Below are 72,089 nucleotides of genomic sequence, written 5' to 3' on the forward strand. Positions count from 1 at the left end.
AAATTAAGTGATTAGTAAAATATTTGAGATTTAAAGAAATGGGTTTTAAAATGTTATGTTGCTATATGAGTGTTTATGGATGTTTGTTGGTAAAATTGACATGACAATGAGGTAAATGAAAGATTAGAAGCCAAGAATCAAATGATCTTGAGGAATATTAGATATTTTAAGTGGTTAAATGAAGGAAAGTTAGTAAGGTTAAGTAGAGAAGTGTTATATAGTATTGTTAGGGATAAAGGGGATGAAAATTGCCCAAAGTCGGGATAATATCTAATGGAAAACTGGAAAATATGGGTAGGGGTATCGGTACCCTATAATATAGTACCGATACCATAGACAAGAATTAGGCTAAATTATATCAGAGATATCGATACTGATTCAACCAGTATCGGTACCCAAGGAATGCGTATCGATACCATGGTAAGGGTATCGACACCAGTAAACATCGAATCTAATTTGGGTATCGATACATAGAGGGGGTATCGGTATCATAACATAGGGGTATCGATACCATGGTGAGGGTATTGATACCATGGTGAGGGTATCGATACCAGGCTATATCGAAGCTAATTTCGGTATTGATTCATGAAGGGGGCATTGATACCCTAATAGGGTAGTATCGATACCATAAGTAGGGGTATCGAAACCCAAGGGCTAGAAGTGTTAAGTTGGGGCTGATAATGTTATGGGAAGTTAATAATAAATATTTTGATTGATGTTAAGTTATAATTGTTAGGAAGCATACTAACAATTGATATTATGCATGTCTTTAATGAATATGGTATAGATCGCAAACAAGCTCCTTAGTCGAGTAAGTCGAAAGGCAAGGGCCAAGTCCCAAGTTCCATAATAATTATTTTCCCATTTTGGATATTTAAGCGAGGAAAACTAGGCACTAAGTGTGCATTTCATGGAATTCATCCTATGTAGATGAATAATCATTTCGGCACTAAGTGTGTAAAACACGGAATTCATAATATGTTTATGAATTATGTATGGGCACTGTGTGTGCATCATTGCCCTGAAAGGATGCCATAGCTGAAATGCATATGGGTGCATTATCAGTATAAAAGAAAAGTGCATATGGGTGCATTATTGGCATGAAAGGATGCCATAGTTGAAATGTATATGTATACATTGTCAACAGAAAAACATACTTTAGTTGAAATGTATATGGGTACATTATCAACATAAAAGTATGCTAGAGTTGAAATGCATATGGGTGTATTATCAACATAAAAGTATACTATGGTTGAAATGTATATGGGTATATTATTAACAGAAATGTATACTATGGTTGAAATGTATATGGGTACATTATCAACAGAAAAACATACTTTAGTTGAAATGTATATGGGTACATTATCAACATAAAAGTATGCTAGAGTTGAAATACATGTGGGAGTATTATCAATAGAAAAGTATACTATGGTTGAAATGTATATGAGTACATTATCAACAAAAAAGTATACTATGGTTGAAATGTATATGGGTACATTATCAACAGAAAAGTATACTCACTACAACAAAACAGAGTTTTAGCGGCGTTTTTAAGCACCGCTAAAAGTATTTACGGCGATAGGAAAAACGCCGCAAGAAGCGACGGCAATACCAGCGCCGCTAAAGTTAGCGGCGTTTGAGAACAAAAAACGCCGCAATAGGTCAATATCTATTACGGCATTTTTTGAACAAACGCCGCAAAAGGTCGATATCTATAGCGGTGTTTTTGGAATAAACGCCGCAAAAAGTTATGATATATAGCGGCGTTTCTAAAAGAATGCCGCAAAAAGTCAGATCTATAGTGGCGTTTTTGGATACAAACGCCGCAAAAGATAAGACCTATACTGGCATTTTTAGAACAAACGTCGTTATAGGTCTAACCTTTTGCGGCGTTTTTAGACACAAACGCCGCAAAAGGTTAGACCTATAACGTCGTTTTTGAACACAAACGCCGCAAAAAGTCAGACTTATAGCGGCGTTTTTGGATACAAACGCCGCTAATTACCTTTCTTTAGCTAATATTAATTGATTTTGCATATTTTATTTCTGCTATACATCACCTATATTTATATCTAGCTTTATCTAATTAACAACAACCATACATTTTAATTAAGACAAAAAACATAAAGAAAAATACTTAACATCAAAATAAATTAAAGTTTTTTTATGGAGAGAGAACCTTAAAAGACATTAAAGTACAAATGAGTTACAATTGAACCTCAAAGTATAAATATACATGGATTTGTTGTTCGATACATCCTCAATTTCACTAGCGTCATCATCATAACCTCCAGATATGCCTTCTAAAGCTACTTTGTTTCACACTTCATTGGAATTTGTCATATTCATCGTCTTGACATCTTATTTGAAAGTATCATTTGACAGTGAATGATCTCTCCTCAATAGATTAAAAACAAATGGGAAATGATGTGCCAGTCTATTAAAGAAGCCGCTTTTTGTTGAAGTTTGTTCTTCAAGATTACTGCAATTACAATAATTTAGATGAGACTAAGAAGAGAAGGAAACAACCAGCAGAACTTGCATTCATAACATATATGTGAGTCATTGAGAACTGAAAAAAGATGTTGCAAAAAACAACAAAAACAGGAAGTTAGGAACCATGAAAACTAAAATATATTCTACATAAGAATGTAAAAAATGTCATCATAAAGAAAAAATTTAATAATGTATTGGTTTCCATCTTACTTTTAGAAGTTAGAATTCTTACCCCAAGAATCTGAGCAAGTTTGTATTCTTAGAAAAGTTAAGGAAATACAAAAGAGGGATAAGCAATGAAATCTTATAATTTTGGATCAAGAAAGCATGCATGTCTAAGTCCCTCAAAGTTCATAGGGAAAACCCTAGTAGGTTCAATCATTTCAAGATTGCTTCATGTGTCTTTTGATCCTATTTATGATCAGTAAAATAAACAAATGAATCAAGGAACATATATTTCCAGTTATAACTTTGTACTATAAGAATTTTAGACGATAAAAAGAACTCAAAAAGTGAAGAAGATGGGTTTTAGACAAATATATTAATAGATTATCTACAGCTGTATCTGTTTCCTCTGCAGACAAATGCAAGCATGAATTTTGGCGGTACATGACCTGCAGTCCAAATAATCACATTCTTATCATCACAGAAGAAACTACATCACAATAATAAGATGAAAAATAGGAACACATGCATCAGCACTACGATTTTCATTGTATGCAATGGTGAGCAGTGATACATATCAAATCAATTTTAATAAAATGTATGCAGATTAACCAATCAAACAACCAATAAGTGAAAAAAATCTAGATTGAATTTGAATATCTCAAATGAATGTAATGAATATGAATATATGGTAGACTAAGACAATTTTGACGAGGATGTTAATACATAGGCTTCATTAACATGGTTGGGTTACCCCAATGCAGATGTCAGAATTTCTTTAGCAAACATGAATTTAAAAGGATTATTCCTAGGGTTTCCAATGAGAATCTACATCTCTTATTAGTATAATAAAGTTGAAGATCAGCGACAATTTAACAACAAAAGTATGCTATTATTCCATTGTTTACATAAAAGATAAACCACGGCTCAAACAATAATTCAGAAACAAAGTGCTATTATTTCACCTAGAAAATATGTTGTGTTGTTTGCTCCTGCATATCTAAAGTTAAACGGAACACCGCACAAAGGCGACTAACCCCGAATCAAACTATTCAATAATTCTACGAGAAGGACAGCATCGTGATTCAAAGAAATCCTAGGGTAATATATCGTGATTCAAAGCATCGTGATTAGCTTACCCTCATATATCGCCTTCGATCTTGGGTTGTAAGATCTCTGATACCAATCACCTTCTGAAGCTAAACCTTCCCTATTAGAAATGTCCTAGGTGATGGAAGTAATCGGGGTCAAAAGCAGATTTAGCATACACATGGATTATGAAAATGATAATCACTTGTCAATTTCACTCACAAGATATTGAAGGAATTTAAAATCTCCTGCAATAATTGCGGTCAAGAACCTAGAAACTTCCACCTGCACCAGAAGTCAGACTGGAGAAAGAGAGACATATACAGAGGGGAAGTTTTGCTAGAGGGGAATAGATTGGGGGTTGGATTCAGACCTCACCTCTTTGAGATGCATGCAGTCCCTTAAAATTAAAACCTCTAGTAGATTCCCACCACTTCCACTTCCCAAATTCCTGATTACAAGCAGAGAAAAATCTCATTCTGCACAAAATATAAGTTGAAAAAAAACATTTAAAGGGTTTCTCCTAGTTATGGTTGAAAAGAGCAGCACATACCTCAAAAATGTTCCAGTGATCGAGTAAGATGTCGAAAAATCAGCATATTTAAGTTTACGGAATCCCTGCAAGTAATATGAAGGACTAAACTTCTCAATTTACATTCAGGTCAAATTGATAACAGATATTTACAGACCACTGCTAATTACAAGTAAAATGAAGGACTAAACTTCTCAATTTTCATTCAGATCAAATTTAAAACAAATATTTAAGACAACTGCTCATTGAAACATAATCTAATAGTATCTCAACTCTTCCAGGCATACAACACCGCCTCAAACAGAACTTAAGATATTTATGCAACCCCATCTTTCCTAATACTTTCAGACCATTGAGATTATATGTCAACCAGAACTTAACACCAAACAAGTTCATACCTTAACAAGAATATGGACTTTATAATCATGCAGTCTAAAACCTCTCAGCGATAAAGAAGAAAGATTAGGACAATTGTTCATGACATCCACACAAGTTTGCGACTTCAAGCTGTCATCCCTCCCTGCATTATCATATGAGCAGATATGTAAAGAGCAGTTAAAAGAGACACTCAAGAAGAGAATCTGTACCTGTTTTGGAAGACTCAAAGAATAAACGCTCTATCAAGTGACAATTGGAGCTCACTGACATCAAATTTTGCCTCAACTCGACATGACTGCATCAATCGAAGGTTGATTGAACAATTTTAAGGTTAAACAAAAAACAGAATTGGCTACTCTGCTAAAACCACATTGTCTGAGTACCACAAACAACTGCAAACCAAATTGTGTTAAAACTAACAAAACTCGATGATCAGACAATAATTGCTTTTTTAATTAATATAGAATGTTTTATTCAGTATTCATTCATTCGGATATTTATTAATATTAGTATACTAATTTACGTTAGTGCACGTAGAAAACGGATCTTTTGTGAGCGTTGTTCTTTGATCAATCATTCCAAATTTTTTCATATTTAGAAACAACTTTTAAGTTATAAGCTTCTACCGCTTGTTATATCATCCAGCTGCAACAGCTTAACGCATGCTCAAACCAATAGAAAATAAAGGAAAGGGCAAATTGGTGGGGTCAATAAATGTAAAAACCAACTTAGATAGTGAAACTTACAGGCCGACAATTTCCAAATCAAGTAAAGAAGGGCAGGCTGCTAATGCCACACAAAGTGATGTATTGTCCATTCTTTCAATATTGTAAAGATGCAACCTCCACAAAAGAGCCCTTATAATATGAAAATAGCAAATGATAAGAACAAAAAGAACAACTTATCACATAAACCACATTCTAAACAAGGAGTCAATGTATTCAACCATACCCAGCGGTGCCATTGTCCCCACTTAATGGGTATAAGCAGGTCCTTGTAAGAATAGATGATTCCTTCCCTTGCTTGGTCTTTTTTTCATTCCATGAAAAGCTAGATACATATACAGAATTCTGGATCGTATAAAGCAATGGTTGACAGGAACCCGGAGAGGAAGTTGGGCCTGGTACTATTCCAAGCTTAAGCGATCTAAATAACTATTCAAAACATCGTAATTAACAAGAAAACATAACAACATAAACAACCACATGCAAATAAATGAACTAGCTGATACTAACCCATACTAATCCTTTTCTCTAATAGATAAAACATAAAGGAAACGGCAAAAACACCTTCTGAGTTACTAATTAATGAAGTTTTCCAAGACTTAAGAGATCGATAAGCGGTAATAAGACTTTTAAAATGCAAAAGGAAACTTAAGTATCGGCTTAAGATAATGTATTTATTAGTTATAAAGAAAGGCAAATTGTAATAGCGAAAAATGAAAGGAAATCTTACCGGAACGATTTCCCAGCTCGTTGGATCATGGTGGAGACAACGACATTATTAACCTTGGGAACGACAGTGGTAAGGTCAATATTCTCGTAGCACAATGGATCCATAGCACACTTGTTAAACATCCAACACGTTGCCGCGGCGTAGCAAAGACTCTGCGAATCTAACATAGAAAACACCTGCAATAAAATTAAAAAAAACGTCATCATCAAAACAATATTTAAAAACAAAATCAAAGGCCTTGATGAAAATATGGAAGAATGGAGGTATTTACCTTGATGGTCAGATCAGGAGGGAGGGCCCAGGCGATGGAGTTATGAAGGGAAGCACGTTTACGAGCGGAGCGATTAGCGGCATGGAGGAGGAGGGAACCAATACTGTGAGCGCGATCGATGAGAAGAGCCTGATCGGCGTCGGAAGGAGTGGAATCGAGGAGGCGGTCGAAGGAAAGGTCGAGGGAAATAGGAGGGGAGGAATCGGCGAGAGAGAGGAAAGAGAGGAGGAGATGGTCCATCTGAGTGAAGCGAGAAGGGAGGTTGGGGTTTTTAAAGGAGGATTGGCAACGCCACTATAGTACATGTTTATAACAGCGTTTGTATAAAAACGCCACTATAGTACATGTGTATAACGGCATTTGTATAAAAACGCCACTAAAGTACAATTCTATAGCGACGTTTGTATAAAACTGCCACTAAATTACGAGTCTTTAGCGGCGTTTGTATAAAAACGCCACTAAAGTACTACTCTTTTGCGGCGTTTGTTGAAAAAATGCCACTATCGATGAACCTATTGAGGCGTTTTTATAAAAACGCCGCTAAAGTTACCATTTTGTGGCGTTTGCTATGTAAACGCCGCTATATGTTTAAATTTAGTGGCGTTGACTCCTAAAACGCCGCTAAAAACGTCGCTGTATAACAATTTTGCTGTAGTGACTAGAGTTGAAATGCATATGGGTTCATTATCAACAGAAAAAATGTTATTCTTTAAAATGCTTAATGGTGCATAATAAACATGAATGGATGTTATTAATGAAATACTTATGTATATATAAGGTGAATTGTAGGAATTATAGTGGATAAGTAATCTGTGTAAATTATAGAAATTTTTTTGTATTAATGCACTGGCATTATAGGTACAATTTATAGAATGTATAATGATTGGAAGGGTTAATGGACTAAAGTAAAAGAATAATGGACTACCTGTGCATTTGACAGAAAAGTGTCCAATATGCAAGTTAGGTGAAAAGCTAAATACCTTTAGGTGAAGAATAAATGAATTATAATCTAATGTAATATGAATGATATATATAAGTGATATGAAGAAAATCTATAAATGTTTATATATATATAATGTACAATAATACATAACTTGTATGAAGGGAAGTTATAAAGGAGAATGTAAATTGAACATAATGGGTAGAAAAGGATACCTAAATGAAAGTAAAAAAAAAGGTGTATTAATAGTATGTAAAGTGCCACCATAATTATTATAAAAGATACACGATTAATTAGCACATTGGTGCAATACATGTATAGTACTTTCACATTTAATGTATACAGAGAAAATAAAAGAAAAAGCATACAGAAGGATAAGTATGATGGATATACTAGGAATAATTTCCATGATGGTATATAAGAATTATGGTTTAATTGAGAAGGTCTTCACTGGTTTTTTTTATGAATGATGAAATTAAACTATTCATTCAGTATTTGTAAGATATTGTCATATAATCATAATATCAATGTAGTATTATGTCTCACTAAGTAAATACTTAGCGTGTGTTTCTTTCCTACGTAGGGAAAAACAAAGATTAGTTGTGTAAGGAGTGTAGCAGTAGCAGCAACTTTCATTCATTAAAGGTTGACTCATCAATAACTTTATGACAATCTTATTCTTTTGGAGAATATAGTTGGCATGTAATCAAACTTTTGTGAATAATTTGTAATGTATTTAAGTGATAGTTTTAGTAGGTTGCTTTTACAAATATATTATAGTATAACTGATTAAATTGGAACATATTTTTACAGGTTTTCAAATGACATAAATTTTTATAAAGTGACGTGACCTCTATATCTTGTGTACGAAAAGGTATACGGGATATGGGTTTTATATTTATTGATATCAAAGACATAGGTTTAGCCGATTCTCGGCCTAAACTGAGTTCAATTGAAAAAAAAGATTACATGCCATTAAGATTGTTAAGGTTACTGGTATGGTGTCAATTAAAGTATAATAAACGCCACTCCTTACTAACTTGAGTGTTATTATTAGGTATGTTATAATAAAGTTTGGAAACTAAGGACAAAAGTAATAAGGTTGATAATATTGAAAAGAAGGTTGATAATATTGAAAAGAAGGTCGAGATTAAAATTGACATAAGAGAATCCGACATGACTTCAGTATCATGTCTTGGAATGGTAAAAGTTGTTAGGGATTTTCCTCCATTCTGTGAAAGGAATGCCCCAGCGTTTAACGACGTTTCTGCAAATGAGAAATAATTATGTGAAGCATTAAGTTGTTTAAAGTATGGTTAACTTGAGTAAGAGAAAATGAATAAGCTGTAAATGCATGGACCGCTAAAACCTTATAGAAATATGAGTTAGTAATGAATCAACAGATTATGAGCTTGTTTGAGAATAAATGTTAAGTTTTATGGACTTGATAGAGATTAATTCTCGGGAACTTGGAAAAGTGGAAAGTTTGTAATGATAGAAAAAAGAGTAAATGTGGTTACTAGTGTAATTTTAGAATTAACTGCTATGGGATTATTGCTACAAAGTTGCCAAGTCTTCTTATTTAATGATGTGGATAATTAGCCTTTTATAGTTGAGAAAGAATATATTTCAATTACTCGAGAATATTTTAAATGGATCTGGAAAGTTACATGGATTTTCTCAAGAAGGAAATGAAAGATTTTAAAATAAAAATATTCAATTTAATTTAATCTCGAGTGAGGTGATAGCGGTAAACCCAAGTGGTTCATGGTGCAAGTGAGGGTTAGACAGGTAGTAAACATTTATTAAAGACTCTCGGGGCTATTTTTCCGGTGGATCTGGTGAAAAGGCCATTTGATGATTTAAAATCATATTAAAAATAAGTTGTTTGTCTCCAAAGATAATCAATTCAAAAATATGCAAAGAGTATGGAAATTATAGTTTTAGTGAGAAAGTAAAATCATCACTCAAGGTAATATCGATAATGATTGTGAAGAAAATGATGTCAGGAAGATATATATATATATATATATATATATATATATATATATATATATATATATATATGACTTTTATGGTTAATGTGATAGATACTCAAATGATTAAAGAAAGAATTGTCTGATAATTTCCCAAAAGTTGGGAAATTATAGATATCTTTCAAATAGAATTATGGGGTTAACTCTAAATTGAGAGGTGAAGTTCAAAGTTGATAGTTATTAAAGTATCGAACATGTTTCTTTGATTTAGTATCCCATGACTTAATTGCGTTAAGAGAATTAGAGGCTCAATTATAATAAATAGTTTATTAACGTTTATCAGTATGAGTATTTCATTGCGATAAGTAATTGAGTTTTTAGCGAAATATATATATATATATATATTGTGTGTGTGTGTGTGTGTGTGTGGTTATGCCTAGATTTTTTATGGTTAAATAAGATTCTTTTAGAGAAGAGTTTATATGCCAAACTATCTGAATATAAAATTCTGGTTAACAGAGATGGCTTTCATCGGTTAGGTGGTTTTAGTATAAGGTATAAGAGTAGATTCCAAGAGAAACTCATGTGGTAGTGAATTAGAAATTCCTAAAGAATGATAATGAATTTCGAATTTCTTAGGAGTTTGTTGATTACTATTGAAGGTTAATGAAAAATTTTAGATGTTAGCTTTTCTGCTGATCGAGTTTTTTTTTAAAGGTGTGCCTTTTGTTGGAAGGATAATGTTGCTTATAAAAAAAGGAAGGTTGTGGCATATGTCTTGATAAAGTTAAAGAATAACCAGGAGAATTGCCCTATACATGATTTAGAGTCGACAGCAGTCGAGATTACCTCAAAGAATTTGATGCCATTATCTGTATGGTGAGTGGTGTTATAGTTGTACTAATTACAAAAGCCTAAAGTATTGATGGAATTAAAGAAAGTTGAACATGAAACAGAAAGGATGGAAAGAACCTTTAAAGGATTATGACATAATCATTAATTAATTTCCAAGAAAGCCCAATGTGTTAAAGAGGTACTTGGTCAGAAACCTTTTAGAATTTTGCAACCTATGGACAGGCGAATAGTGTTTAATGGAAATGACATTGTGGGCTGAATCAAAGAGGAAACCGTTGTTTTATTAGAATTGATAAAAAGTATGAAAAAAGGGAAACGAGTCACTGTGGGCTTTGTTACAAGGCTACCTTTAACACCTGTCAAGAAGGATTCAATATGGGTAAATATTGATAGATTTACTAAAATAACTCACTTTCTTTTGGGTACGAGCATAGTAGTCGATGGATAAATATGTTTATATTTTATCAGTAGCTATTGCCTCTCGAAATGGACAATACCTAGAATGTCTTCGTGTGATGTTCTTATAAATTACAGATCAGGTCCATATTATGTTCTTTCACGGGAGAAAATAGAGTTTTAATTAGATTTGAACTATGAAAAAGAATCAATACGGATATGGACTTGAGAAATCATGAACTGTAGAATAAAATGATTCCTCTAGTTGAAGTGTAGTGGTAAAAGCATAAAGTCTTTAAATTCGATGAAAAATTTTCTTAAGGGGGAGAATTGTAATACCCCAAATAGCAAGATAATGACTTTCTTGCAAAGATGTAAATTTGGAGGATTAAATTGAATAAATGATAAAATATAGGAAATAATTTGAAATAGTGTTGACTAAATTGTATCAATAAATGAATAAAGAGGGTATTATGGTCTTTTGGAGTCAAATGAATTTAAAACCCATTTAAATTAGGGGTTTAAGAGAATAGGGAAAAAATGCAACAAGCTGGTTTCTTCTTATTCTTCCCGTGGGTATGCTTTCCTCCATGGCTCAAAAGGTAAACATCAATTTATCAATTTTTCCTTTCAATTATGAGATAGTTTTTAAACCTTAAGTGATAAGGAAGCTTAAGGATGGTTTAAATGGGATTAAAATTAAGTGATTAGTAAAATATTTGAGATTTAAAGAAATGGGTTTTAAAATGTTATGTTGCTATATGAATGTTTATGGATGTTTGTTGGTAAAATTGACATGAGAATGAGGTAAATGAAAGATTAGAAGCCAAGAATCAAATGATCTTGAGGAATATTAGATATTTTATTTGGTTAAATGAAGGAAAGTTAGTAAGGTTAGATAGAGAAGTGTTATATAGTATTGTTAGGGGTAAAGGGGATGAAAATTGCTCGAAGTTGGGAAAATTTCGAATGGAAAACTGGAAAAAATGGGTAGGGGTATCGGTACCCTATAATATAGTACCGATACCATAGACAAGAATTACGCTAAATTATATAAGAGATATCGATACTGATTCAACCAGTATCGGTACCCAAGGAATGTGTATCGATACCATGGTAAGGGTATCGACACCAGTAAACATCGAATCTAATTTGGGTATCGATACATAGAGGGGGTATCGGTATCATAACATAGGGGTATCTATACCATGGTGAGGGTATCGATACCAGGCTATATCGAAGCTAATTTCGGTATTGATTCATGAAGGGGGCATTGATACCCTAATAGGGTAGTATCGATACCATAAGTAGGGGTATCGAAACCCAAGGGCCAGAAGTGTTAAGTTGGGGCTGATAATGTTATGGGAAGTTAATAATAAATATTTTGATTGATGTTAAGTTATAATTGTTAGGAAGCATACTAACAATTGATATTATGCATGTCTTTAATGAATATGGTATAGATCGCAAACAAGCTCCTTAGTCAAGTAAGTCGAAAGGCAAGGGCCAAGTCCCAAGTTCCGGAATAATTATCTTTCCATTTTGGATATTTAAGCGAGGAAAACTAGGCACTAAGTGTGCATTTCATGGAATTCATCCTATGTAGATGAATAATCATTTCGGCACTAAGTGTGTAAAACACGGAATTCATAATATGTTTATGAATTATGTATGGGCACTGTGTGTGCATCATTGGCATGAAAGGATGCCATAGCTGAAATGCATATGGGTGCATTATCAGTATAAAAGAAAAGTGCATATGAGTGCATTATTGGCATGAAAGGATGCCATAGTTGAAATGTATATGTATACATTGTCAACAGAAAAACATACTTTAGTTGAAAGGTATATGGGTACATTATCAACATAAAAGTATGCTAGAGTTGAAATGCATATGGGTGTATTATCAACATAAAAGTATACTATGGTTGAAATGTATATGGGTACATTATTAACAGAAAAGTATACTATGGTTGAAATGTATATGGGTACATTATCAACAGAAAAACATACTTTAGTTGAAATGTATATGGGTACATTATCAACATAAAAGTATGCTAGAGTTGAAATGCATGTGGGTGTATTATCAACAGAAAGTATACTATGGTTGAAATGTATATGAGTACATTATCAACAAAAAAGTATACTATGGTTGAAATGTATATGGGTACATTATCAACAGAAAAGTATACTAGAGTTGAAATGCATATGGGTGCATTATCAACAGAAAAAATGTTATTGTTTAAAATGCTTAATGGTGCATAATAAACATGAATGGTTGTTATCAATGAAATACTTATGTATATATAAGGTGAATTGTCGGAATTATAGTGGATGAGTAATCCGTGTAAATTATAGAATTTTTTTTGTATTAGTGCACTGGTATGAAGGGATGTTATAAAGGAGAACGTAAACTGAACATAATGGGTAGAAAAGGATACCTAAATGAAAGTAAAAAAAGGTGTATTAATAGTATGTAAAGTGTAACCATAATTATTATAAAAGATAGATGATTAATTAGCACATTGGTGCAATACATGTATAGTACTTTCACATTTAATGTATACAGAGAAAATAAAAGAAAAAGCATACAGAAGGATAAGTATGATGGACATACTAGGAATAATTTCCATGATGGTATAAAAGAATTATAGTTTAATTGAGAAGGGCTTCATTGGTTTTTTTATGCATGATGAAATTAAACTATTCATTAAATATTTGTAAGATATTGTCGTATAATCATAATATCATTGTAGCATTATGTCTCACTTAGTAAATACTTAACGTGCGTTTCTTTCCCACGAAGGTAAAAGAAAAGATTAGTTGCATAAGGACTGTAGCAGTAGCACCAACTTTTATTCATTAAAGGTTGATTCATCAGTAACTTTATGACAATCTTATTCATTTAGAGAATATAGTTGGCATGTGATCAAACTTTTGTGAATAATTTGTAATGTATTTAAGTGATAGTTTTAGTAGGTTTCTTTTACAAATATATTATAGTATAGTTGATTAAATTGGATAAATTTTTTACGGGTATTTAAATGACATAAATTTTTATAAAGTGATGTTACCTCTGTATCTTGTGTACGGAAAGGTATACGGTATATAGGTGTTACAAAATTGATTGAGATAATATTTGGTAGCTTCCCCTACTATGCCATCAACCCCATGTCTATGTATCTAGCAATGATTAATATTGTCTAATAGACATAAATGAACTTTCATTCACTTAATTGATTAAACTATTAACAATGCTAGACTTTGGGCAGTATATATATGACATACAATCATGTTTTTCAACAAACCAAAGCTGACAAAAGTAGTACATATATTAATGATCTCTATCTCTAAACATCATCAATAAATCCATAACGATAATAATATCACTACAACCATCTTTGAAAGTCTAACAACACATAACATAAAGTCAAAGCATAAAGCATAAAGAAACTCACAAATGACTAAGTTCATAAACATGTGTCAACTGAAGAAATTAAGTATAGTCAAATCTACTTACTACTTCTTTATCTCAGGAAAAGAGCAAGAGTAGAAAAGAAATAATCTTGACCACCGATGTCATTCGACAAAACTCCTAAGCTACTGCATTGCTCCTTAACGAGGGAATTAAGCTATCATGGCTGATTGATATTGTTGAGAAAAATATTCAGAGGTAAATTTTTTTATATCCAATAATACAAAGTTCTCTCTATTTTATAGGGTAAGGATTTTGTCCTTCAACCAATGGTTTTCCTCCACATTTCATTTGATTTTTTACCATTTGACAACAACCTCTTCTAGTTGTTCCTCTAGAAGATTCTCATAACTACCAGGTGAGTCATCGATTGATGCATCCTTTGTACATCACTATTTGCAACTTCAATCAATGTACAACATTAGTGTATCATTTTCCAATAATAAAATAATCAGCCCTAAGCAACCCAACTAATTTCTATGATGTAAAATGATGTACAAATAATCCTAATATGTTTCTAATTAAGCTAAATTCCAAACTTAACCTAGGTTAAATGATCCTAAAAAATAACTTTTTTGGAAAGTTATCACTCTTATGAATGTAAAGGAGTATTTATCTCATACTCTCATCCTAATTTCACCAATTCTAGACAAACCATTGTTCCTATACGTTTCAATTTTTGAGAACTCAATGGGATATGTATTGAGACAACATGATGAATCAGTGAAGAAAGAAATGTGTAGAACAAATTTTGATATAACAATTAAGGCATAATGTTTTTTGACTTGAATTAAATTTATTCAAATTTTTTCAAAGATTTCAAAAATAATTCAAAGTCCATTTTAAATTATAATTGAGAAAAAATTGATTTTTGCACAAGTAGTACCGATGTTGTTCTTTGCATTATCGATACCACATGAACGGTACTGCTACTGTTCTTATGGTATCGATACCATAGTCAAAGGTAGTACCGATACCATCAAGGTAGTATCGATACTACCATGAAAGCTCATATTCCAGAATATAAAAATGGTACTGATACCATGCAAGGGTATTGATACCGTAGTGCAAAGTAGTACCGATACTCCTGAGAAAATATTGATACTACAAGGCTCCAACGGCTAGCAACGACTAGTTAATTTGAATTTAACAAAGGTAGTACCAATACCCTATAATGGAGTACCGATACTTCTAGTTTTGGACAACCTTATTTTGTAGAAAATTAATCTCCCAACTGCTCCAAAACATCCCCAACGGCTAGATATGACTTCAAACTCATTTCAAGTTATAAAAACAAGATTAGGACAATTGAAGAGATAAGAGAACACCTATCCAAGCAACCAAACACAAGAGAAGAGTTTTTCAATCTTATTTAATCTTTCTCTTATAAATATTTTTGTTCTTGTGAGCTTAATTATTGTAAACACCTATCTTAGAGAGGTTTTCTTGTTTACATTTTCTTTCATTGTAAAGGGGTTTTGGTTATAGCTTAGCATGCTAAAAGCTAAGGAAAGGTTCTAGTTAATTACGTGAAAAACTAGGAAGTTTGTAAAAGTTATATCTTTGTCCTGTAAAAAGAAAGAACAAATTAGTGAATTTGTTAGAAAATCCTTGGTGATGAGCTAAGGTAGTGGATGTAGACTTGGTTGAGAAGTCGAACCACTATAAATCGCTGTGCAAGTTTCTATCTTTCAATCTCCTTACTCCCTAAATAGAATAACCGACTCGACCCCTCTTGGCGAACCCTTTTGGTTATCGATTCGAGCTTCCACAAATCGTAACAATTGGTATCAGAACTTGATTTGTTAGATGGCTTAACATCCTTGAGACGATCCTCGAAAAAGTTCTACCGATTCCAAACGCAATTGACAAAGAAATGGCTTCAACTTCTGGTGCCTATTACATTCAAGATTCACACATTCAAGATTCACAACCGGTCAACAAGCCACCCTTTTTCAATGGATTAAATTATGCATATTGGAATAATAAGATTATGTTCTTTATTCAAGAAAACAATCTAGGAGCTTGGAACTCAATCATGAAGGGTTACTCCACTCTACCCGATGATTTCGACGATTGGAGCAATGAAGAGAAGAAAAAGTTACAGCTTGATGCTAAGGCTATGCATATTCTCTTTTGTGCTTTAGGCCCAGATGAATATGGAAGAATATCCTCTTGTTCCAATGCCAAGGAGATTTGGGATAAGTCCAAGTCACTCATGAAGGAACCGACGAAGTGAGGGAAACAAAGATAAATCTTCTCAACCATAGCTACAAGAACTTCAAAATGAAACCCAATGAAGATATCAAAGCTATTATGGATAGATTTCCGTTATTGTCAACGATCTGAGGGGATTTGGAGAAGTAATCTCTAATAAGAAGCTTGTGAGGAAGATGATTTACTCTCTTCCAAAGTCTTAGCAATCGAAGAAGACGTCCATTATTGAAGCTAGAGACCTAAAGTCTCTCACTCTCGATGAGCTAATTGGTTCCCTTCTCACTCATGAGTTGATGGTGAAGGAAAAGAAAGAAGGTGAAGAGAAGCGAAACAATAAGAAGGAAGAGGTAGGCATTGACTTCAAATCCACCAATGAAAGATATCAAGATTCAAGTGATGAGGTAGATGAAGATGATGACGAACAAGAAGAGATGGCCAAGCTCTTCAAAGAGATCAAGAGATTCATGACTTCCAAGGAAGTGAAGCATGAATCAACCAAGAAGAAGAGTCCCTCGGTGTGCTTCAATTGTCAAAAAATGGGGCATGTCAAGTATGATTGTACCTTTCTAAGAAAGAAGGGATCATCTAAGAAGAAGGCATTGGTGGCAGCTTGGAGTGATGAAGATCACTCCAATGATGATGAAGAAGTAGTCAACCTATGCCTCATGGCCAAGAAGAAGAATCTGAGGTATCTTCTAACTCAAATGAATTAAATTCATATTCTTTTAATGAGTTACAAGATGCTTATAATGTGTTGTATTTGGGATTTGAGACCATGAATTCCAAATATAAGAAATTAATTTCAAAACTTAAAAATGAAAATAATTTGGTTTTAAAAGAAAAAGTTAATTTTGAAAATCAAAATGAAATTTCGCAAAATAATTTAGAGCTTTCAAAAGTCAAAATCAATGATTTAGAAAAAAGAAAATTTTGATTTAAAAGTTAAGCTTAAAATCTTAACAAAAGAACAAGAATTAATTTCTAAAAACAACTAATTATGTTTAAAAATGGCAAAATGCTCACATTGTCATTTTCATGGTCATTTGGAACATACTTGTCCTATAAAGAAAAGAAAAACTTTTAAAATTAGACAAGTATGGGTTCTCAAGGGAACAAGGGGCATTGAAACTCGTCCAAGGATCCAAAGTAATTTGGATACAAAAATCGAAATGAATGTCTCTTGTAGGTGTGTGGGAGCAATGGTGATGAAAGTGAAGATATTCAAATGCTTTAGCCACACGTGAAAAATAAATGGGTAACCTAGCTTAATGCTTTTTTTTGGTTATTTGGTCGCTCATTTAGATATATGCATGTATGAGTTTAGATATTAAATGATTATGTTTTTGTTTTTCATCTCATGTATGTTAAAAAGATGGCATGATGAACATTTTAATGTTTTAATGATTTTTCATAATTTTTAGTTCATCATAAGGAATTTTGGTCAAAATTGATTTTAAATGCAAATAATATCTCTCTAACAATTGATATCAAATTTTCAAATGTTTTGATTTTATAACTTTTAATTTTTGATCTAAATTGAATGTTTATGCATGTGGTTTAAATGAAAATGATATCTCTCTACAATTGATGTCAAATTTTTTAAATGCATAATATTTTTGGAAAATTTTATGCATATGCACATAATTTCAATAATTGATATTGCATAAAGTATTTTAGAATTGGATATATTGAACTTCTTATGCTACTTACATGTTTGTTATTCTTTTTTGAAATTCAATTTTGTTTAAGTGTCAAGATTTTAAAGCTAAATTTTGTTTGGAATGCACTTTTTGAGAGGGAGCTTTGATTTTTCAAATGAATTTTAAATGTCAAATTTACCACTTACTCTTCAATGTTATTTTAGAACTTTAAAGATTGAATTATTTTTTATATAACAAAAAGAGAGAGAATTATGATTTGAAAAATTCAATTTCTTAATGAAAAGGGGTAGCTGAACATTTTTCATATATTTTCCAACAATTGGTAACAATTTGTATCTTTTTTCAGTAAACATTTTATTAAGGAGGGGTTTTGCCAAAAACAAATTTTCAAATGTTTTGTTATATCAAAAAGGGGGAGATTGTAGAACTAAATTTTGATATAACAATTAAGGCAAAATATTTTTGGACTTGAATTGAATTTATTCAAAGTTTTTCAAATATTTCAAAAATAATTCAAAGTCCATTTTAAATTGGAATTGAGCAAAATATGATTTTAGCACAAATAGTACCGATACTGTTCTTTGCAGTATCGATACCACATGAACGATACCAATATTGTTCTTATATTATCAATACCATAGGCAAATGTGGTACCGATACCATCAAGATAGTATCGATACTACCATGAAAACTCATATTCCAGAATGCAAAAATGGTACTGATACCATGCAAGGGTATCGATACCATAGTGCAAAGTAGTACTGATACTCCTGAGACAATATCGATACTACAAGGCTCTAACGACTAGCAACGACTATTTAATTTGAATTTAACAAAGGTAGTACCGACACCCCATAGTCGAGTATCGATACTTCTAGTTCTGGACAACCTTATTTTGTAGAAAATTAATCTCCAATGGCTCCAAAACATCCCCAACGGCTAGATACGACTTCAAACTCATTTCAAGCTATAAAAACAAGTTGAGGAAACTTGAAGAGATAAGAGAACACCTATCCAAGCAATCAAACACAAGAGAAGAGTTTTTCAATCTTATTTCATCTTTCTCTCGTAAATATTTTTGTTCTTGTGAGCTTAATTCTTGTAAACACCTACCTTAGAGAGGTTTTCTTGTTTACATTTCCTTTCATTGTAAACGGGTTTAGGTTCTAGCTTAGCCTGCTAAAAGCTAGGGAAAGGTTATAGTTTATCCCGTGAAAAACTAGGGAAACTGTAAAGGTTATCTCTTTGTCCTGTAAAAAGAAAGAACAAATTAGTGAATTTGTTAGAAAATCCTTGATGATGAATTAAAGTAGGGATGTAGACATGATTGATAAGTCGAACCACTTAAATCGCTGTGCAATTTTCTATCTTTCAATCTCCTTACTCCCTAAATACAAGAACCAACTCGACCTCTCTTGAAAACTCTTTCGGTTATCATTTTGAGCTTCCGTAAATCCCAACAAAAGGGCCATCTACTAGGACACAAAATCGGAGCAATATTTATCTCATCCAAAGGAGATCATTACTCGTCCACCAACATATTAAACTTCAATTACACTAACAACATGGAAGTATGGGACATGTGTTCTAAAGCTATGAGATACTATTGTACAGAAAGTAAAGACTTTAAAGGTATATGGGGATTCTTCCCTAGTGATCTACCAACTTCGAGGAGAATGGGATGTGAAATATGCTAAATTAATTGTATACCGAAAACTCATATTGGAATTGATCGAGGAGTTTGATGAGTTCACATTTCATTATTTTCTCAAAGAAGAGAACCAAATGGCAGATGTTATAGCTACCTTGGCTGCAACATTTAAGGTGAATGGAAAATCAAACATGATGCCAATTAAAATTCAAGCATATGAGTTACTGGCTCATCGTTATCACATCGAAGTAGAAAAAGAAGATGGAAACTCGTGGTACTATGATGTCATACAATACATCAAATACCAAAACTATTTTGAAGGTGCGATTGAAAATGTCAAAAGAACTATCCGAAGAATGGTTACAAGATATATCCTTAATGGGGAAATCTTATACAAGAAAAGTCATGACCAAATCTTGTTGAGATGTATGGATGCTAAGGAGGCCAAAATGATACTTGAATAAGTACACAATGGATTATGTGGCACTCATGCTAATGGACATGCAATGGTGAGACAAATCATGAGATTTGGATATTACTAGTCCACAACGAAGGGAGATTGCATCAATTACGCTCGTAAATTTCAAAAGTGTCTGATTTATGGGGATAATATACATGTTCCTCCACGCCCTCTTCATGTGATGACAACCTCATGGTCCTTGAGGCATAGATGTAATCAGAAAAATATATATGAAAGCTTTCAATGGTCATCGATTTATACTCATGGCAAATGATTACTTCACCAAATGGTTGGATGCTACATCGTACTCTAGAACCACTAAATTGACCATTTGTCCATTTGCATGTTCTTGAAAAAAGAGATCATCTATGGATATGGTTTTGCAAAATGGATCATCATTGACAATGCATCCAACTTGAACTACAAAATGATGGAGGTTGTATAAAACAACTCAACATTAAGCACCAAATGCCGTTAATTTTGCGAAAATGGATGTTTAATTACGAAGGATCTATGTCGTGAATAAAGCCTTTTTTACGGAAGCATTAATTTTGACTAAAATGGATGGACCAGAGCTACCTAATCTAGTAAACTAAAATGTCGTTAAAAGATATTTTGCCTGAAGTAAAATAATGGAATGAAAACTCGAAAGTGCTCTGAGAAAAATGTATGAAAAAATCTAGGGTAAAAACCTAAAAAAAAGGCACTTTAAGTATTCAAAAAATAGGGTTCAAGAAACAGGAATATAGATTAAACTATTTGTAACTTTTATTGTTTAAGGGTATATTATATGCTTAATACTTAAATTATCACTTTTGTTTCTTTTTAGTACCTAATTGTTTTTAAAAAAAATTCATACCTAATGTTTAGTTTATGTTTTAATTTGGTATCCCACCTGTAACACCCCTTTCCCATATCCGACCTTGAACACGAGTCAGACATGTCGCAAAACATTTACATACAATCTATATTTGTAATCCGATAAAATTTTATTTCTTCAACATTTATGCAATTTAACCTTTTTGCTAAAATCACTTAATCATGTAAAATCAAAATGTAATACATTATCAAAAAAATAATCTTGACTTTATGAAGAAATTTAGAAGTTAAATACAATTATATAACTTAAATGATATTGCTTAAAAAACTGCCTATTCATTCCAATAAAATGTAATTTTTATCTAAAACATAAAACTTAGATTAATATTTATAATCATAATAACATATCTCAGACATTTCTTATTCATATACATGCTATCTAGAAAATTTAAAATAGTAGGATATCATTACTAATACATATAATTATTCTTTGATGATTGATGCTAAACTCAACTCCTTACTTCACTTGTTCTTCTTTACCTACGCGTGAATCAACACACGCTAAGTATACACTTAGTGATGCATATATAAATTAAAGTAAAGCATTTTGAAACATAAAATATTAAATTATTTAACATTAGCTTTCTTTTAAATCACATAACATGTGTAAATCCTTTATCATATACAAAGCATATCATGCCAAATCAAAATAAGTAATGAACCATTTTCTTTCCTATATATATATTATTTACATATTCAATTTATGGCCCAATGCATATTAAATGAGAATATAAGGTACACAAGTCAGAACGAGTGTGTGCAAAACATGTAATCATAACTATTAGAACATAACACACCCTTGGTGCTAGACATAAATATTGGTGATGTAGAACAAAACATTGCTATATTAAATAAGAAATCAGATATGGAAACTAACAATGTCAACACATAATGAAGCCCGAAACGCACAAATAGAGCTAGATAAATGTATATAAAGGTACCAGAATGCACATATTGATATAAGACGAATCTACACTCTTCAATGGAATTGAATAGATAGCCTTATTATTGTCCTGATCTAGGAATGACAAAAGTAATGCCCTTGAATTGTAAGTATGGCTACAACAAGAAGATAAGTAAAGATGATTAGTAAGGATATAAAGGAATGGATAAAGAAAATAAAAGAGGAAATAAAGATAAGAAAGAGTTGGATACGGAATTGAATATAATGATGTTGATGGTCTTTAATTGAATATGGTTAATGGTGTTGAAGTTGAATGGATGATGGTGATGAAAGTGTATCTCAAACATGCCAAAGAAAAAGCTATGTTAGAGAGCACAACACCGGTCTTCACAAACTTGCTTGAGGGATGGTAATGGTGTCTTAAACCCACTAGATATGAAATCTATGAATTATAAGAATCAAGATGGAAAGTTTGACGCCACAAGTATAGAAATATACTTGGTTAATCGATAAAGTTCTCCTCTCAATTTATAGGAAATGAGAGGGCTTGGCCGAATAGATACTTAATGATTCGGCAAAGTACATGATTTTAATGAAAGTAAATAATTAATTAAGTGAATGAATATATCCATAGGCTTGGTGATGGTTCGACTAATCCTTCATAAAGAAGCATGATGTTTCAGTTATGCATGAATCCACCTCCCCTTGGTCGAATGGTGATATGTTTGTTCATTTTAGCGCCAAATTCATTTCCCTTGGTTGAATGGTGATGTGCTTATTCATCTTGGCGCCAAAGTTATGTGCAAGGTATGTTTATAGTGGCCGAATAAGCATGATGGTTGCCTCATATCTCTTCATGATTTAAGCCTTCATTTGAAGAGATCTCTTCACCAATGTGCACCTTGATGAAAGGGCATCTTCATGGACATCAACATTCATGAAATGTCACAATTGTTGGAAGATAACCTTTCATGTTTGAGCTAGTTCTAATGTGAATGAGCTGGAGGTGAGCTGGCCATAGGTGAGTTGCAATATGATGAACATTCTGGTAAGTCCTTGTAAAAAGGCACCTCTTGGAATGGCAACTATTCATGAAAAGGTACGATTTCACAAAAACTGGCTTAGGACTTATTTGAAGTGTCCTGAGTGGTGATGATGATGTTGCAGTTCCCAGCTAAATTGAAGTCATCTTCTAGTTTGAATCTTCAGCTCAACCCAACTATGAGCTCATCGGTCTCTGGATAACTTTTCACCAAATGTTCCTTATGCTCTCCTAAGTGACCCCATATAAGTTTCCTTGTTGTTGTTTTTACCATTTAGCTCAAAATAGCTCCCATAGTTGTAGTCGAATGTACCTACATTCAAAACATAGAAACTAAGTTAAGTAGATGAACTATTATAAAGTAATAATGATGTGTATATTATAAAGATTTGGACTATAGGTTAATTTAATAATCAGCTTCCAATATATTAAACAACCTATTATTTAAAGGTTCATTCTCATTAAAGGATTTAAAAGAAATGAAAGTACTTATGAGAAAGTACTTCCCTGAATTGTTTTATCATTGCACGAGTGATAGGTCCTTTAGGCATGACATAAGGATCCGTTGGTGTGGTTATGATCACATCACATATAGTGCCAAATACAGAACCACTCAACTTTATGGCATGTCAATCGTACCAACTTTTCATATCATAACACAATGGGTAATTTATACCCTAAAAATTTCCTTTACACATATCTTGAACATATAAAGGACATCATGAATCACTTTCTTTTTAACATATATAAATCATATTCATCATATTCATCATATAATAAATATCAGAACTTTCAAACCAATGTAACAAAGTTGACTCATTTCGAACATTTATGATAATATATAACATAAGAGCATCATAAAATGCATGATTTACCTCAATTTCATATTCTAGCAGTTTGCACTACCCTCAAAGAAATATTATTCTGTATTAATAAACACTTATCAACAACTTAATAAAAGATCCCTTTTATTTTCAAATCTGAATAAGACTTTTGTCGATCGACAACAATCTTGAGATTATCTTAAATAATATTTACATATTACAAAGTTCATTGTAACTCATTCCCATTCCCACTAAGGGATGGAAATCAATTACAACAATTCAGAAGGCACTTGATGCTCTGCAACTTGTTGACATGTAAAGCATTTAGAAACAAACTCAGTGATAGTACTTTTCATACATGCCACTAATATTGACTCTTTCCTCGATTATATAAGCATCCATCAGACTTAACTTCAAGATCTTTGGTTTCACTTTTTTCCACTTGTTCTATCCTTGACAATAACCTTTTATCTTTTCTATGAAGATCCTTTACTCGATCTAACAACAAAGACTTTAACTTTAATTTTGCAATCAAACACCATTTTTCTTTAAAGACAATCACATAATCAAAACTCTCAGAATATAAATTTTTTCAGTTTTCTCGTATCAACCTGCACATTAGCCTTTCTTGATGGTAGTCGATAAGCATGTCATTATTCTTTGAGGAATTCAATCGATTTCCTTTATTTTCAAACTTTTGAGTTAACACATACTTTTGACTTTTGAGATCAGTATAGATAGTGTTACTCACCATATAGATAGTGGTGTTATATATATGAAATGAACAGAACTCTTGCTAACTTAAGATCATGAGTTAGATAATTTCTTTCATGATTCTTAGTCGGTATAAAGCATAAGCCATAACATTTCCTCTTGCATGATCTCACATCCTAAATCATTATAAGACGCATCAATATAAATCACATAATCTTTTCTAGATTGGATTCACTGACACTGGGGCTTCTATCAGTATTATCTTTAATGTCTCGAAATTTTCTTGTCACTTATCAACCTAAACGAATGACACGTCTATTCTCAAAAGTTTGGTCAGAGGGGAAACAATCATCGAAAAGTTTTTTACGAACCTTTAATAATAACCATTAATATATCAAGGACATCATGAATCACTTTCCTTTTTAACATATATAAATCATATTCATCATATAATAAATATCAAAACTTTGATATCAATGTAATAAAGTTGACCCATTTCGAACATTTATGATAACATATAACATAAGAGCATCATAAAATGCATGACTTACCTCAATTTCATATTCTAGCAGTTTGCACTACCCTCAGAGAAATATTATTCTGTATTAATCTACACACTTAAAATTTATTATATTTATACCAATGGAAACTAAAATCGAATACAAATCTAAACATATAAGACACTTCTTCTAGTTCAATTTTTATAATTTGTGGTAAATTTTTAAATCTAACCTACATAAATTATTTTAAGCAAAATCTATTATCATATTTTTGACCTATTCTCGATTAAAAATTCATATCTTTTTATATACTCCCCAAAATCAGTATTTGTTTGTTTTAAAAGAAACTAGACTGAAATACAAATCCAACGGTATAAAAATCACCCTCTAATAATTTATTTAGAATTTATGGTAATTTTCTAAACTTATTGTTCAAAACAAAAATGTCAAGGTAGATTTTACTAATTAGCATCTTTAGTTTATTCCTTAATTCTATTAGGATACCAAATAAACATATATGCATAAAGTATAAAATCACATAACCTTGAGGAATTACTTCTTACCATTTTAATTTTTCATTAGCTCATCGCAAACCAATGTTTTCTCGATAACATAAACACAAATCAAATGCATTCACTTGGTGCCATAGCGTGCAAACCTTTCTTAAAAATTCACATTCATCCATTAGCTTCTCCTTAGCATTAATATTGTTTGATCCTGAATTCAAGAATATAATCTAAATGGACTTCATTTACAAAACATATATAATTCAAATAACATGTTAGAATCTTACTAACATAGGCACCCATTAGAAAATAAATTCCTAAAAATCTTTCGATGCTCATTCAATACTAATTTCATGTCACAATATAAATGTTGATCTTAACACTTCATATTGACCATTCAAGTCCCGTTTTATTCAAATTCATCAGAACATCACATAACATTTTCAGCTTTACATTTTCACCACTTATTATGAATTCTTTACATAACTTTTCTATTTATTCAAGATAGACATTTGATATTTAACTTCAATTCGAACTTCAAATGACATCTTCATAAATTTCAGCATTTAATTTACACAAGGTACACCAACAATTATAAAATTTTAACTTAAATTCCTAACTTTTCTATATTTACTATTTGGTCCACAATCTTTACCAATTTTCTAAAATAGTCCAATTTCACATTCTACCATCAAATCCAACATTCCAACACTAAATTCCAGCATAGTACAACAACTAATGGAAAATTACACATCAACCCATAAATTTTATAAATTATGAATAGGTCCATAAACTTGTGCAAATTTACATATTGATCCAAGTAACATTCTAAAGATTGTATAACATTCCAAATATCATTTTTAAGCTTAGGGAATTTTCCATAATTTTCAATACATACCTGATGTAAAAGGATGAGGATACTACTTTTTTTCATATCTTATTCTCTTTTTCAATTAGCTTTCTCAACCTTTGATTTTTCTATTGAACTTTAATGAGTACTCTTCTTTTTCACAAGTCAAATTCTGAATGAATATTAATATCATCTGGTGAGTTAACATTAGAAGAATTTGATAGATACATTAAGAAACACTTATCAACAACTTAATAAAATATCCCTTTTATTTTCAAATCTGAATAAGACTTTTGTTGAGCGACAACTATCTTGCGATTATCTTAAATAATATTTACCTATTACAAAGTTCATTGTAACTCGTTCCTATGCCCACTAAGGGATGGAATTAAGTTACAAAAATCCAGAAGGCACTTGATGCTCTGCAACTTGTTGACATGTCAAGCATTTAGAAACAAACTCGGTGATAGTACTTTTCATGCATGCCACTAATATCGACTCTTTCCTCAATTATATAAGCATCCATCAGACTTAACTTGAAGAACTTTGGTTTTACTTTTTTTCCTCTTGTTCTATCCTTGAAATAACTTTTTATCTTTTCTTTGAAGATCCATTACTTGATCTAACAACATAGACTTTAACTTTAATTCTGCAATCAAAGCACCATTTTTCTTTAAAGACAATCATATATTCAAAACTCTCAGAACATAAATGTCTTTCAGTTTAATCATATCAATCTCCACATTAGCCTTTCTTGGTGGTAGTCGATAAGCACATCATCATTCTTTGAAGAATTCAATCCATTTCCTTTATTTTCACTCTTTTGAGTTAACACATACTTTTAACTTTTGAGATCAGTATAGATAGTGTTACTCACCATATAGATAGTGGTGTTATATCTATGAAATGAACATAACTCTTAGTAACTTAAGATCATGAGTTAGATAATTTCTTTCATTATTCTTAGTTGCTATAAAGCATAAGTCATAACTTTTCCTTTTGCATGAGCTCATATCCTAAATCATTATGAGACGCATCACTATAAATCACATAATCTTTTTTAGATTGGATTACACTGACACTGGTGCTTCTGTCAGTATTCTCTTTAATGTCTCAAAATTTGCTCGTCACTTATCAACCTAAACGAATGACACGTCTTTTCTCAATAGTTTGGTCAGAGGGGAGACAATCATCGAAAAGTTCTTTATGAACCTTTAATAGTAACCATTAATATATCAAGGACATTATGAATCACTTTCCTTTTTAACATATATAAATCATATTCATCATATAATAAATATCAAAACTTTGATATCAATGTAAGAAAGTTGACCCGTTTCGAACATTTATGATAACATATAACATAAGAGCATCATAAAATGCATGACTTACCTCAATTTCATATTCTAACAGTTTGCACTACCCTCAGAGAAATATTATTTGTATTAATCTACACACTTAAAATTTATTACGTTTATACTACTGGAAACTAAAATAGAATAAAAATCTAATCATATAAGGCATTTCTTCTAGTTCAATTTTTATAATTTATGGTACATTTTTAAATCTGACTACCATAAAATGTTTTAAGCAGAATCTACTGTCCTATTTTTTAACCTATCCTCGATTAAAAATCTATATCTTTTTATATACTCCTCAAAATCAATATTTGGTTTTTTTAAAAGAAACTTCACTGAAATACAAATCCAACGGTATAAAAATCACCCTCTAATAATTTCTTTAAAATTTATGGTAATTTTCTAAACTTATTGTTCAAAACAAAATGTCAAGGCAGATTTTACTAATTAGCATCTTTAGTTTATTCCTTAATTCTATTAGTATACCAAATAAACATATATGCATAAAACATAAAATCATGTAACCTTGAGGAATTACTTCTTACCTTTTTAACTTTTTCATTAGCTCATCACAAACCAATGTTTGCTCGATAACATAAAAACAGATTAAATGCATTCACTTGGTGCCCTTAGCTTGCAAACCTTTCTTAAAATTTCACAATAATCCGTAAGCTTCTCCATAGCATTAATATTGTTTGATCCTGAATTCAGGAATACAATCTAAATGGACTTCATTTACAAAACATATGTAATTCAAATAACATGTTAGAATCTTACTAACATAGGCAACCATTAGAAAATAAATTCCTAAAACTCTTTCGATGTTCGTTCGATATTAATTTCATGTCACAACATAAATGTTGATCTTAACACTTCATATTCACCATTCAAGTCCCTTTTTATCCAAATTAATTAGAACGTCACATAACATTTTCACCTTTACATTTTCACCACTAATTATGAATTCTTTTAGAATCCATCTCAACTTTTCTATTTATTCAAAATGGCCATTTGATATTTAACTTCAATTCAAGATTCAATTGGCATCATCATAAATTTCAACATTTAATTCACACAGGGTACATCAACAATTATAAAAGTTTAACTTAAATTCCTAACTTTTCTATATTTACGATTTGGTATACAATCTTTACCAATTTTCTAAAATAGTCCAATTTCACATTCTACCATCAAATCCAGCATTCCAACACTAAATTCTAACTAAGTACAACAACTACTGCATAATTGCACATAAACTCCATAATTTTTCATAAATTATGAATATGTCCCTAAACTTGTGCAAATTTACATTTTGTTCTAAGAAACATATTAAAGATTTTATAACATTCCAAATATCATTTTTAAGCTTAGGGAATTTTCCATAATTTTCAATACATACCTGATGTAAAAAGATGAGGACACTACTTTTTTCATATCTTATTCTCTTTTTCAATTAGCTTTCTCAACCTTTGATTTTCTATTGAAGTTTAATAAGTACTCTCCTTTTTCACAAGTCTAATTCTGATTGAATGTTAATATCATCCGGTGTATTAACATGAGAAGAATTTGATCGATACATTAAGAAACACTTATCAACAACTTAATAAAAGATCCTTTTATTTTCAAATATGAATAAGACTTGTCGATCGACAACTATCTTGAGATTATCTTAAATAATCTTTACCTATTACAAAGTTCATTATAACTCATTCCCATTCACACTAAGGGATGGAAATCAGTTACAACAATCCAGAAGGCACTTGATGCTCTGCAACTTGTTGACATGTCAAGCATTTACAAACAAACTCGGTGATAGTACTTTTCATGCAAGCCACTAATATCGACTCTTTCCTCGATTATATAAGCATCCATCAGACTTAACTTCAAGAGCTTTGGTTTCACTTTTTTTCCACTTGTTCTATTCTTGACAATAACTTTTTATCTTTTCTTTGAAGATCCTTTACTTGATCTAACAACATAAACTTTAACTTTAATTCTGCAATCAAAACACCATTTTTCTTTAAAGGCAATCACATATTCAAAACTCTCAGAACAGAAATGTCTTTCAGTTTAAATGTATCAACCTCCGCTTTAGCCTTTCTTGATGGTAGTCGACAAACACATCATCATTCTTTGAGGAATTCAATCATTTACTTTATTTTCACTCTTTCGAGTTAACACATACTTTTGACATTTGAGATTAGTATAGATAGTGTTACTTACCATATAGATAATGGTGTTATATCTATAAAATGAACACAACTCTTGCTAACTCAAGATCATGAGTTAGATAATTTCTTTCATGATTCTTAGTTTATATAAAGCATAAGCCATAAGTTTTCCTCTTGTATGAGATCACATCCTAAATCATTATGAGACGCATCACTATAAATCACATAATCTTTTCTAGATTGGATTACACTGACACTGGTTCTTCTATCAGTAAATGTCTCAAAAAATTTTGTCACTTATCAGCCTAAACGAATGACACATCTTTTCTCAATAGTTTGATCAGAGGGGAGACAATCATCAAAAAGTTCTTTACAAACCTTTAATAGTAACCATTAAGTCCCAAGAAACTTCGAATTTCAGAAATACTCTTTGGAATTTTTCATTCAACTATGGATTTTACTTTCTTGAGGTCTATTATTATCCCCTCTGCTAAGACCACATGGCCAAGGAATGCAAATTCAGACAACCAAAATTCACATTTTATCAACTTAACATACAACTTTTTATCTCAAAGTGTTGGAAGAACTATACAAAGATATGCACAGTTTTCTTCCTTAGTCTTAGAATAGATCAAAATATCATCAACGAACACTACCACCAATTAGTCCAAATATTAGTGAAATACTCGGTCTTTTTCAAATCTGTAAATATTGCAGGAATATTAGTTAAACCAAACGACATTACCACAAATTCATGGCATTCATATTGAGTCGTGAAAGCTTTCCTAGGAAGATCTTGTTCCTTAATCTTTAACTTATAATATTCAAATCGGAGATCAATCTTGGAAAACATTATTGAATCTTTTAACTTATCAAAAGATCATCGATCATTGAAATATGATACTTATTCTTCACTATTACCTTATTTAATTGACGATAATCCGTACATAATTACATAGACTCGTCTTTCTTTTTCAAAAATAACACTGATGCGTCCCATATGACAATCTTGATTTTGTAAATCCTAAATCATAACAATTCTAGTAACTATGCTTTTAATTCTATAAGATCAGTCAGATTCATTCAATATTGGGCCATAGAAATAAACATAGTACCTGGTAACATCTCTATTTTATATTCTATACCTCAATTTGGAGGTAATCCAAGTAACTTTTCCAAAAACATATCTGGATACTCTCAAATAGTTAAGATAAATTCCAACCTAACTTTGAAAATTTGCATATCCTCCACATTTGTTAAGAAGACTTGACAACCTTGTAGCAATAACTTCGTAGCAGATACAGTAAAAATCACATTAGATAAGAGATTCATCCTTTCATCGACTATTATTATCGTAGTACCTTCCGAATCTACAATATTAATTACTTTAAGTGACAATCTACTATGTCATGATAAGGATATAACCAATCTATACCAAGAATTATATCAAATTCCTTGGAAGGTAATTCCATAAAAATCCATTAAAAATTTAACTCTTCGAATCTTAAACAGACAGTTTATGTAAATACGACTCACCCTCTTACTCTGGCCTAAGGGGTTAATCGCACACATGTCATTTAGGTTTAATTATATCAAAATGTCATTTTCTTAATCAATGTAGTACTTGTATAAAGACGAGGGTTTTTTTTAGTCTTACACAGGCACTTCCTATTATGCCAATACATTATCTTAATTTGATTAAACAGGGGGATTGCAATTAATTGCATTACAATAAGTACTCGCTTATTCTCAAACATCATGTTTGGTTACTTACTTCAAACCCTCTATTACAAACATCTAGTACATACACTAAACTTATTCACTTTCATTAGTAAGGAGCGACATCAATAGAATCATATAAACATCATATATAAATAATGACATCCTAATGGCACACATACACTTTTCAACACAAAATAGACTCAGTTTAGACCTAGAATCGGCTAAACCTACAGCTTTGATACCTATAAATGTAGCACATCTTTCCCGTATCCGACCCTTAACACGAGTTAGAGTTGTCACAAAACATTTACAGATAATCATGTAAAATCCGATAAAATTTTGTTACTTTAACATTTATGCAATTTAACCTTTTACTAAAGCCACTTAATCATGTAAAATCAAAATATAATACACTATCATATAAATCAAGCTTGATTTTAGGCAGAAATGTAAAAGATAAATACTATTACATATCTTAAATGATAATTCTTAAAAAAAAACTACCTAATTCAAAATTCTCCCTTTATTCCAATAAAATGTAATTTTTATCTAAAATATAAAACTTAGATTCATATTTATAATCATAAGAACTTATCTCAAACATTTCTTATTCATATACATGCCATCTAAAAAATTTAAAATAGTAAGATGTCATTATTTATACGTGTAATAATTCTTTGTTGATTGATGTCAATCTCAACTCCTTACTTTACTTACTCTTCTTTAACTACACTTGAAAATCATCACACGTTAAGTATACACTTAGTGAGACATATATAAATTAAAGTAAAGCTTTGTAAAACATAAAATATTAAATATATAGCTAAAGTACTATGAATGTCATATAAAAATATGACGTATAAAATATACTTTCAAACCTCTTGATTTATATTGTAACATGTAAAATCTTCATTTCACATGTATGAGACTTATCAGGTCAAATCAAGTACTCAATAAAACATTAGCTTTCTTTTAAATCATATAACATGTATAAACCCTTTATCATATACAAAGCATATCATGCCAAATCAAATATACCTAATGAACCATTTGCTTTCCTATAAATCATATATATATATATATATATATATATATATATATTATTCTCATATTCAATTTATAGCCCAATATATATCAAATTAGAATATAAGGTTCATGAGACAGAACAAGTGTGTGCACAACATGCAGTCGTAACTACTAGAACAAAACGAACCATTGGTGCCAGACATAAATATAGGTGTTGCAGAACATAATATCACTATATTAAATAAGAAATTAGTTATGGAAACTCACAATGTTAACACATCATGAAGCTCGAAACACATGAATAGAGAAAGATAAATGTACACAAAAGTACCAGAATGCACATATAGTGCCATATACAGAATCACTCAACCTCATGGCATGTCAATCGTACCACTAATTCTCAATGCACATACAATAGGATTTTCCATTAATTATTATATATAAACCAATTATAAAAGATTCAATTTATCATATACCAATATATCCAACTTTTCATATCATAACACAATGGATAGTTCATACCCTAAATATTTCTTTTACACATATCATGAACTTATCACATACATCATGAATCACTTTCCTTTTTAACATACATAAATCATATTCATCACATAATAAATATAAAAAATTTCATACCAATGTAATGAAGTTGACTCATTTTGAACATTTATGATAGCATATAACATAACAACATCATAAAATACATGATTTACCTCAATTTCATATTCAGGCAATTTGCACCAACCTCAAAGAAATATTATTTTGTATTAATCTACACACTTAAAAATTATTATATTTATACCAATGGAAACTAGACTCGAATAAAAATCTAATAATATAAGGTACTTCTTCTAATTAAATTTGTACAATTTATGGTAAATTTTTAAATCTGACTTACAAAAGATGTTTTGAGCAGAATCTGTTGCCCCATTTTCTGACCTATCTTCGATTAAAAATTCATATATTTTTTATAATGCTCAAAATCAATATCCGTTTGTTTTAAACAAAACTAGACTGATATACAAATCCAAAGGTATAAAAATAATCTTGTAATCATTTATGTAGAATTTATGGTGATTTTCTAAACTTACTGTTCAAAACAAAATTTATAGGCAGATTTCACTAGTTAACATCTTTAGTTTATTCCTTAATTCTATTAGCATACCAAATGAACATATATTCATAAATCATAAAATAAAATAACCTTGAGGATTTACTTCTTACCATTTTAACTCCGTCATTGGCTCATTGCAAACCATTATTTGCTCGATAACATAAACACAAATTAAATGCACTATCTGGTGTCCTTAGCTTTCAAACCTTTACTAGAATTTCACATTTATCCTTAGGCTTCTCATTAGCTTTAATATTGTTTTATCTTGAATTCAAGCCCACAATCTAAGTGAACATCATTTACGAAACATTTACAATTCAAATCACATGCTAGAACCTTATTAACATAGGCACACATTAGAAAATAAATTCCTAAAAATCTTCCGATTCTCATTCGATACTAATTTCAGGTCATAACATAAATGTTGACCTTAACACTTCAAGTTGACAATTCAAGTCCCTTTTTATCCAAATTCATTAAAACTTCACATATCATTTTAAATTTACATTTTAACCACCCAGAATTTAATTCACACAAGGTACATCAACAATTACAAAATTTTCACTTAAATTCCTAACTTTTCTATATTTACGATTTGGTTTTCAAACTTTAAAAATTTTACAAAATAGTCCAATTTCACATTCTAACATCAAATTCAACATTCCAACACTAAATTCTAGCATAGTACATATTACACAATTGCACATTAGCCCCATAAGTTTTTTATAAATTGTGAATAGGTCCATAAACTTGTGTAAATTTGGATATTGGTCCAAATAACATTCTAAAGCTTGTAGAACCTTCCAAATATCAATTCTAAGCTTAGAGAATTTTTCCATAATTTTTTTCTTTAGGCCAAACAATTAGGGTTAAGGATTTCATGATTGCCAACTTGATTCAAATATGAATTCAACCTCTAAACAACATTTCAAAGCTTCTACAATCAAACTCCTAACATAATTTATCAAATTCACAACTTTCTCAAAATCCTAGGTTAAGGTCGAATCAATTAGGGCTTGATTTCAAGTGTTTTAATCACCACACAAGCTTGTAAACAACTCTACAACATCAACAACATCAAAATCTATCATCAATTCATAAAACCCTAATACCCCTTCATCTACCATATTCATGAACTTGTGATTTCAAGCATGTTTAGCATGTCTAATTAGTACCAAATGATAGAACATTTTGAATAGAACAATTTTTTATTTCACGCTTTAATCCAAAAACCTAAGGAAATTGCTTGAAAATAGAAAATAAAATTTTCTCTTACCTTGATATGAAGCTCATGCCCAAGATGATGAAGACGACTAAATTTTCAAGAAATTTCTACACTAATTTCATATACATTTGTCATTTATTAAGCTTAAATAAATTTAAAATTCATTTAATGGGAAATGACAATTATATCCTTAATGAAACTTGATAATTACAATAATACATTGTCACATGTTAATTATCATCTTCCTAAGTCAAAGATGAGCAAATAAATTTACCCTTTACAACCTTACCCATACTTTTTTTTCCAAAAATTCCAATCTTGCCATTTTCATCCAACAGTCCATAATTAGCATAAAATTAATTCTCATATTCAATGCTCCATATTATTTTCCATCATTTTAAAATGTGAAAATAATATTTCTAACCTTAATTTATTATTCTTCAAAATTTCTCAAAAATTCGATTTGATCCGATTAACCAAATTTTTAACGGACTTTAACAGTTTATAACTTTTAATACAAAATCCGAATAAAAATATGATTCCTACGTAAACGTCATTCTTTGAGTTGAACTATTCATTTATGGAGCCAAAATACCTAACTTTTGAAATTTAGACTTTGATCCTTGCATTTTTAATCTTTATACTTTTGACACTAAACTTTCAAAATTTATATTTTCGTCACTTACAAAAATTTTGGGGGTATTACACCACCGTTAAAATATTAGCGACAGTGATGGCATGAAATTATTTTCCCTTTTTTGATATTCCTTGTGTCTTATAATATAAATTCCACATCATCGGTGCCGTTAAGTTTTTAATGATGGGGTAACAAATCGAAACCTAAGCTAAACTTGAGGCATGACAAATTTCTCCACTTTTCTCTTTTATTTTCCCGCCCCTCTTCTCCGCGAGAAAATAAAAGAAGAAAAGGAACTTCTGGTAAGTCCTCATTTCGAAAAAAAGAAGAAGTTAATAATCCAAAAAAATGGAAAACATTTCTCATTTTGTTAAACGACTCGACTAGTATTATAGTTCTTTCTATTGTTGTCTTCTTAATGGTTATATTCGCGATTGGTTGTTGAAATTATTTTTAAATTAGAAACTAATTTCCTCTGTTTTTTATTTAACAGGTTTCGATTAGCAAATGAAACTTGTCATGGCCCAGTTTCTCACCAGATTTACCTTCTTTTCGATATTAATTGTTTCCAGGTATATCTTTTATATTTTTTTTTCGGAGTATTTCTTAATATCTGCTCTATTTAATGGATTCTAATCCTTTATTTGTAAGTAATACTGCAGCTTTTGTTCAGTTAGTGCAATTGGTGAGGAGGAGACAACTTTAGGTATAATAAAGCCAGATGGAATGTCGGGTAACTATACTGACAAAATAAAACAAGTAATTCTGGAATCGGGTTTCGAAATCAGTAAGGAAATGGTGATTCAACTTGATGAAGAAACCGCAGCTAATTTTTATGCAGAGCACTCTTCCAAGAGCTTCTTTACTAATCTTATAAGATACATGACTAGGTTATTACTTTTTTCTTGATTAAATTCTACTCCTTCAAATTCATGCTGCTTTTGGATTACATCGATTTTGCAAATTTTCTGCTTCTGGTTTCACCTAATATTGTTATTTCACCCAAAACACAAGTTATGCATGCCTCTAAACAAGGTTATTGTAAACTGCCGTTATGCAAATGTTCTGCATTAGATTTTGTTCAACTAGTTCTGTATTAGACTTTGTTCAACTAGTTCTGTTATTTTATAGGCAACACAATTTATTATTTTCTTCTCAAACTTTCATTCTGTCAATACCTCAGTTCAGTTGACTATGCTGAAAATGTGTCCAAAATGGTGTCATGGGCTGCTTTTTTATTGTAAATTCTCCATACTTTACTTTATGATTATTCATTTTGATTTTCTGAATTTCAAGGCTTATTAGGCCCAACTTTTATTCTTTTGAATGTTAATAATATTTTACATATAAGTCTTGCTGCAGCATATGGTTTTATCTTGTCATAAATAAGATGACAATTGTTGATATAATATCTTTCAAAAATGTTTTTATTAACTATATTATCATATCAATCTGAAAAATTGTAGTAACATGTTAGACAGCTGCTACATCACAATGATTTTCGTTTCCTTCTCCCATTGACATTCTCTTTTGACAGTGGTCCGGTGTTGGTTATGGTTTTGGAGAAGGAAGATGCCATTGCTCATTGGCGAGATTTGATTGGACCCACCGATGCTGGCAAGGCCAAATAATATCTTTCAAAATGTTTTTATTAACTATATTATCATATCAATCTGAAAAATTGTAGTAACATGTTAGACAGCTGCTACATCACAATTATTTTCGTTTCCTTCTCCCATTGACATTCTCTTTTGACAGTGGTCCGGTGTTGGTTATGGTTTTGGAGAAGGAAGATGCCATTGCTCATTGGCGAGATTTGATTGGACCCACCGATGCTGGCAAGGCCAAAATTTCTCACCCTCATAGGTTATAAATGCTACTTGATCTTATACTTTTGTCATTATAGTTCTATTATCTGATGGTTTTCTTGTATATGATCTACTTAAAATTTGGAGAATTGGATGCATGTAAAGGAGAAGATTGGTTTCCTCCATTACCTTGCTAGATTTTGGTCCTAGCCAACTTTAAATCATAACTTCATCCTGGATATTTTGATCTCAGAAGTAATCTGCATTTGTTGGCTGTTTCTTTTTGTGTCCAGCATTAGAGCAATGTGTGGTAAGCAAGTATAAGTATATATAACTTTTTGTCTTCACTTCATTCTGTCTTTTTCATAGCAAAGGTTTTTTATTTACCTTTCTCATTTTCATATTTGATCTTTGGCAGGTGACATAGTCGGAAAACATGATGAACTGTAACCGGTAAGCACTTAAAGCTGAAGCTCTATATATGATGGTTAGCTATACATATAGGTTGGGGCTGGTTTCAATCACTCAATTAGGATAACATAGCCTGCTTTCTTCTCATAAACCTTAATATTTGGTGAAGGCACAATATTATATACACCTCTTCTCGCAATTGGTTGGCATTTTGAAAGGGAATGATGCTACAGTAGTAATCATATGCCCTGCATTAGTCCGTATCTGTTAAAGGCTCGCCTACGGCAATGCCAAAATTTTGCTTCTTTCTTACATGTTTCATATCATTACCATTCACAGGAATTCTTTATCTTAGGTTGTTATCTGCTTTGATAGTTTTATGTGGTTCTTATATGCCTGGTTATCCAACTTGTTGTGCCGTACCATCATTGATAACTTGTTGCTTGACCTCCAAGATACAAATATAATGTAAATTAGTAGGAAATGCTGAGATCTGGTAGATAAAGGGGAGGGTTTTGAAGAATATATTTCGTTGGATTTGGGCAATTTTATTTGTCATTTGTCTCTTATCACAGCATTGCAGGAACATCCAGACTTCCAACGTAGGAGACACTTTATGTTCTCCATTTATAATGTGGCATCTCAGGTTATAACATAAAATTACAGTTCTGAAGTACGAAGTGTACTTAGGTAAACGTACTGAGTGGATATTACAGTTTTTTTCCTACACACTATCGTTAGAAGCATTGAACATATTGTGATCAGACTCCAATAAAATTTTAGTAAAAGCATAGATGCATGAGTTAACAACTAAAATGATATGCTCTTCCTGTATAAACTATCTAGAAGATAAGTACTAGCAAATGGTGTCTGCAAAGGTTAAAGTAAGTTCAATAATATATTATGGTTATGCCATGTTAATGGAATAATAACATCGTTATTTAAAACTAATAGTCAATTTTGCTATTTTCAGAAAATAAAGGAATAAAATTAGGTTGCATGATTATTAATTCATATAGAATTAGAATGCATACTGATGAACTTCAGAAGGTTATGGTATCAAGAGGATAAGTTTTGAAATAGGGCAGGTAGCCCTCAGCACAGTAGTTTCTTAATACTTATTAAAAAAAGGGTAAAAATCCTTTCTGTTCTCACAGAAAGCTTATAGTTTGATTACTTTTATCCCTCCTAAGATTCCTAAATTCCTTTTGGTTTTAAAAAGACATTTTTTTTCTTAAAAATGAAAAATATTGAAGAAAACGTGTTTAATTGAAAATTTTGAAAAATAATTTTTAAAAAAGAAAATGAAAACAAGTGAGATAAATCTAAGAATTTTTATTCTTTTCTTTATATGTTTTTTATTTTTATAAGAACATAATTAACCAAACACATTTTCATGTTTTTATTATTGAAAAAATATATTTCTATTTATCAAATCTTATTTTTTTTTTAAAATAAAAATATAAAATCAAACTTATTTTTTAAAAATCTAAACAAATATTTTGAGAAACTAAACATAGCTAATTTCATAGGAAGCCATGGGTTGATTAAGGGCTAAAAACAAAATTCAGTCGATAATGTATAAATGAACTAATTTAATGTTAACCATGTAGATGTTCACTAATTCATGTAAAATATTATATCAATTTTAATTTAATTTCACAAATATTAAATATAAAACTTACAAATAAATAGAAAATTGAAAGTAAAATGCATTCATATACATACTCTCCTCAAGTTGGAGCATGAGGATAAATCTCACTTCGACAACAATGAACATAAATGATAATGACGAAATGTTTTGTTGAAGATATCAAATAATTAAGCATGAAAAGAGAATGACCTTTGATAAGTTATTTGTTTTGAACTCATCCTTGATTTAAAGTGCAACTGATATCAAATATTTAATACATTCGTTGAAGACAAGATCGAATTGTAACACCATAAAGTTGTATAGACCTGAAGTTTCACATTGGACTATTGAGATAACTAAAATTTAAGATCTTTACCACATTCTTTTCAAAACATAATATGTTTTTAAATAGGGATTCATAACAATTATAAAATATTTATACAAATCAGAGCTCCATGTTACAAATATAAAACCAAAATAATAATAATAATTTCAAGTTTTACCATCCTAGTGCATGAATAAGGATCCTGAATACACATGCCTACTAAAAGTAATAAAATAATACTCTGAAAGATGTCAGAAATCTCGTTGTGACGGTGCTCCTCGAACAAGCTCAAGCTACTAATCTACGAACAAAAACATCTAAACGCTGAGCTTTACAAAGATGAGTAGTATATCATTAATCTAGAGCAATATTATGAAGCTCATAAACTAAGTATGCTAGTAGAAGTAGTAATAAGAAGTAAATATGTTCATGATTCATAAGTATGCTAGTAGAAGTAGTAATAAGAAGTAAATATTTTCATGATTCATAAGTCCGAAGCAACATGCTTTAGGTTCATCAACTATCTCAAAATGTGTCATACTTTCTATAGTATGTAACTAAGATGAACACAATCTGATCTCATATCTCAACATATATACAAGTCATTCATCATCACATACATATACACCATGATAACATACTACAATAGTAGCACCCGATGTCATAATAATAATTAGGTACTAATTACTGATGAAGAACCCGATGTCACATATGTCTCAGAAAAAGTTTTGCCCAAAATTCATAGCATTTGCTTAGATCATCATAGCAGGGAAATCAAGCATCATGAATATCCAACAATCGTCATCAATGCAATCAAACATACATAATTGCCCGTAGACCAAACATAACAATCATAGTCTCGCAAGGTAATCAAGGTAGTTCAAATACACACTATCATGGTTCAACATAATCAGGCGAGGTCACTTCCTCACTCATCACTACATAATTTATTCTCATTTAGAACATTTTGAAAAGGTTAATTAGTCTTTTAGTGTTTTATGACATTGAAGCTTTGACATTATCTGATATGGAAGTTACAAATTGATAACACCTTTCAAGTTACTAGATATATGATTTAATTACATAAAGCTTTTGAGTTGATATGAAAAATCAGATTTGAAAACCTCACACCTATGTAGATGATATTGGCAATTATAATATGGAAAATTGAGAAGAATATGAAAATTATGATTAATAAGAAGGAATGGAAAATAATTTAAAAGAAATAAAATAAAGAGTTAAGTGAATCAAATGAGAAATCTAGAATTTTCCATATCTAAAAAATTGGGTGATGAAGTGGTTTGAAGATGAAGATGAAGGTGATGTTGATTTTGTTCTAGAAACCCTCTTGAACGTGATTGTTCAAGAAAACTCCATAAAAAGCTCTAATCAAACCTCCAAGAATAGGTTATTGACAGCCATAAGTGTAAAGATAGAATTCACCACGAAAACTAAGAGGAAAACACATTGAATAACAACTTCGAAGGCACAAGCATACTTTAAAAATATACTCTAAAAACATATGTATTAAAGAAGAAAATGATTCAAGTTTTTACAAGAGAAGAGGTTGTCCCCTTTTATAGTGTAAAGGAGACTCACAGAAACCCTAAGAATTAGCTAATTGATCATTAAAAAATAGTACATGTTCAGGTAATTTTAAAAAAAATCTAAATTCAAGCATACAAAAAGCTTACAATAAGGAAATCCCTATAACCAACATATGGATAGTAATTTAAAATGAATCCCATGGAATAACTTAAAATACTAAAAGAACTTTCAATTATGCTCAAAGCCTTATAATCCATCTTTCAATTAATTTATTATAAAGTCTAATGTGCCTCAAATAAGTCTTAGGTGTATGAAACAGTTGGACAAGCGACATGGATATTTATGATTCAAGTGTTCTTGAAAACTTGGGGACATGAGCTTTCTTCATAAAATTATTGATTCGTTAGGAAGGCTTGCATTCCATTACTTATAAAATATTGAACTGTTCAATGTAGCTTGTCTTTGAGTTGTCTTGACATTGCTCTCATAATCGGGCCAAGTGGGAAAGTAAGCCCATAAGGTGCATGGGTCTTAGTGCATGCATCATTCTCCCCTACTCAAAAGGATTCACCCTCAAATCTGAAATATCAATAGGAGACATATCAATAACATTAAAACATGAACAAACAATATACTCACTGGACAGGACTATTCAATAAGCATTGTCATTGATGTGCTCAAAAACATCAAAATGAATATCTCTACATGGATCCAACTTAGTTTTCTTCTAGGATGAAAATCCTTCCTTCCTCATATGAATTTAAACCCAATCATTAGTTTCAAAGATAACCTATTTACGTCCTTTCTTAGCTCAAGATAGAGAAAGAATAATGGTTATCTCTTATTGACAGTATTGTAAAAAGCATGCAATATAACTCATACGTAGAGCTGATTTTGTCCTTAAATCAAGCATTTCATTATTCTTTTCAGTTCATTTCATTGTCATAGAATTGTATTGCATGGTATATGTTGACGCATTACATGTTGCATTAAAAACTCAATTTTATCTCTGTTGTACTTTAAAACGTCCAAAAGATGTGTTTGAAGTCGCTGCATGACACTAGTACAAGGATAACGTCGTATGCTGTAGTCTGGGAGATAGTCTAGAAGAGATACAATGTAATACCCCAAATTTATGTTTTGGTCAATTTAAATTTTGGTTAGTGACCAAAACATAAATTTTGAAAGTTTAATGGTTAAAGTATAAAATTGGGTAAAGTTTAGGGACCACTGTGATAAGTTTCTCAAAAAGAAATTTTACCCTATAAATGAATAGTTCACCTCCAAGAATGACTTTTTCATGGGAATCATATTTTTGATCCAAAATTTGTGTTAAATGCTATAAAATGTTAAAGTCCGGTAAATATTCGGTAAATCGGATCGAATATAATTTTGAGAAATTTTGAAGGATGATTAATTAATCTTAGAAATATTATTTCCACATTTTAAAATGGTGTAAAATAATACAGATCATTGGATTTGAGATATTATTTCCATGTTCATTTTGGACTGTTGGATGAAAAATGGCAAGACTGAAATTTTTGAAAAAGTGCATGGGTAAAATTGTAAAGGGAAAAATAATTTGTTCATATTTGACTTTGGAAGATGATAATTATCATGTATCAAGGTATGGATGTAATTATTAAGTCTCAATAAGGGTGAAATTGTTATTTTCCAATTAAATGAATTTAAAATTCATTTAAGCTTAATAAATGACAAATTAACATGTAATTAACTAGAAATTTCATGAGATTTATTCATATTGCTCCTCTTTGGCTGTGTATCATCCCTATGGTATGGAGAGATTTTATTTTTCATTTTCAAGCAATTTCCTTATGTTTTTTTAAATTGTGAAATAGGAAATTGATCTATTTGAAGAGCTCTATCACTTGGTACCAATTTTGCATGTTAATCTTGCTTGAATGTTTAGTTCGTAAATTTAGTGGATGAAGGGGATGTTAGGGTTTTGAGATTTGATGATGGATTTTGAGGTTATTGATATTGTAGAATCATTTCCAAGCTTGTTTGATGATTAAACCCCCTAGAAACACATTTTTTTAAATTTAGCCTAAACCTTAGCTTTAGGGAAGTTTTTGATTTGGTTAAATTAGGTTAAGGGTTTGATTGTAGAAGCTTTTGAAATTTTGATTCGAGGTTGAATTCGTGCTAGAATAAAATTAGAAAACTTTGAAATTCTACTCTAAAGCATTCGACCATGGTGTCTAAGGATGAGAAATATTATGGAAAAATTATGTAAGAGTTGGAAATGTTGTAGGAATGATTCTACAAGCCTTAGAAAGTTATAGGGACCCTTTTGTAATTTTTTAAAAGTTAGGATACCTATTTAGAAAAGTACATCACTATTCCGTAATAACTTCAACATTTACCAACTTTTTCAATTAATGTAAAATCAATTACATAATTTTATTCATCATTTTATTCAATTCAAATCAATTACTAAAAATTCCAGCATTCAAACAATATAATCAATCTAGTACAGTCACAATTTCATAATTATCATTAAACCCTCCAAACTTTCCAAACTTGTAACACAGTCCTCAATTTCATTCTAAACCCCAATTTTCTTTTCGATCTCAAATTTCCTTTTTCGCTTCCCTCTTCTCATTTCCAGCGTAACTTTTCAGTCGGGGATATATGGGAAATTGTAATCTAATTTTGAATTATGTGGAGGTGTTGACTTGAATAAGGGTCCATTGAGATAAGACCTAACCAAGGGACTATCGGGATCATCAACGATTCAAGGTGTAATGTTAGATACAAGTCATCTCAGGTGAAGCATAGATGTTCGATGAAATGCTTGTGAGAAAAAATGGGATTAGAAATGCAGAGTTGACAAATACTACTAAGATGAACTAAGTATCATTGTTGAAAGTCACTAATAAAGATGGAATTATTTTGTATAAATGACATATAATAATCTCTTTACTCACATGCACTCTCGTTTGGTTTTTGTTTTTCAGTTTTCCGCCATATAAAATTGTAAACCCAAGCAGAGCTCTGTCTTTCAGCTTTTAATTTACAAAGGAAAAATGGAGGAAGAATTGCTGAAACGCAACACCGATTGTGTTTATTTCTTAGCTTCTCCCCTCACTTGCAAGAAGGTATTTATTTTCTCTTTTGGGCTCTCCGGAAGTAAGCTTTTCCTCCTTCGCACTTTCTCATTTTCAGCTCACATTGTGTGTTTTTTGTTGAAATTTTTTATGTTTCTATAACTTCATGTAAAGGATCTGGATATTCAGAGTTAGTTTTGAACCAAAACCATCTAATTTTATTTCTTTCTTCTTAATCAAAACTTTTAGTACTCCTTATGAAATATATTTAGTCCATCAGAATAGAAGTGAAAGAGGCTTCTAGGCTAAATTTTGTTGATCTTCTTATTTGATTTTTCTTTAAATCAGGGAATTAGTTGTAATATCGATATATTGAAATCATCAGGCTAAATCCGAGAGACTGATGGTACTAGTTTGTTGGGAATTGTGTTGATCCGACATGTGGTTTTTGTGTCCTGTGAGCTCCTATTCCTTTTAATAAGTTCATGTTGATTATGTGATTCATATATCGTGAATGAACTAGATTTTTTACATGTTTTGGAAATTTTACAGTTGAATATGTATTGAATTATAGATTTGGAAGACAATTATGCATGCACGCAACTCGAAAGGCATCAAGATAGTGTAGTATATTTGGAGCAGCTACTTGATATGTTGACCGGTCATTGCACATTTGCACCTTCATTTCTGGCATATATATGTTTGTTACAGTGTCCTCTATGTTTTGTAATGTCTTTTATTGCTGGCATGCCATGAATTTACAAGAATTATAGGGTCTTATGATTTTAGATCCGCTATATGCTTTAGATTCTCAACTTGTTTAGCTATTGAGGAACATTAAAAATGGAGCATTAGAAGAAATTATATGTTAAAAGGGTAGGCCATTAATGCATTCGCAACTGGTAATGTTGTATTTGGCATCTAATGTCTATCTTAAACAACCCATTTGACACCTTAGCTTTTGGAGTGACTATGACTGAACCTCTTTCCCTTTATTTATTAATTCCTTCTTTTGAATGAGTTATTAATTGATATTCTTGGTTTATTTTAGTTATTGCTTGGTTGTATGATGTAGTCCTATGAACTAAAACTCTTTATTATTTTTTGCAGTCGTTAGATGTGCATGCTCAAGTTCCATCCAAACCTATTGGATTGTCATACCAAAGTGCAGCAGCTAAACAAGACAAATTGGCCTTATTACTTTTACTTCAACGGTTTATTAATAAACGTGATAGGTGCACTTTTCATGTTCAAAGTGCGGTAGCCATTAGATGTGCATGTAATAAACCTCAAATTTATATTAAAGTAAACACTATCAAATAGCAAATTCATATTCCAAATTCTAAAACACTTCAATTACATTATAAACCCTAAATTAAAGTATTTTAGATTTTGGAGTTTAAAATGTAATTGAATTATTTTGGAATTTGGGGTTTAGAATGAAATTAAAGTATTCTAAAGCTCAAATTCTAAAATACTTCAATTATATTCGTGGGTAGGTAAAAAGAAAGAATCAGAGTAAGGAGTATTGAGCAACCCTATAACATTAAGAAGTATATTTACAATATCAATAATACATCCTTCGATGTTATCTTGACTTGAACGTTGACATGTATTTTATAAATATTTTTGTTGCTCTGGTATACTAGTTATCAAACTGGTTTTGTAAAAGTTAAATCAAGACTACTTTATTATGGTTAGTATTAACTAGTATTACTAGTATGAATGAAAATTTTATATTAAATTATATTTTAAATATTATATCTTGCTTCCTTACGATTAATTATTTTATAAGGAATGTTAAAATTCAAAAGTTTTTAAAAGAAACAAATTTTACCCGTTCGGGTTAAGAATTATTTTGAATAATTAATCTGACATCTTTAACTTATAATAATACACGTATAGGGTTGAGGGTGTTACATTTATTGGTATCAAGCTACAAGTTTAGTCAATTCTGGATATGAATCAAGTCTAAATTAAGTTGAGATTATATACATGCCACTAGGATGTCAAATTTTACTGTAACACCCGAATTCATCTTACCTGAATATCCATGGATTATGATGCCATACGGAACCACTGAAATGGTCAACCAAAAATTTCTTTTAAAACATTTGTAAAACATCGAAATCATCCATCGCAACATAAATAAAACATCATAATCAGAGTTTACAAAAATACGAGAGTCTCATAATTTGTACAAATGCATCCATAAAGTAAAATCAAAATAGAGTTATGACTCGATCTTACAAAAGATCCATATAAAATGCATGCCCTCTAAAATATACTCAAGACATACTCTGCACTGGTTGATTTTGAATAGGCTCCTAGACGATCCCACTACTAACCTGCGCACGAAAACATATTCCATATACTGAGCTCACAAGCTCAATGCCACAAGAATAACTATGCAATACTAATGCATTCATTACATGATCATGCCGGTGTGCAAAGTCATAAACATGCAAAAGTACATAACAAACATGAGATAGGCCAAGTATTATGGTCAAAGGAATTTGCTTGCATCTCAGACAACACACTAGCCTATTTAGAACGTGATAACTTTGGGGTAAGAACCAGAATTTACGTGAATCAGAATATATAACCCTTAGTCTACCTTAAATCATCAAGAGGTCGGGGTGAGGTCTGGAATTTATGTGTATTGGAAGCTCACATTTCGTACCTAGTTGAGTATAAGGTACGATTTTGAAATTTATGTGCATCAGATACGTAGCAAACAGACAATATCTGGATATTCACAAACAAAGGATGACATCATAATGCTAGAGTAACTCGGGTGTCCTAGCCTTCCCGAGCATCATACAAACAGAAATCTTATGTTATCTTATCTTGATTGATTTCTAGGTGAGAATTGAGTTAACTTGTTTGTTTTCACTTGCATTAAATACTTAAGGCTTACACGAACTGAAAACACCTCAGCTCGAACACCCAAACAAATTAACCAAAATTGCCCAAAAATCATTGTGGAAAAGTATCAATAATGAACCCTTGAGTATCGATATTCAAGGTGAGTATCGATAACAAAAATAACTTCGATGTTTTGGAAAATGCCTTGGTATCGATACTCTTATGGGGAGTATCGATACTCTACCTTGGGTATCGATACTCCTATGAGTATTGATACAAAATTTGGTGTTTTAAAAAATACCTCAGTATCGATACCAACCCTATGAGTATTGATACTAGACCCTGAGTATCGATACTTCTTGAAGGGGTATCAATACTTCCCTTATAACATGCTTGGTTTTTGCTTTTCACGAAGAACAATATAGTACTTTTCTTCTAGTACCGATACTGACGGACCATAATGCCCTATTTTATGCACGAAAATGCCTCTAAATCTTTCCCATAAAATCTCCTAAGACTAGCAAAGATTATTGAAGTCTTATTTGATATCTTAAATGTTAAAAGGTATTAACTATCGTGCTTGTAACACACAAATACTAATTTCACGATGAATATACTCTAGCATGTTTACATGAACAAAACATACCAAAATGCACATACCATGACCTACATAGTATGGTCGAGTTAGAATGGTGTTACCATGTGCTTATGTGACTGAAAACGTCTTGAATCACACAAGTGTGAACTTTTCATTTCCCCTTGCTTTAGTACTCTTACCCTTCTTCTACACTAATCAAAACCATGGAAAATGAGTTATAAACTCATTTTAGAACTTAGGAAGGTGTTAAAATGATATTACAACTCAAAACTTCCCCAAAAATAGATTAAACCCAAAGCTTCCATAAACCCCACTAAAACCTACTTTTTGCTAACTTAAAATTTTTTGCAAATGAAAGCTTAAATGAAAGCTTAGAAAGAGGAGGTTGAGAAGATAACCTTAGTGTAACTGAATGAGGTCTAAAATGGGATATAGTTCTCACATTTTTCTTGAAATGTTAGAGAGCAAAGAGAGTTTGAAGCAAGAGGAAGAAGACAAGGAAATGTTAAAAATGTGATATCAAAGGGTGGGGTGTTTTAGACGTGAAGTCATCCCTCTTAATGGGAAACCAGATTTGATTCAAATAAAGGGGTTAATTACTCTCTTAGTCCCTCCACATCTTGTTCAAGATTTAAAACCCCTTTTTAATACTTGTTGGGCTCATATTAAGCCCAAATCAAATGTAACTTGGGTCAAACTCATCATGGGCTAAGGACTCATTCTAAGGTCCAAATCAAATAAACTCGAAACTCCTAACCCATAATTGAAGGTGTTACAACTCTCCTATCTTAAAAAGAAATTTCATTCTCAAAATTTACCTAAATAGAAGAGGTACGGATACTAGAGCTGTATATCCTTTTCGGGTTCCCAAGTTGCCTCATCTACAACATGGTTTCTCCATAAAACTTTCACCAACAATATCCACTTGTTTCTTAGCTACTTGACGTCTCTGGCAAGGACTTGGATTGGTTTTCTTTGTAAGTCAGATCGTGTCTCACCCCAACATGTTCAAGGGGAATAACATGGGATGGATCGAATCGGTATCTTCGAAGCATAGAGACATGAAATACATTGTGAATTTGCTCTAACTATGGAGTCAAATCTAACTGATAAGCCATTGAACAAACTATCTCCAAAACCTCATATGGCCCGATGAATCGTACGGTCAACTTACCCTTACGTCCAAACTGAAGTACCTTGTTTTCATGGGGAGACCTTGAGAAATACCTTGTCTCTCACTATAAACTCAAATAACCTTGCCATTCAAATCTTCATACGACTTCTATCTGTCATAAGCTTCCTTTAGATGATTCTGAATCAACTGAACTTTTCTATAGTTCCCTAGATCATGTCGGGGCCTACTATCTTGCTCTCACAAAGCTCCATCCAACACAATGGAGTTATGCACTGCACCCATACAAGGCTTTATACGGGGCATCTGAATACTTACCTAAAAATTGTTGTTGTAGGAAAACTCTAGCAAGGGTAAGTGATCCTCACAACTACCCTCGAGATCTAAAACAATGCATCTAAGCAAATCCTCTAAAATATGAATAACTAGCTCAAATTTCCTATCTGTCTGAGGATGAAAGGTGGCGCTATAATGCTTTTTAGTACCCAAAGCCCCATACAGTGCTTTCCAGAACCGAGAAGTGAAAATGATCGAGATAGGGACCCCATGCAACTCATAATTTCATGGATGTACAGCTGTGCCAATCTCTCTAGCATGTAGTACATACGAACTGGAAGGAAATGAGTAGATTTGGTCAATCGATCTACTATAACCCAAACTATATTATGTCAAAACCTTGTCATCAGGAAGGTGGTTACGAAGTCCATCACCACTCTCTCTAATTTTCACTGCAAAATCTGAATCGGCTGCAACAATCCCAAGGGAGCCTGATGTTTTGCCTTGACTTTTTGGCAAACCAAATACGTAGCAACAATCTCAGACACTTCTCTCTTCATACCCGGCCACCAATAAAATGGTTGGAGCTCTTGATACATCTTGTTGCTATCCGGATGAACGAAAAAGGGGCTACAATGCACCTCGTGAAGAATATTTTCACGAAGCTATATGTTGGCTGGCAGGCATAAATTTCGTCAGACAAATAGTACCCATCCATCACGTAACTCAAAACCTTAGGCCTCTCCTCAAAGGACTTGCTCTACTCGGGCCTTCAAACAATCGTCTGAATCTTGGGGATTCTCGTTCCATACATAAGGAACTCCTTTATTAAGTCAACAATGTCGTAATCATGGAGAAACCCTTGATGAAATGACAGTAGTACCTAGCAAGGCCTAAGAAGTTGCGCACCTTGGTGACATTCTTATGCGGTTCCTACTCTAACATTGCCTTGATCTTTTTGGGGTCTATCGGATGCCATCGACTGCTACAATGTGACCCATAAATTCAATTTCGGTTAACAATAGCTCATATTTCCTAAACTTGGCATACAAATTGTAATACCCCAAAAATTTAGATAATGACCAAAATGAAAATTTTGAATGTTTGATGCTCAAAGTAGAAAAATTTGGAAACATTTAGGAAATTAAGTGATAAATTTCCTAAAAATAATTTTATTCTATAAATAGATGGTTTATTCTTGAGAGTGGGGTTTTATAGAAGTCATATTTTTGGATTTGGAATATTAGTAAAGAAAAATTAGAAAGGGTTAAAGCCTGTAAGGAATCGGTAGTTTCAGATCGAATTGGAATTTTACAAAAATTTGAAGGATGTTATAAAATGGTTGGAAATATTATTTTAATATTTTAGATTAGATAAATTTGGTTTATAAATGTGCAATTTTTTAGTTTTAACCGAAACAGTGGAATTTAGTGACTAAAATGCAATATTTGAAAAATTCAGGGGAAATTAAAGTCAAATTAATTCATATTTGACTTTGGAAGATGATAAGGATGAGTTGTCATGGTTTTATGATGAATAGGAAGATTCATTAAGGGTGTTTTGGTATTATCCCAATTAAATGAATATTTTATTCATTTATAGCAGAATTAAGTGTAAACTAATATGAAATGCACCCAATTTTTAAGGAAATTCATTTGGATTTTGAGTATGTCATGAAATAGAAAATTGTTATACGCAAAAAACGCTATCATTTGGTACCAATATTGCATGATAATATTGTTGGTGTTCAAAGATCCCAAATTCTATAGTTTGTGTTCATATAAGGGATCATGAAATTAATGATGGATCTTAATGTTTGTGAGGTAGTAGATTCATATTCAAGCATGTATGATGATTAGAACATGTTTAATCTTTCTAGAACTTATTCTTTAAATTTCGGCCATGGATTGTTTGAGTGAGAAAAATTATGGAAAAATTATTGAAAATGATGAAGAAAGTATTCTACAAGCCTTAGAAAAATTGGGGATCATTTTATAATTTTTGAAAAAATGGGGATAAATTCGGTAATTTTGGAAAATTAATGGGTTGTTGTGTAAGTGTTATATAATTGATGTACTATGCTGGAAATTGTTGTTTGGGTATTAAAATGAGAGTTAGAATGTGAAATTTGACTATTTTGGAAGTTTGAAAAGATTTGTTATTTAAGTACAACATTTGCATAGTTGAGGTACTTAAATGTAATTATGCTTTTGTAAAAGCATTTGAATGGTAATAATTCCAATTCTGGAATTTATTGGTATTAAGAATCTAAGTGATAAAATTGTGAAAGACCATTTTGTGTAAATTGAAAAAGTTGGTGCCAATGTTAAAAGGAATTATTAAGAGTTAAGTATTTTGATAGATAATGAGTTTCAAATACATTATGGAGTTATTTGGGATATGTTTATGTTAGTACAATACTAACATATGTATCATTATGAATTTGTGATTTATACAGATCATGATTGATTTGTTATTGAAGCAAGTCATGTATAAAAAGGGTTTATTGTGGACAATAGTGAGGTACATATTTTTGAAAGATATAAAGTGTCAAGGCTAGTGCAATACATGCATGACATTATACATGGATGTTTTATACATCATCAAGAAGACTTACGATAAGCCGACCTTGTTTATATCAGCATGATATTATGTCATTTTTATAACTTCGACATGACATTGATATGTCATAGTATGAAATTATAATGCATTGATCATAGATAATGTGATATTTTACCATGAATGTTATTTTGGGTATGAATTACCCAATGTTAAATAATGATAATATACTTTGCCATGGATGGATCAAATAAAATAGACTATATTCCTAAGTAAGTTATTGAGGGACAAGGTATAGTTGGCATGCCATAGAGTATAGCAGCTGCAGGTTTATAATACACTTCAGTGTATATGGTGGGCACGAGCTTATGTGTAATACACTTCGGTGTATATGGTAGGACCGACCTTATGTGTAGCACTACGGTGTAATATTACTCGAATACCCAGGGTCCTCAGGGTTGTATATTGGGCTATAGACTATGGTTTATGGTTTATTGGTTAATAAATGGTTACCATGCAAATAAACTTACGAGCTTATGAAATAATGGCAAGTATATTGGTATAATAAGCTTACGAGTTTATGGATTAAATGGTAAGTATATGGGTAAAATAAGCTTACAAGCTTATGGAATTAATGGTAAGTATATTGGTAAAATAAGCTTACGAGCTTATGGAATTAAATGGTAAGTATATTGGTAAAATAAGCTTACGAGCTTATGGGATTAAATGGTAAGTTTTTTGGTAAAATAAGCTTACGAGCTTATGGGATAAATGGTAAGAGATTTTATATATTTTGATCATGGTAAATTATTGGACATGTGTGTATCATGATTTTATGGCATTTTGAATTTGACATGGAAATTCATGTATGAATTGTATTGCACTGTTTATTGTTTTAATTGCCTCACTAAGTATATACTTAGCGTGTGATATTTTCACTCGTAGGTAAAAAGCCAGTAGTGGAATAAAGAGTTCAAAGTGAAATCAAGCATCGAGGAGTAAATTTTTCAGTGATGAAAGATTAAGTTTTTATAAGTTTTATATATTTTGCTGAAATTACTGTAGCAGTGCATCGATACACATTTTAAATTCGATGTTTTTGTGCATCGATACACTGTTCACATTACTGTAGCAGTGCATCGGTACATTGATCTATTCATAAAAAATATTTTGACTTAAATTTGTTGTAATGAAACATAATTCATATGATATGATATTTTTATAATATCATTTACCATTTTAAGAAAATAAATTTTAAATCATTCAAGAATTGGAAATGGTTTTAGAAAATCCGGCTGACATCTACAATCTGTATAGGTATAATTATACGGGTTATGGGTGTTACACAAATAACACTCCGAAATGTCTGCAAAATGCGGAGGTGCTGATCATTCTATTCTTCGGACTAAGAGTATACAAGAATGTCGTCGATGAAGACCACCACAAATTGATCCAAGTATGGATATAAAACCTGGTTTATCAAATGCATAAATGTTGTCGGTTCATTAGCGAGTCCGAATGGCCTCACTAGAAACTCGTAATGGTCGTAGTTTATCCTGAAAGTGATCTTGGTAATTTATGCATCCTTAACTTTCAAGTGATAATGCCTTGACCTCAAATCTATTTTAGAGAACATATATGTGCCTTTAAGTTGGTCGAATATATCATCAATCGAGGGAGAGGGTAACAATTCTTGATGGTTAACTTGTTCAGTTTGTTGGTAGGTGATGCATAATCTGATTGACCCATCCTTATTTTTTAAAAAGAGGATCAACACTCCCCAAGGTGAAACGCTCGATCGGATGAAGCCCCTATATAATAGCCCATGCGATAGGGTGTAATGGACACCGGGGTCAAACCTGGAAAAACCTTAATAGTGAACTCGACCTTGCAATCAGGTGGTAACCCTGGTAATTTCTTCGAAAAAACATTAGAGAACTATCGCACAGTTCATATGTCCTCATGCGTCTGAACAGAAACTCAAGTATCCACAATATACACCAAGAAGGCTTCACACTCCTAATTCAACAATCTTGAGCCATGATTGCTGAAACAACTTTGTTCATGCAACCGTACTCCCACTGGTCATCACTACCTTAGTCCCATCATCCTTACTAAGTTTAAATTGTCTTGCAATGTACCTCAAACTTACGTCATGATCAGAGAATCAATCCATTCCTACGATCACATCGAACTCCCAAAATGATAGCTCCATTAAGTTAGCTAAGAATACCTCACTCTGAAGCTCTACGGGGCAACGACGATGAACCTTGTCGACCGGGATATCTAATCCCAAAGGACTAGCCACTTTGACCCCTATTGCTAAATCCTCAACGGGAATGTTTCTCTCTCGGAATAGATCATAATAAACATAGAGTGGGTAGAACCTGGATATACCAATGTAGTAACATGAATGGATAAAACTGTAAAGATACCTAAAATCACATCTGCAATATTGCACTCCTTTTAAACAATCACGTCATACCCACGCGTGGCTACCATAGGCTCCGAAACGGTATCTGATCTAGGGATACCCTACTATGTTGATCTGAACTAGCTCCACAACCCTTCGAGGACCCTCAGACACGTTGAACAGATGTGGCAGATCTCTACGATACTGCGGGGGTCAAACTCTGAGCTATGGGATAATTTCTAATAAAATGGTCTAAGGAGCCAAAGATGAAACAACCTCTCGTCACTCGGTAGTACTCTACAGGGTGTCTATGCCCATAAATCAAGAACACTAGATGAGACAATACCCGCTTGAATCTACTGGCGTTCGAACCAGAAGCTGATGATAAGGGTATCCTGTGGGAGTTAAACCTACCTTCAGAGTCTAAACTGTGAGCTACTCCTCTATACTTCCCTGATAGCTGCTCCTCTATGTCTTCGGAGCTCTCCTACTCTATATATTTTTTCCTGTCGAGTTAGCTCAATGAAGACACGAGGAGGATTAGCTGCCAACGGAGTCTGAATATCCAAGTGGAGGCTCTCCATGAACCTTTGTCAACTGTGAACCTCTGTTGAAATGAGATCTGATGCATACTTACTCAGTATGAGATACTCCTCATACTCAAGTGTGATATTGTTACCCTGAGTCAGATGTAGAAACTGGTTGCGTAGATCATTGTTGTGGGCCTCTCTGATGTATTTCTCATGGAACTCTGACAGGAAGTACTCCCAGGTGAGTCTCTATGGCTCTATCTCCAGCTCTATGGTCTCCCACCAGTTGATCGCGACTCCCTTCAGAAGGGTGGTGATATAGTCTAACTTGCCTTTGAGAGTGAGGTATAGCTGATTAATGGTACAGAAAGTCTCTCAGAGACACTGGTCTGCAGAGATGGGATCATCATCCCTAGATCCATAAAAATCAATAGTCTTGTACCTACGGAGCCTCTCGACTCAGGGCTGAACGGGTGGCATAGGTGGGGGAGTTGGCATAGTGACATATTTGGTATGGCGTGAACTATCTATCAAAGCTGTTGGGACCATCAGTGCACCCCATCACGCAACGAAAATAAACATGATGCTCTCACCAGTGATCCAAGTACAAAAGCTCAGATTCAGGAGGGAGAGATACGATTACATACAATGGTTCCTAAAAAAACAATACGGAAACACAATCACAAATAATTCAAATCGTAGCCTCCATGAAAAATGTCTCGGGCTCTACTCAGTTCACTTGGTTGAAAGGCAAGTGAAAGCAATTTCTTTCTCAAAATAATTTTAAGGAATTTTAGGACTTCTGAAAAAGGGTAAAATGGTGCTAGACCAACATATCCGTTTTATATGTGTCGCCCTAACTATTAGCGTTTTAATATGAATTTAATAAGGAATATAATTACCCTAATTATATTCTTTTAATTAATTCAATATTTTAATGTGTAATTAAAATTACACGGCATATATAGCATATATATTAATATTAACTAAAAAATTTATTCATGTATAATAAATTGTACATATGTAATACATTTATAAATTACTATTTTCAACCATTGGGTGTGACCCAGTAGGTTCCTATAATGTTAGTAGTAATAATTAGAACCATTATAATATTATAAATAAGGAGTGACATTTATGAATATATCATTGTTACCTAAGTTACATGAAGTCATGATTCAACATAACATGTTAGTGACTAACTCTTTTTATGTATTATATCTATTTGTCCTTTATAACTAGAATAGGCATAAATCTTGGTATAGTCACAATTGTATAGCCCATCTATTATTTCTTGATCTCTAGAGTAGACTAAAATAAATGAATAATATGTGATATCTCATATCAACTTATTCGAGCATGACCTTGAATTTTTAGTCTCACTAAATCAAGTGGTATGTGATATATTTCCTATTATGTAGGAAGGACAAATCCTATGTCTATCATTAGTACCCCACTACATATATTGTAATATGTTCAATGTCAGTCTTTATAGTACAACTGTTTACGGAGCAAATTTAACTATATCAAAACATACAATAATACATGTCGAGATAGTAATGATCTCAAATATGAGGATCATACATATAGTCATCACCATGAGCAATTGTTGTGATTGTCACATAATAATCCAAGACATATGCTCATAGCGGGTCAATCCAATATATTATTCTCTAACAACATATTCATGTATTGATTATGACATCTTTATGTCAATGACAACATGTTTTCATCAATCAACTACATGTTATCTTTAAACACATTATTATTGTCCATGTCCATAATAATACTCGACTAAGAACCTTTCAATAATATTCATATTATTATATGGGCATTATTATCTTTTAATTTATTTAATACACATAAATATAATAAAATAAAATAATGACAATGCCTTTATTCAATAAATGTGATAAAGATAGTATGTTAATGTAATAATCACATGATTAGTCTTCGGGCATACTCTAACAATCTCCCACTAGAACTAAGGCCAATCATTGACATATCTAATACCAAGTGACTTAGTGTGACGATCACGCTTCCGCTGTGCCAGAAGCTTCGTCAAGGGATCAACAATGTTATCATCTGTGTGTACTCTATATATCTCCATATCTCCTCAATCTATGATATCTCGAATGAGATAAAAAAAACTCATAATGTTTGGATCATTCATGAGATATAGGTTCCTTTGCTTGTGCAATGGCTCCATTTTTGTCACAATGAAGTTCTATAGCATTTGATAGACTGGAACAAGCCCTAGTTCATATATGAACTTCTTGATCCAAACAACCACTTTTATCGCTTCACCAGCTGCAATGTATTCAACCTCTGTTGTAGAATCAACTACTACGCCTTGCTTTGAACTCTTCTAATACACATCACATACATTAAGACAAAACAAAAACTTGATTGCGATCGTGAGTCATCCTTGTTAGTTTGGAAAATGGCATCAGTATAACATTTTACACTAAGCTCTTATTGCATGTCTCATAGGAAAGAATCCTTTCTTGGCTTCTTCCATACTGAACCTTTTCAACACTTTGTTTATATATATATTTTTACTCAGACCTAGGAGTTGTCTTGGTCTATCTCTATAGATTTTAACTCATAAGATATACGTTACCTCACCCAAATCTTTCATAGAAGAAAAACTACCTAAACAAGTCTTAATATAATGTAAAGTAGGTATAGCATTTCCTATGATGAGTATGTCATCTACATACATGATTAGGAAAGAAACAATGCTTTACTAGCCTTTTTGTAAACATAAGGCTCATATTCATTTCTGATAAAACCAAACTCTTTGATTTCATCATTGAAATAAAAATTCCAACTTCGAGAAGCCTGTTTTAGTACATAAATGGATCTTTATATCTTACAAACCTTTCCAACATTTTCAGGAGTGACAAAACCTTCTGGTTGTGTCATATACACATCCACTTTAAGTTTTCCAGTAAGGAAAATGGTTTTGACATCCATTTTCTAGATTTCATAATCATTGAATACAACTATTGCAAGTTAGATCCGGATGGATTTAAACATAGCTAAAAGGGAAAATGTTTCGTCAAGTCTATACCATGAACTTGTCAAAAACCTTTAACAAACAATCGTCCCTTGTATGTTTGTACATTACCATCTATGTCAGTTTTCTTCTTGAAAACCCATTTACATCCTATAGGTTTGACCCTTCAGGTGGTTCAACCAAAATTCATACTTAGTTTTCTGAAATGAAATCCATCTAAGATCTTATTGCTTCAATCCATTTCTCAGAGTCTGGGTTTGAAATTGTCTCTTGATAAGTTATAGGCTCATCTTGATCAATAATAAGAATGTTTCCATGCATGGTAATTAGAAATCTATATCTCTCACGTACATGGCGTTCTCTTGTGGATCTTCGTAGTGGTTATGTTTCTAAATCTGTTGATTTTCCTCAACGACTTGTGAAACATGATCAACCTTCAGTTCATTTAATCTGTTGCTCTTGAATTTCTCCAAGTTTTATATTCTACCTTTCCCTTTCTTTGAGAGAAGTTATCTTTCGAGAAAGACTCCGATTCGGGAAACAGACAGTTTGTTCTCGCTAGGGTTGAAGAAATAATACCCTTTATTTTCTTTAGGATATTTAACAAATATACATTTATGAGATTTATGTTTGAGCTTTATAGACATTTGATGTTTGACACAAGCTTTGCAACCCAAAATCTTCATAAAATACATACTAGGATGCTTCCCAGTCTATATATCATATGGTGTCTTTTGAATCGATTTAGATGGAACACAATTTAGTGTGCAAGCGGCTATTTAAAGTGCATGTCCCCAGAAAGAAGTTGGAAGATCACTATGACTCATCATCAATCGAACCATGTTTAACAATATTCGATTCCTTCTCTCGAAAACTCAATTCCTCTGTGGTGTACCAGGTGGTGTAAGTTGTGAGACAATCCCACATTTTTTAGGAGTTCTTCAAAATCTATGCTCAAGTATTCTTGCCTAGTTGATTATGTACTTCATTTTTTAAATTTCGTACTTCATTTTGAATTCCTTGAGCTTTTCAAGCGCTTCAAATTTATGGAGGATAAGGTAAATATATCTATACCGACTAAAGTCATCAGTGAATGCAATGAAGTAAAAATCCACCTCTATCTTGCGTGTTCATTGGTCCACATACATCACTAGGTACTAATCCAAAAAAATCACTTGCTCATTCACCCTTACTATTAAAGAGAGCCTTAGTCATTTTTTCCCTAACAAGCAGGATTCACATACATCACATTGTTCGTAAACAAATGAATCTAAGAATCTATCTTTATGGAGCTTTGATACGAGTTTCTCACTTATATGGCCTAAACGATAGTGCCAAAGATAAGTTTGATTTGACTAATTAGTTTGAGATCTTTTTGTATTTATGTTATAAATAGTATTATCTTGATCCAAAATATAAAGACCAATAACTAATTGTGACGAACCATAGAACACATTATCGAAGATAAAACGAACAACAATTTTTCTTTATAATTATCTCAAAACCCATCTTGTCCAAACAAGAAATAGAAATAATGTTTTTAGTCAAACTAGGCACAAAATAACAATCCTTTAAATTTAAATCAAGTCCACTAGGAAAAGATAAAACATATTTCCCTATAGTTAATGCAACAACTCTTGCTCCATTTCCCACTCGTAGGTACATGTCTCATTTACCTAGATTCATTCTCTTTTGCAGTCTCTGTACATAAGTAAAAATATGAGAGCCACAACTGATATATAATAACCAAGAAGTAGATGTTGACAAATTAATATCTATAACATAAATACCTGTAAAAAAACACTACTTTTTCTTTTTTCCTTCTTGTCCTCTCCAAGGTAAATAAGGCAGTTTATTTTCCAGTGCCTGGTCTTGTCACAGTAGAAATATTTTCCTTCCTTGCTAACTCCTCATTTGGGTTTCAATGCATATTTTCCTTTGGGGTCTTGTCAGTACCCTTAGACTTTGCTATTTTTTTATTCTCCCCCTTTCCTTTGTCTTTGTAGACCATCCGAATGGGTATGGTTTAACATTTTTCATGTTACTTTCAGTCATTCGTAACATTCCAAGTATCTGTGGAAAACTCTTATTAATTTCATTCATATTGAAATTAAGGACAAATTGGTTGAAGCTATCTAACAATGATTACAGGATGAATCAGTGGCCAATTCATCCTTGAGTGGAAATCCCAGCTTCTCCAACTTTTGGATATAGTCCATTATCTTAACTACGTGAGCTTCTACAAGAAGACCCCTCACTTATTTTTCATTGAAATATAGCTTTAGAGGTCTTGTAACTCTTCTGACACACTTTTCCCTCATATAATTCCTTGAAATTTTGAATCATTTCATAGGCAACCATGTCCTCCTGTTACTTTTGAAGCTCAGGGGTTATGGTGGCAAGCAAAAGACATCACACATCTAAAATGTCATCCATGTGTTTCTTAAACTTGTCTTTATCAACTCTATGAGAATTAGTTGCCTGTTCGATAGGAACAAGTTCTTCAATGACATATTTCTTCCTTTCCTGTTTGAGAATAATTCTTAAATTACGGAACTAGTCAAGGAAGTTCAAGCCATTTGGCTTATCCTTCTAAAGGATCGATCGCAATGAAAGTGTGTTGTTTGCCATTAAGTCTACAATAATAGAAATATACAACATAAGTAAATTTACCAAATTTAAGATTTAAAAATTGGAATTTATTAATAAATTTCTCCCACTATTTTATTCAAAATTAAAAACCCTCATATTTTAATTTCGAAAAAACATCTCGAAAGTTTTTCTAGTGAGTGAGGATCAATATTTCACCCTTTCATATATCAGCTTTGGCTTTTCTTTTAGGAGAACAATTATTTAGGTAAGTAACACCTTACTATTTACATCTATGTAACTCCTCAATTTGGTGAACAACTCTTGTTCAAATCATCTCATGATTTATCCAAATAATTAACCTTTAGGTTTCTAACCCTATTAGAATAACCTAGCTAAGTTGTTCTTGCGGTACACTTTTGTTATTTCGTAATTTCATTATTTGGTCATACAGCTTGACCCTTCATAATGATCCTCCATTCTTACATATTTGTTACGCGTTCAACTTAAGAACTTGGATGTGTTACACTTGATATGGTTACTTTGGTTGTAACTCACTCCTACGAGTATCGTTAGGCTCTTTTGGCCTTTTACGTCCCTCACAAACTATGTTCTATCCTTATGGACCATCCTTAGGTCTTACGAACATTAATCGGGTCGAATATAATCATCCAAGGTGGGTAGTATGGATACTCTACTTGTGGTATCGATACTCTAGGGTAAAGCATTGATACTCCTGTGAGTATCGGTACCAAAAATGCATTTTTTTTGCTGAAAATATTGATACTCTTGGAAAGTATCGATACTATTGGTTAAAGTATCGATACTCTTGGGAAACGTATCTATACTCTTGGAAAGTATCAATACTCTTAGCCTAAAATCCCTAATTTTTACCCCAATTCAACCAGTGTCAACACTATTCATCCCATTATTGATACACAATCCCTAAAATAGTTTATTTAGGCTAAAAAACATGTAAAAATCATCGTAAATGTCATAGTTTGATTATAAATCATGCACTAATCCTGTGGGTAGTTATTTAAGGTCTTAAAGTGTCACAAAAACACATTCTTTACAAAAAAAAATGTCATTTATAGCATTAATCAAATATAAACACTAAAATGTTCAACTACCAAATCTTAATTCTTGAAATTTATAAAAGCTTAACACTTCAAAGGATTACAAATACACTAAATTGATTAAATGATCCCGAAATAAAGTTGTTTTAGCTATCAAACACTCTTCTTTAGGCTTGAATGACAAAACCCATCTTTTTCAAAAATAAAAACCAAAAGCTTTAAATCCATAAATAATACTGCTGAAGGGATTATTGATGAATTTGAAGCATGAAAAATAGGCTCAATATCTTACCTTTGCTATGGAACTTAGATAAGAAAATGAGAGATGGAAATGAGGAGGAAATAAGATAAATGGAGAGAAGATGAAGATGAAAGGTATAAAAGCCTTCATCGTTTAAAATTGAAAAAAATATATTGTAGGTCCTTCATCATCTTTCCATAATTTATAAACCTCCCCTCTATGGCTAATTGGGCCTAATTCCAGCGAAGTCAACGGCTTAATTTATGAAATCAACAGGGTCCACGATCCTCTTATGTAAATCGAAACTATTAGCCCAAAATTTGGGGTTTTATAACTTTTCACTCCTTAAAAAAGATTTCGTCCTCGAAATTTACTTGGCTCAAATAATGATTATCCTTAGGTCAAACACTAAGAAATCTTGAAGCACCTAAACTCATATCAACTTGCTCCTCATAGAAGAAGTCCTTGCAACAAGACTTGCAACTCCAAGACTCATAAACTGATCTAAACCCATTTTTCTCATAAGGTACTACTTGCGTCGAACCTTAAGTGTAACACCCATTCCTTGTATATGTCCCAATACATGAGTCATAAATGTCACATGATTTTTAAAACATTTTTCATACTTCAAAAACCAGTAAAACTTTTGTTTCTTTAAATAAAACTATTTAATAATATAATATTTAATATGTCCATTAACTACCAATATGTAAAATAACATTTAAGTCTACCATATAGTAGTTTAAGTTTGATTATATTTTAATACTACAAATCAGATATCAAATATCCTACCAGAACATCATAATATAGCTATTACATGCAAACTAGTAATATCAAAATAAACATCTAGAGATGTCATAGTGTTACTGATGAGGTAACCCTTGACAGATTGTAATACCCCAAAAATTTTGATAATGACCAAAATGCAAATTTTGAAAGTTTGATGGTCAAAGTAGAAATTTGGAAAACGTTTAGGGAATTAAGTGATAATTTCCTAAAAAGAATTTTATTTCATAAAAAAATGGTTTACTCTTGAGAGTGGGGTTTTATAGAAATCATATTTATGGATTTGGAATTTTAGTAAAGAAAAATTAGAAAGGGTTAAAGTTCGATAAGGAATCGGTAATTCCGATCGAATTGGAATTATACAAAAATTTGAAGGATGTTATAAAATGGTTAGAAATATTATTTTAATATTTTGGATCAGAGATATTTGGTTTGGAATTATGCAATTTTTCAGATTTAACCGAAATAGTAAAATTTAGTGACCAAAACGCAATTGTTGAAAATTAAAGGGGAATTTCGGAATTAAAAGTCAAAATAATTCAGCTTTGACTTTGAAATATGATAAGGATGAGTTGTCGTGGTTTTATGGTAATTAAGAAGATTCATTAAGGGTGATTTGGTCTTATCCCAATTAAATGAATATTTTATTCATTTAAGTGGAATTTATGGTAAATTAAGATGAAATGTTCTCTACATTTCAACAAAATTTGCTCATCTTCTTCTCCAACCAGACGTGAGCTTCTTCAAAGGTAAGAGCAAGCTTTAATTTCATTTTCAAGAAATTTCCTTAGAATTTTGAGTATGCTGAAAATAGAAAATTGTTTTATACGAAAAACGCTATCTTTTGGTACCAATATTGCATGTTATTGTTAGTGTTCAAGTTTATCTTCATTTGATGAAAGGGGATTTTTATTCTTGTGTTTTATGGGTTTTGAAGAGTTTAGTGATTTTAAAGGATTTGTTGTAAGAATTGATGAAGAACCTAAGAATGAAGTTAAAGAAAACAGTTTGGATTTTGAATTTGGCAGTAGGTTCGAAATTTCACCAGAAATTATATAAAAATAATTTCGAGATTATTTTTATATATTATGTTCATATATTGATCTAGTTTCGTTTAAAACAAACCAGGATCAATTTCAAGGTATATACAAAGAGATATGAATTTTTAACCAAGGAAAGGTCAGAAAAATCAGACAGCAGATTCTGCAAAACAGATTCAGGTGGTCAACTTTGAAAATTCACCATAAATTGTACAAAATGAATTAGAAGAAGTTATTTATATGGATAGATTCGTATTCGAGTCTAGTTTTCAATGAAATAAACATAATTAAATTCCAATGTATATCAATACAGAATATTGATTCTTTAAAGGCAGTGCAAGTTGTCGAATTATGGAAATTTAGAAAGTTTGGTGATTGTAATACAAATTTTGAATTATTGGGAGTGTTTATTTTAATTATGCCTTTGTATGGGTACTTGGTTTATAATACCTTCAATACTGGAATTTTTGGTATTAAGAATCTAAGTGATAAAATGGTAAAGGACCATTTTGAGTAAATTGGAAAAGTGGGTTCCAATGTTAAAAGGAATTAATAAGTACTGAATTATTTGGTGGAAATGAGTTTGAAGTATTCTATGGAATTATTTTGGGGCATGTTTATGTTAGTACAATACTAACATATGTATTGTTATAAATTTGTGATTTATACAGATCATGGTTGATTTGCAATTGAAGCAAGTCAAGTATAAAAAGGGTATATTGTGGACAATAGTGAGGCACAAATATTTTGAAAGATATAAAGTGTCAAGGTGAGTGCAATACATGCATGACATTATACATGGATGTTTTATACATCATCAGGAAAACTTGCGATAAGTTGACCTTGTTTATGTTGACATGATATTTATGTCATTTATCATATATTTGATATATTCTAAATATGTCAAAGGTTGAAAATATAATGCATTGATTATGGAAATTGTGATATTTTACCATAAATCTTATTTCGGGTATGAATTGCCCAATGTTAAATTATGATAATATTCTTTCCCATGGATGGATCAAATAAAATAGACTGTATGCCCAAGTCAGTTATTAAGGGACATGGTATAGTTGGCATGCCATAGAGTCCAGCAGCAGGCTGCAAATTCGGGAATACACTAAAGGATACCTAGTGTATATGGTGGGCACGACCTTATGTGTCATATTCGGGACTGTACTTAAGGATACCTAGTACAGATGGTGGACACGACCTTATCTGTCATACTCGGGATAGCACTACGGTGCTTATAATTGACTCGTGTACCCAGGGTCCTCAGGGTTGTATATTGGGCTATTGTCTATTGTTTATGGTTATTTTCTATGGTATATGTTTTTGGAATAATGGCAAGTGTATTGGTAAAAATAAGCTTACGAGCTTATAGAATTTAAATGGTAAATATTTTGGTAAAATAAGCCTACAAGCTTATGGGATAAATGGCAAGAGATTTTATGTTATTTTGATCATGGTAAAATAGTGGATATGTTATTAAACTGATTTTATGGAAATTTGATTTTTGACATTGAAAATCATGCATGAATTGTATTGCATTGTTATTGTTTTAATTGCCTCACTAAGTATATACTTAGCGTGTGATGATTTTCACGCGTAGGTAAAAAGCAAAGAATAAGAATAAAGAGTCCAGAACAACATCAAGCATCAAGAGATATATTTCAATATCAGTAAGACATCTTACGATGGATTTTGATTTAGATAGTGGCATGTAATTTGATAATGTTAAATTTGTTTTGTTGAATTAATTTGGAAACAAATTGGTAACTTGATAGTGAAGAAAGGTTAATTTTTATGAGTTTTAGATGTAAATTTTTGAAAGTTACTGTAGCATGAACAGTAACTATGAATTATAAAAATTTTCCAGAATGCATTTGGGGTACCGATTCCCCCTACAGGGAACCGATTCCCCCACTGTTCACTGTTACTGTTCACGGGTATTGTTTACTATTCATAAAAAAAATCTTTTGAATTAAATTGGTTATAATGAATCATATTTTTTATGATATGATATTTTTATAATATTAGTTGCCACGTTTAAGAAAATAAATTTTAAATCGTTTTTGAATTGGAAAATGGTTTTAGAAATTCGGATGACATTTATAATCTGTATAGGTATAATTATACGAGTTATGGGTGTTACAACCCGTACCCATATTTTCCATTTTTCAGTTCGATTTTCACCAAAATTTCATTTAATTCTCTTACTTTTACCTCTAACAATACCCTTAAACTCTACATCACTTAATTCAACTAACTTTCCTCCATTTAGCTTCTTATAACATGCATATTCTCTAAAGAACATCTCAAACCAAGAATCATACTACTTTTTCTAACATGATTTTACTCATATCAAATGCTTCTAATCTCTTATTTACTTCTTTGACAAGTCAAATATACTAGTAAATCTCAATAAAAATTCATATTTCAACATATCATTCAAAACCCCATTTTCTTCAATCTCAAATAAATCATCCATCTCTTAGTTTTAATTCTATTTAACCCTTTCTTAAGCCTCTATAACCCTCAAGGTTTCAAGAGCAACCCAAAAACGAAAGGAAAATCTAGCTAGATGAAGCCTTACATTTGGCTATAGATGAGAGCACTTTCACGGGGAAAAGAAGAGAAATATACTGTTCACGGGGTATTGTTCACTATTCATAAAAAAAATCTTTTAAATTAAATTGGTTATAATGAATCATATTTTTATGATATGATATTTTTATAATATCAGTTACCACGTTTAAGAAAAATAAATTTTAAATCGCTTTTGAATTGGAAAATGGTTTTAGAAATTCGGGTGACATTTATAATCTCTATAGGTATAATTATACGGGTTATAGGTGTTACACAGATGATATCATCGTCACTCCTCACTCCGATTGTACGCTATTACCTACGCGTGGAACAATCACACGCTAAGTATTCACTTAGTGAGACATACTAGAATAAATGAGGTGTATTAAAACATAAGTGTTTCATAAAATATCAAAATACGAGTTAAATCTTATAAAATATATTAACACATAAAACTGACTTGATAAGCCAAATTTCCATCAAATAACATGTGAAACAGTATTTTGTATGCCTAACATACTTAACAATCAGTATATTTCAAAATATCCATTCACAACCTAATGTATGACAGATGAGAATGCAAGGTATATAAATTGCAAATAAGTGCTAAACGAAAGTATAGGTATTGTAGTAACAATGAAACTATACTACTATACCGAAATGGTAATTCATAAACTTATTATGAACACCATCAATGCACACAGAGTGTCGACAATGCGCAAATGTACCAATAGGAAAATGTAACAAATGAATTAAAAAAAATTAATTGATAAACATCATACTCAAAGTATGTCAAAATGCACCTATGACTTTCAATGTACATACAACAGGCTGTTAAATCCAAATCACAGGTTAAACATTTATTTTAAAGCATTGATAGCAGTTAAACAATATAAAATACATCTATTTGTTTTATGGCAGTTCATACCCCTAAAAATCATTCATAAAACCATTTTCTTATAACTTTATGAAAATATTTCAAGCAAGCATTAAAACATACTTTCATAAAAATATTTGAGGTTGACTCTTCGCAATTCTTCCTCATATCATATAAGTACATAATAAAGGCACTCACATGGTATGCCTTACTATTATGCCTTATTGTCAATATTCGACTAGTCTTGAACTTTTTCCTTGCCTTTCGCTTTGCTTGTATCTCAAGTTTGTTCACGATCTATGCAAGCATCCATAATCACACATACAAATATAAAATACATGTCAATATTCTTACTAACATTTTAGACATAATAATAATACCCAAAAAAATTATTATTTTTGAATTCTTCAAAAATTTATCTTAACTTTTCCTTTTTACTCATAATGGACCCTTCCCACTATTTCTTTATTTCAAGCCTTAAATAAGCCCAATAAATTTCCAGCAAGTATCTCAACAAATCCTTTTTTACTACGCAAGTCACTAACTTTTCCAACATTTGCCATTTTGTACTTAAATTATTCTAACTTTCCAAAATGTCTTAATTTTACATTCTAACTTCAATTTCAGCCCCCCAAACAATAATTTTCAGTAATGCACATCAACTATTGAGTAATTACATATTCAACCCATAAATTTTCAAAATTATTGAATAGGTCCCTCAACTTTTAAAAAATTATAGATTGGCCCAAAAATTTTCTAAGGCTTTTATAACCTTCCAAACATAATTTGGTCGTGAAATCAAACTCCATTCCTCATTTTTAAAATCTCTACAATTAAACCCCTAACTTAATTTCATCAAGTCACATCTTTCTCCCAAGATTAAGGTTAGGTCAAAACTACTAATAGCTTGTATATGCATGTATAAATGGTTTTAATCATCAATAATGCGTGGAAATGATTCTACAATATCAACAACCTCAAATTCATCATCATTTCATCATACCCTAATATGAACATAAACCCTAAAATTTGAGATCTTTGAAATAAAAACAATATTAACATGCAATATTGGTACCAAATGACAATATTTTTTGAATATAATAATTTTTTATTTCATATCTTAATCCAAAATCCAAAGGAAATTCTTAAAAATGAAAAATAAATTTTTTATTACATTGGTTAGGGTTCACGGCTTGGAGCTTATTATTGGGAGAGATTGCATGAAATTTCTCAGTAATTTCATGTTAATTTATCTTTTATTTAAGCTTAAATGAATATAAAATTCATTTAATGAGAAATGTCCCTTTCACCATCAATGAAACCTTATAATTACATCCATACCAAGCCACATAACCCTTATCATCTTTATAAAGTCGAAGATGAACAAATTAATTCACCCTTTACCATTTTAACCATGCAACTTTCAAAAATTTCACTCTTGCATTTTAATCCAATGATCCAAATTAAACATAACAATAATTCCTCAAATCCAATGGTCAATATTTTTCCCATCATTTTAACAAATGGAAATAATATTTTTAAGCTTAATTTATCATCCTTCGAATTTTCTCAAAATTTATATTTGATATGATTAACTGAATTCTTACCGGACTTTAACACATTCTAGTTTTTAACATAAATCAATAATCTATTTTCCATAAAACCACTCTCAATAGTAAACTATCCATTTATGCAATTAAAATTCTTTTTGGGAAAATTATCACTTTGATTCTAAACTTTTCCAAATTTTATACTTTGGTCACCAAACTTTCAAAATTTATGTTTTGGTCACTAACCAAAATTTGGGTATTGCGTTAGGAAACAATCCTCAATAAATGCAAAACCATCAAGTCTTATCCTATTGCCTTAACACTGAATACTTAGAACGCTTTGAAAGGACAATTCTACTCCACGACTCAACTACTATCGATAAACCCTTCATTGACTAACTTTACTTAATCAAGTTAACTTACTGCATAACTCAATAACCACTTTTACCTGTTGAACATAGGTGACTCGTCGTGCTACACCCTAAGGTCTTATGGCACTTGCCAACATTGTCTCTATACCGACTACTGAAGATATGATAATAATTCTTGACTAATGTCGATCTCTATGCTTCTACTACGCCACTCTAATTAGAAATTAATTCAAGGTACATGACTGTTTCTCATTTACCTTGTGACTTACATACATTCTATTTAACTGATCAAGCATCTAAGGTCTCACAACTTGAAATCGCCCACTTGCCTAGCGGGACTAACAACATTCGACTCTCACAGAGAGCACACATAAAAAATAGAGGTCTATAACAACCACACTCTGATTAAGGATTCCAAGATTTTGCATTTGACACTCACTATCGCTTACCACTATTAAGCTATTCGATGACAATTAATGCTAGTCTGAAGTACTAAAATCCTTTGGTGTACTTGATCTCCTTTAGTCTGAAGCACTAAAATCCTGGGCACTACATAATGTTGACTACTGTTACATGTTATTTATAGCTCATGCTCATATACTAGCATGAAGACACCAATGACGAGGCTTGGCTCACTTAGCTGGTTCACTTACTGTTTGTGTAAGAAGACATCCTGGTGACATCTGAGGGTTTACTGCACCTCGAGACTCATAATTCACTATAACACCTATAGTACCTTTAGAAACTAGGGTAAAATTCTGGAATTGTTGCATCAGAACATACATCATACTAACTTACTCATCGTGAGTACTTGGGGTATCTGCGTCCAGTTAGCAACTGAAGTACCTTGGCACTTACTGAGACATATTCTGAGATTTCTGACAACAAGATGATCACTACAATGGAAAGAGTAGTCTTAGTACTCTTAACACTTTCGTGGAGATCTCTACCTCCATGATTGAACCTAGAATTAAAAATTATTTGTTTTCGATCTCACGGATCGCAAGCGAGGATACTCCTATAAGGAACACACAATGGTAAAAGATTTTATGGGTAAACATTTTCTTAGAGTTGATATTCAACTCAACATGCAACAACCACTTATTCTCCTAACTTTGAGTCCCAAAATCTTGAGGTCAAGAATTACTTGTGCCAACACTTCCCTTAGGCTGACTAACGCATCTATTCTAAGCCCTCAATAATTATCTAAGGTAACCTTGTTTAATCCACTAAGGTATATTTACTAGCCACTTAGATCCAGACTTTTGGATTCTCTATCTAACAACTCATATGTGACATCAACGTCTTGACCCTATATCTCCATAATCTGTTAAGTTAAATTATACTTAGTCGAATGAGAACTGGTCAATCCGCTCCTTTATGCTCTTATTTGAGTATAGAACTAACACCTTCCTATGTACACTCTCAATCATGCTAAACTATTGGGATCACTTCCATCAATCAAGCTAAAACACCACCACTTGAACTAGGGCAATCGTTTACAATAGGTGTCAAGGATCCACATCCATAACACTTCCTTGAAAGTTTAAAGAAACTTCATCACTGATTTTCACCACAAAGCTCGCACTCTGGATAATCCAAAACTCTACTATAGCTTCTAAACTCGCCATTGATGGTAGAGTTGATGGTCTCCTATGAGACCCTACAATTGTCCTCTAATTCGACTAGAATGAATAAGCTGAGTCACTATTCTCTGCTCACACAAACCTCGTGTCCTCTACCACTAACTGAGATAGATCTATTGATACACAAGTCCCTATTCTTGGGGTGTCTGACTAACCCAACAAACTCATCCTCATGTCCTACACTGAAATACTCTAAGCAAATCTACCACTAACTTCACGCTAATATCAAAATAAAGCCCCTCAAGAAACCTCTTGCACTTCAATAACTCGGTCAAAAGTAGCTCTAAAGTATAATGACTCAACCCAAGAATATTTCTCACTCATATGAACACTGAGCGATTTCCCTAAACAAGATGAGAGAACTATATTCTCAAATCATTCATATATTCCTCACTAATACACTTGCTCTGAACTCGTTTGGGAATTGATTCCACGTAGGCACATATGGTTGTAAAGCCATCTCTATAGTCTTTCACCAATCGATAATATCACTTTGAGCAAAGTAGTGATGTACTCGTGCTTACCCTCTAGATATGGTAAAGCTACCATAAAATTATCACGATCTCTCTTACCCATTGATCGATCAAAATCGGATCATCATTACTTGAACTGAAAGAAGTCGGCTATCTGATACCTCATTATCCTCTATACCGGGGACTCTACTGCACTAACGTACCCTGGGTGGTTGATTTAACTATCTTTGGCTATAGGAATAATAGCCTCTATCTCTCTGAGAGTAGAAATTATACCTATAAAAAAGGTCACCTTTTTTATGCCTACTCCTAATAGGACTCCAATAACCTCTACCCTTGACAACAACCCCTTACTAAGTTTATTATGATGAGAGGCTCACCTATCCATTTGATTCTATGTAGTACGTTTGAAATTATCTATCATTGCAATTTATACAACATAGATTGAGGAATAAAGCACCATCATGATATCAAACTTACACAAGTACTTTTAGTACTTAGGGGCATGTATTTATTGACTCCTTACTAAAATTGACCATTGTATCTATGATAACTCAACCTGATGCTTTGATACCACTAAATGTAACACCCTAAACTCGATTGGGCCTAAAATGCCACATTGGGCAACTAAGGCAACCCCTGAGTTTCAAAACCAATTCATTTTTTTCAAACATGTTGAATGATATCATGAATAAAACATAAATAATTGTTATAAAAACATTTTATAAAACCAGAGCTCTGTGACATATAATTTAAATTAAATATTACAACTCTTTCTTATAAAAATTTGAATGCATGAGTAAGGTTCTATGAATACATATGCTCACTAATATATGATACAGTACTCTGTAAAGATGCTAGAAGTTCTACTGCGATGGTGCTCCACGAACTACTTAAGCTACTGACCTGCCAACGGAAAACATCTGAAGGTTGAGCTTATAAAGCCCAACAGTATAATCACAAATCTAGAGCAACATAAGTATTTCATAAACACAAGCATATTGAAGACATGGTACTAAGCATTAAGCACATGTATGATCTAGATCAAGTGCTACCTACTTAAGGCTTAGTTGTTTTATCCCTGAAGTATGGGTCTCATACTTCCCTAAGTCCTCTGCTAAGGGCTTAGCCATGAGTACACCTCTAAAGAGTCTATAACCTTACT

General features: G+C 31.8%; 2 protein-coding genes across 2 annotated transcripts; one reads left to right on the forward strand and one right to left on the reverse strand.

The window, feature by feature from the left end:
- Positions 1-3,045: 3,045 nt before the first annotated feature.
- LOC120170667 (F-box protein At4g02760-like) lies at positions 3,046-28,275 on the reverse strand. The gene is made up of 12 exons (XM_039178583.1): positions 28,237-28,275; positions 6,387-6,680; positions 6,116-6,291; positions 5,612-5,806; positions 5,407-5,517; positions 4,870-4,955; positions 4,681-4,802; positions 4,304-4,368; positions 4,129-4,201; positions 3,973-4,035; positions 3,801-3,885; positions 3,046-3,110 (listed from the first exon to the last, which is right to left on the reverse strand). The coding sequence occupies exons 1-12, from the start codon at positions 28,273-28,275 to the stop codon at positions 3,046-3,048; spliced, it is 1,374 nt and encodes a 457-aa protein (XP_039034514.1).
- Positions 28,276-35,752: 7,477 nt separating this feature from the next.
- On the forward strand, positions 35,753-37,621 carry LOC120170669 (probable nucleoside diphosphate kinase 5). The gene is made up of 5 exons (XM_039178584.1): positions 35,753-35,791; positions 35,983-36,061; positions 36,152-36,379; positions 37,248-37,355; positions 37,591-37,621. Exons 2-5 carry the CDS (start codon positions 35,997-35,999, stop codon positions 37,619-37,621), a joined length of 432 nt encoding a protein of 143 aa, XP_039034515.1. The 5' UTR covers positions 35,753-35,791; positions 35,983-35,996.
- The last annotated feature ends 34,468 nt before the right edge of the window (positions 37,622-72,089 follow it).

Source organism: Hibiscus syriacus, unplaced genomic scaffold, assembly GCF_006381635.1.
Source record: "Hibiscus syriacus cultivar Baekdansim isolate YM2019G1 unplaced genomic scaffold, ASM638163v2 tig00111783_pilon, whole genome shotgun sequence".
In the NCBI taxonomy this organism is placed as follows: Eukaryota; Viridiplantae; Streptophyta; class Magnoliopsida; order Malvales; family Malvaceae; genus Hibiscus; species Hibiscus syriacus.

Bases quoted from the DNA above. Each gene is read 5' to 3' on its own strand.
- LOC120170669 (XM_039178584.1), top strand. From the start codon at position 35,997: ATGAAACTTGTCATGGCCCAGTTTCTCACCAGATTTACCTTCTTTTCG. The intron at 36,380-37,247 runs GTTATTACTTTT...CTCTTTTGACAG, and splicing joins CTTATAAGATACATGACTAG to TGGTCCGGTGTTGGTTATGG. The intron at 37,356-37,590 runs GTTATAAATGCT...TTTTGTGTCCAG, and splicing joins AAAATTTCTCACCCTCATAG to CATTAGAGCAATGTGTGGTA.
- LOC120170667 (XM_039178583.1), bottom strand. From the start codon at position 28,275: ATGGAGAAGCTTACGGATTATTGTGAAATTTTAAGAAAG. The intron at 5,518-5,611 runs GTATGGTTGAAT...TCATATTATAAG, and splicing joins GGGGACAATGGCACCGCTGG to GGCTCTTTTGTGGAGGTTGC. The intron at 3,886-3,972 runs GTGAGTGAAATT...TCCATCACCTAG, and splicing joins TTAAATTCCTTCAATATCTT to GACATTTCTAATAGGGAAGG.